Raw genomic sequence first — 71,138 nt, 5'->3', positions numbered from 1 at the left:
TTTTTTTTTTTTCCCAGAAGGTTTTTAGTGTTTATTTATTTTTGAGAGACAGGAACAAAGCATGAGTCGGGGGAGGGGCAGAGAGAGGAAACAGAATCCGAAGCAGGCTCCAGGCTCTGAGCTGTCAGCACTGAGCCCAACATGGGGCCCAAACCCAAGAGCCATGAGATCATGACCTGACCTGAAGTCAGATGCTTAACCGACTGAGCCACCCAGGTGCCCCTGGAATACTCTTAATCATTTATTTGAAGGCAACTGTGGTTCATTAAACATAGAGCCATTCAAGGGTGCCTTCTTGTTTTTCATAAAAACATTCTTAGATTTTTTTTTTTTTTTTTTAGTCTTCATTTGTTACTTTCATTCTATGTTCTCTCAAGGTCATCAGATTACTTCCTGTACTGATTGCCTTAATGTTAACACCAAGGAGGTCATTAGCTATGATCAAGTCGTCTAGGGGTTATGGGAGCAGCAGCCAGCATCATTCTGCTTGTATGAATCGTACTTCTTGGTCCTTCCATTGGTCAGAGGGAATTGGCTCTCCCTGTCAATGTGGCCCTGTCTGATAACTACTGGATCCAAATTTCCTACTAGGTTTGTGGCCATGGTAATTTGCATGTCTCCCCTTGAATCATATCCATCCAACTGGTTTCACAGTTCCAATAATGTTTCCTGAATTTCTCTCTCACCACCAGAATTTGAGTAATATTTTCTTTGTCGTAATGACATCAGTTTCATCAATAAGAATGATGGATGGTGCATGTTCCTCAGCAACTTGAAACAATTCTTGTATGAGTTTGGGCGCATCACCTAGGTACTTCTGAGTAATTCAGAGCCAGCTGCTCTCAAGAAAGTGGCTAAGGTTTGGTTTGCTACTGCTTTGGCTAGTAAGGTTTTACCTGTGCCAGGTGAAGCATAAAGAACAGGGCACCTGGGTAACTCAGTCGGTTAAGCATCCAACTTTGGGTCAGGTCATGATCTTGTGGTTAGTGAGTTCGAGCCCCACGTCAGGCTCTGTGCTGATAGCTCAGAACCTAGAGCCCGCTTCGGATTCTTTGTCACCCTCTCTCTCTGTTCCTCTCCCACTCGCACCCTGCGTGTGTCTCTCTCTCAACCTTAAATACAGATTAAAAAAAAATTAAAAAAAAAAAAAGGATGACTCTCTCAGGGTCCTCATACCCATTTTTAAAAATAATATTCAGGATGAGCAAAAGTAAACTCACAGATTCCATAATTTTCTGGCTTTGGTTGTCCAACCCGCCAATAACAGCATAGGTCTCCTGGAAGAGCTTTTCTACCTTCATTGCGGTGACCAGGGGATCCATGTCATCCATGCACTTTATGGTTGAACAGGACCAAGCAGTTGGGTTCCAGCAGACTGTTGTCTACAAATGAAAGAATGCTGGTATAGTATTCTGAGTCCAGAGATGTAGACACAATGGCACATCTTTGATCATCAATGACCTCTTCCAAGGTTCCTACCAACATAGGGGTCCCCCTCAGATCATCCACCATTGATCTTTCTTCCCCCTGCCTTTCTCCTAAAGGCTTCATTTATTCCTGATTCTGTCTTTTTTTTTAAAAAAAAAAAATTATTTATGGGGGCACCTGGTGGCTCAGTCAGTTAAGCATCCAACTTTGGCTCAGATCATCATCTCAGAGTTTGTGAGTTTGAGCCCTGTAATGGACTCTCTGCTGTCAGCACAGAGCCTGCTTTGGATCCTCTGTCCCCCTCTCTCCCTGCCCCTCCCCTACTCACTCTCTCTCTCTCTCTCTCAAAAATAAACATTGAAAAAAAGAAAAAACAGTGTGGAATTTCTCATCTTGTCTCATCACTGGAAGGAATGCAGCTAGATCAGCTCCAAACCATTTTGCACAACTAGGAAATTGATCTGAGGATTAACACAATAATCTGCATAACCTGAGCCACAGAACTTGGTAGGTATGCAGTGTGAAGACATGAACTGAGGGAGAGAAAAGCTGTGGAGGGTAGGGAGATGTATTTTCAGAGAGGGTACAGAGAAGGGCAGGGGGGAGAGTGGGGTGCACCTGGAGAGTACAGGGAAAGCACTCCCCTGAAAATAGCTGGAGAGAAAGAGAAAGAGTGAAAACACTCACAAGAGACTGGACAAGAAATCTGTTCCCTAAAACCACTGATGGGGAGAAAGAAGAGGGTTTCAATACCATCAGGATTCTAAAAACAGAAGAGCACAGAGTTGGAAATTCCCGAGCTCAGTACCTGGTGGTGCTCTGGTGAGGAAGAAGGGTGAATCTCCAGGAGTGGCCTGCGAGGTCTGAGGGGCCTGTGTGCCACATGGGGAGAAGTATTTCCCCTATTTGGAGAGCATTTGGTAGAGGCCATATGGTCTACCCACAGGCAAAGGTCCCAACAGACCTCAGAGAGCAGTCATGTTTGCTGATATTGGAACAAAGACACCAGATTACGGTGAAATCTGGCACTGGCTGTATGTTGTATTTGCCATAATCTCCGAACCTCTGCTGCTGCTCGATTGCCCATAAGTTTTCTGGGGGCAAGAGGGAACCGGTTATGGCTCAGTGAGACCCTCCCCCACAGAATCAGCACTGGTACGAGCCGTGGAGGTCTCTGAACTGAGGGGTTTTGAAACAGAGCCCCGTCTGAGATAAAACGCTAGAGGGAGTGCCGCCTGGCAGGCTCATGGCTTGGAAACAGACAGGGTAGAGGCGGGTAGTAGACGGAAACCTGAGACAAAGGAGGGGTGCTTGATTGCCGGTCAGTGAGAGCACAAGGTTTCTGGGCCAGAGACTAGGAAGCGGGGTGAAGCCATTTTCACCTCTCCCACACATGTGCCTACATGCGCAAGCACATGCGCACCACGCTGATCCACCCCAGGAAGTTGAGTAATGTCACCTAGTGGAAAATGGGAGCCACTATACCAAGCCTGGCCCAACTGCTCCCTCCAAGCATATCCCCTAGAGGACCAGCACAAGTCTCTCCACCTACTTAGTGTATGGGCTACAGAGTGCTTCATAGTTTGGAGTTCTCTGGGAAACTGGATGTAACTTCATTCCTGTTTCACTCTGTTTGCTGGTTCATCTATTCGTTTTTGGTGGTTTTTTTTGTTTTTGTTTTTGTTTTTGTTTTGCTTCTGTTTTTAGGTTTTCTTCCCTCTTTTTAAAAAAAATTTTTTTAGTTTTTTAGTTTAGTTTTTTTTTTTTGAGAGAGAGAGAGACAGACAGAGACAGAGCACGAATGGAGGAGGGGCAGAGAGAGAGAGGAAGACACACAGTTGTCAGCACAGAGCCCGATGTGGGGCTCGAACTCATGAACTGCAAGACCATGACGCAAGCTGAAGTTGGATGCTTAAACTACTGAGCCACCCAGGTGCCCCGCCCCATTCTTTCTTTTCTTTTTCTTGGGTACAGAAACAGAAAATTTTATTTCTCTCTCTCTTTTTTTAAATGCTTCTTTTTGAGAGAGAGACAGAGAGAGGGAGAGAGAGAAAGCGCAAGCAGGGGAGGGGGTTGGACACCCAACCGACTAAGCCAACCAGGCACCCAATCTTCTTCTTTTCTTTTTAATTAAAAAATTTTATTACTATATTTTTAATTTGTTTGTATTTTTAATTCTATTTCACTTTATTTCATTTTAATCTATTTTATTCTATACATTCTTTTAACTTTTAAAATTTTTAGTCCTTTTTTTCTTTGTTTTCTTTCCATTTTTCCTCTATTTGTTTTTTTTCAATGTTTATTTTTGAGAAAGAGAGAACCAGAGTGCAAGCTGGGCAGGGGCAGAGAGAGAGGGAGACACAGAATCCAAAGCAGGCTCCAGGCTCTGAGCTGTCAGCACAGAGCCCGACGTGGGGCTCGAACTCACGGACTGTGAGATCATGACCTGAGCCGAAGTCGGACGCCTAACCAACCGAGCCACCCAGGCGCCCCTAAAAAACATATTTTTTAATGTTTATTTATTTTTGAGGGAGAGAGACAGAGCACAAGTGGGGGAGGGCAGAGAGAGACGGATACACAAAATCTGAAACAGGCTCCAATCTCCAAGCCACCAGCACAGAGCCTGATGAAGGGCTCAAACCCACAAATCTTCAGATCATGACCTAAGCCAAAGTCAGATGCTTAACTGACTGAGCCACCCGGAAGTCCCTATTCTACTGAACATTTAGAGAAGAGTTAACACCTATTCTTCTGAAGTTGTTCCAAAAAAATAGAAATGGAAGGAAAACTTCTAAACTCATTTTACGAGGTCAGCATTACCTTGATTCCAAAACCAGACAAAGACCCCACGAAAATGGAGAATTACAGACCAATTTCCATGATGAACATAGATGTAAAATTCTCAAGAAGATACTATCCAACCAGACCCACCAATACAGTAAAAGAATTATTTACCACAATCAAGTGGAATTTATTCCTGGGATGCAGGGCTGGTTTAATATCCACGAATCAATCAATGTGATACATCACAGTAACAAAAGAAAGGATAAGAACCACATGATCCTCTCAGTAGATGCAGAGAAAGCATCTGACAAAATACAGCATACTTTCTTATTAAAACCCTCAAAAAAAGCAGGGATAGAAAGATCATACCTCAAGATCATAAAAGTCACATACAAAAGACCCAATGCTAATATCATCCTCAATGGGGAAAAACTGAGAACTTTCCCTCCAAAGGTCAGGAACACAACAAAGATGTCCACTCTCACAACTGTTATTCAACATAGTGTTGGAAGTCTTAACCTCAGCAATCAGACAACACAAAGAAATAAAAGTCATCCAAATCGGCAAGGCAGAAGTCAAAGTTTCACTCTTCACACACGACATGATACTCTACGTGGAAAACCCAAAAGATCCCACCAAAAAAAAAACCCTGTTAGAACTGATCCATGAATTCAGCAAAGTCCCAGGATATATAAAATCAATATACAGAAATCAGTTGCATTTCTATACACCAATAATGAAGCAACAGAAAGAGAAATCAAGGAATCGATCCCATTTACACCAAAACCCATAAAATACCTAACAATAAACCTAACCCAAGAAGTGAAAAATCTATACACTAAAAACTATAGAAAGCTTAGGAAAGAAATTGAAGAAGACACAAGAAATTGAAAAGCATTCCATGCTCACGAATTGGAAGAAGAAATATTATTATCGATGGTACCCAAAGCAATCTACATATTCAATGCAATCCCTCTCAAAATAACACCAGCATTCACAGAGCTAGAACAAACAATCTTAAAATATGTATTAGAACCGTAAAAGACCCCGAATAGCCAAAGCAATCCTGAAAAAGAAAACCAAAGCTGGAGGCATCCCAATTCTGGAATTCAAGCTAGGTTACAGCTGTAATCATCAAGACAGTATGGTACTGGCATAAAAACAGACACACAGATCAATGTAACAGAATAGAGAACCCAGAAATGGACCCACAAATGCATGGCCAACTAATCTTTGACAAAGCAGAAAAGAATATCCAATGGAAAAAAGACAGTCTCTTCAGCAAATAGTGTTGGGAAAACTGTACAGCGACATGCAGAAGAATGAACCTGGACCACTTTCTTACACCATACACAAAAATAAAATCAAAATGGATGAAAGACCTAAATGTAAGACAGGAAGCCATCAAATTCTTTGAGGAGAAAGCAGGCAAACACCTCTTTGACCTTGGCCGCAGCAACTTCTTACTCAACATGTCTCCAGAGGCAAGGGAAACCAAAGCGAAAATGAACTATTGGGACCTCATCAAAATAAAAAGCTTCTGCACAGCGAAGGAAACAATCAGCAAAACTAAAAGGCAACCTACAGAATAGGGAAGATATTTACAAACGACATATCAGATAAAGGGTTAGTATCCAAAATCTATAAAGAACTTATCAAACTCAACACCCAAAACCCAAACAATCCAATGAAGAAATGGGCAAAAGACAGGAATAGACATTTCTCCAAAGAAGACATCCAGATGGCCAACCAAAACATGAAAAAATGCTCAACATCACTCATCATCAGGGGAATACAAATCAAAACCACAATGAGAGACCATCTCACCCCTGTCAGAATGGCTAACATTAACAACTCAGGCAACAACAGATGTTGGTGAGGATGCAGAGAAAGAGGATTTCTCTTGCACTGCTGGTGGGAAAGCAAACTGGTGCAGCCACTCTGGAAAACAGTATGGAGTTTCCTCAAAAAAGAAAAAATAGAGAAATCAAGGAATCGATCTGTATCACCCAGCAATTGCACTACTAGGTATTTACCCAAGAGATACAGGTATGCTGTTTTGAAGGGGCACATGGACCCCAATGTTTATAGCAGCACTATCAACAACAGCCAAAGTATGGAAAGAGCCCAAAAGTCCATCGACGGATGAATGGATAAAGAAGATGTGGTATATATATACAATGGAGTATTACTCGGCAACCAAAAAGAAAGAAATCTTGCCCTTTGCAACTACGTGGATGGAACTAGAGGGTATTATGCTAAGTGAAATTAGCCAGAGAAAAGACAAATATATGACCTCACTCATACATGGAATTTAAGATACAAAACAGATGAACATAAAGGAAGGGAAGTGAAAGTAAAAAAAAAACAAAAAAAAAACAACGGGAAGAGGGACAAACCATGAGAGACTTTTAAATACAGAGAACAAACTGAGGGGTTTGCGGTGGGGGGATGGGCAAAGGGCATTAAGGACACTTGTTGGGATGAGCACTGGGTGTTATATGTAAACAATGAATTGCTAAATTCTATTCCTGAAATCATTATTACACTATATGTTAATTAACTTGGATGTAAATTAAGAAAAAAAAAAGTAGTGTGAGTATGCCCTCCTAGTATTTGTAATTATTTTTTATTAAAAAATTTATTTAATGTTTATTTATTTATTTTTTTTTGGTTTTTAAATTTTTATTTATTTATTTTTTTAACATTTATTTATTTTTGAGACAGAGAGAGACAGAGCATGAGCAGGGGAGGGTGAGAGAGAGAGGGAGACACAGAATCCAAAACAGGCTCCAGGCTCTGAGCTGTCAGCCCAGAGCCCGATGCGGGCTCAAACTCACGGACCGCGAGGTCATGACCTGAGCCGAAGTCGGATGCCCAACCGACTGAGCCACCCAGGCGCCCCAATGTTTATTTTTTTTTGAGAGACAGAGAGAGAGAGAGACAGAGCACAGCAGGAGGGGAAAAGGGGCAGAGAGAGAGGGAGACACAGAATCTAAAGCAGGCTCCAGGCTCTGAGCTGTCAGCACAGAGGCTGATGCGGGGCTCGAACTCATAAACCATGAGATTATGCCCTGAGCCCAAGTCAGATGCTTAATGGACTGAACCACCCAGGTGCCCCCAGGGTGGATACTTTAAAACCCCTCAGTGCTGGTTGTAAACTGGGCACAAACACATTGTGTGCATCTGAGGAATAGAGCAAGGGATCAGATTTGGCTCCAAATGAATGAATACCCTGCCACAGCCAGAGCTCTCTGAAAATGGAACAGGCCCTCTGAGTTAGAGACCATCCTGCTCCTTGAGCAATGCAGGCAAAAACGGGGTACTCATGTGGTGGCTAAGATGTCCAGAGCACTGGGAAGTTGGACTCGATGACTGATATCTTTCAAACCCTGAGTAGCTAGTACCCTAAGCATTAATAGGGTACTGGAGTGTGATGTTGTCAACCTTGTGAAAAGGATCCAGCCAACTGTGAGACCACCATCCTTCACTGCTGTTGTACTCATTCTTGCTCTGAACTGTACCCTTACAAAACAGTTAAGATGGTAAATTTTATGTATAATTTTCCACAATTAAAAACTCAAAAAAAAAAAAATTAAAACATATGCAGTAGTCAGCTCATATGAAATACCAACGTATGAGGAATGAGCCTCAGAAACAGTGGCTAATGACTCTTAGAGGCCTTGTAAATGCTCCAAAGATGTGACTGTGAGCTGGGATAGTGCAGCTGTCTGTTGGCAAGGAGGCATCTTTGCAAACGGCCTGGGGACCATATCTGCCTGGTGTGGAGACCTTGTAATTTTCCCAATGGAGGCGGGAAGCTTATGGACAGTGGACCTGTCCTCCCTCTAACTGCTCCTTGTAGCTCCCTGTGGCACCTGCTCCTGTCCCTTGACCAGAGAAGTTCTCCTGCCTCTGAGTGCAATATTAGTTCTTTAACTGTGAGGTTGAAATATAGAATTACAGATCACTTATTGAGTGCTACTGTATGCCCTGCACAAAGTTCCTTACATGTTGTTCCTATTATTTTCACAGTGACTCTATGCAAGTGTTTTTGTGATTCTTGTCTTATTTGTGAGGAGACTGAAGTCCCAGAGTTAAGTAATAATAATAATAATAATAATATCCCTAGAGCAACTAGGATATTTTTAAAGCCCATAAGGTCTCAGAAGCAAAAATGTACTGTAATCATCTCACGGTTGCCACAAAATAGTAATTGCTAATATTTATTAAACATTTAGCAAAGGTTAGGAATTTGGTGAAACTGATTGCATTACCATATTTAATACATTCAGTAAAAGTATTATGTGTAAGAGTGCCCACTTGTCCAGTGCCTGGCACACTGCTCAGTAATGGTCAATTATCATCAGGACAGAGGATTGACACTTCTTTCACACTGAAATATGTAATGCCCAAGATCAATGCCAATTCTGAAACTGTTACTACTTTATTTTTTTGAGCACTGGAAACAAGTTATCGGATAATTTTAAGGCGGAACTCTTGGTTGTAGCTAGTTCAATGCTGCCAGTGTTTTCCATGATACTAACCCTAAAAACAGGAAGATACCAGAAGATGCCCCTGAGAATACGTGTGTTTATAGTAGAAAGGCATTCATTCATTCATTCATTCATTCAACAAATAGGTCTTCCATTTGCCAGACCAAACTTCCTGTTTCTCTTCCTCCCCTCAAAAATCAAACAGACAAGGGGCACCTAGGTGGCTTAGCCGGTTAGGCATCTTACTTTGGCTCAGGTCGTGATCTCAAGGCTCGTGAGTTCGAGCCCTGCGTCAGGCTCTGTGCTGACAGCTCAGAGCCTGGAGCCCGCTTTGGATTCTGCGTCTCCCTCTCTCTCTGCCCCTCCCCGACTCATGCTGTCTCCCTCTGTCTCTCCAAAATAAATAAACATTAAAAAAAAAAATCAAACAGACAATACGGAAAACCTCCAAACAACCCACCCCAAACAAAGCAACACCACCACCCCCACAAATATATCTAGTTTTCAAAAGGGCTCAGGTTGTCACTTGCACATAGAATAGATCCTTCGCAGCAAGTACTGTAGTACTGACTTTGAAAATTTTATACTTACACATTGAATCTCATGGATCTTTATTAAATTCACGGTTAAAGGGGCGCCTGGGTGGCTCAGTCAGTTAAACCTCCACTCTTGACTTGGGCTCAGGTCATGATCTCACCATTAGTGAATTCAAGCCCCCCACCCCCAAGTCTGTCAGTGCAGAGCCTGAATCTCTCCCCCTCCCCCGCTCACTCATGCTCGTGTGTGTGTGTGTGTGTGTGTGTGTGTGTGTGCGCGCGCGCGCGCACGCGCGCGCTCTCTCTCTCAAAATAAACTTAAAAAAAAAATTCATGGTTAAAGCTGAAAAGTGGTGCTTTTGGTGTGTGGCTATTCCCCTTTAACGATATGATGACCTTAAAAGGATCTTTGTGTGGATTAAAACATATATTTAAATACTTACAAAAGTTATTTTTCCTTCTACTCCTGATCCTCACCTTTTCATTTCTGCTCCTTTTGTTAGACCAGGCAATTATTGTTACCAGTTTCTCTGTGGAGATATTTTATGCCCATGCAAGTGTCAGAGCAGAAAAATTTTCCTTCTACCCTTCTACGTTCTTTGTGTAATAATTTAATTGACGTAAAACACATTAACAGGGAAAAAAGTTAATTTTGTACCCACAGAAACCCCATGAAAAGGTGCATCCCAAAGGTACTCAGGCAATTGAGGTTTATATGCCATTCTGAGCCAAAGAATGGGATAGGGGCTTGAAACTTCAAAGGGAAGGAGGGCTATTCAAAAGATGTTTGCCCTGCCATGCAGGTAAGTCCTTCAGATAAAAGCTAACCCTCGTAAAAGCTCCCTTTCTGGGCCAGGTCCCTCTATTTAAGTGCTTTCAGGCAGTTAAGTGAGAAATGTTTCTCTTGAGTCTGCTGGGCCTGGATTGACTTCAGCCCAAACTAGTTCACATGCCAAAGAGGCAGACACATTTTGGGGTGGCATATTCTGCTCCCCCTCACAAACTCCTCTGTATCTTTATCCATGTGAGTCTTTTTTTATTTTAAATGTTTACACCCAACGTGGGACACCACCTCACAACCCAGAGATCAAGATAGTCAGGCTCCGCTGTTGGAGCCTGCCAGGTGCCCCAGGACTACCCAAATGGGTCTTAAAAAAACGAGACGCAATGGTCTGACCATATACATTTTTCTGTGCTTCGCTTTTTTTCACTTAATGATTCTTGGAGTTCCTTCCATGTTAGTATGTAAACTGCTCCTTTGCTCTTTTTAGCGATGGTTAAGTTATTCCTCCGAGAAAATTTAATTTCACCTGGTTTTCTTGGCTCAAGAGAAGAAAAAGCAAGTCTCTTTGTCCACATGAGTCAGTTGCAGGTCATTAGGAATCCCCGTCCCGCCCACCTCCCTTAGTTGTGGGGAGGGAAAATACCTTAACGTGCTACAACAGGGTATCATTAAGGTGGAAATCAGTCCCTGGTGGAGGCTGGGCGCGGAAGCCCCGGAAGCGACGCCCACCCTCCCACCTCACACAAAGACAAGGCACACAAAGACTCCGCGTGCACGCCGGGCTCCACCTGCGGCGGGGGCGGAGCCGGCGCTCACCCCGCCCCACGCACGCACGCTCCCATTTTTCCGGCTGTTTCCGCGCCCGCAGCGGGAGCCGCCATCTTGGACTTTGGGCCACCTACCCGTCAAAACAGACTCCTTGAAAACTCCGCCGCAGCCATCTTTCACGAGAAGCCTGTGCCGCAATCACTGCGCTAAGGTCACCGCGTTTCTCACAGATGGGTCATAACTCTCAGCGTTCCGTACAACCACAAAGGAAGCAGCCATCTTGTACGGCAACCCCCTCCATTTCCGGACGGGTCCTCCGACGTGACAGGGGAGACACGAGCCAACATTAGGCGACTCTCGCGCCCTCTAGCGCCGGTGCCCTAGCAGCGACTCCTGCTTTGACCTGTTAGGGATTCTGCTTCCGGGTTTGTCGGGCGGGGCCTTGACGTCACTAGGACTCGCTGTAAACACCGAGCCGGGGCGAGACTGGGCTGGAATCTGAGCTTGCGCGCTGAGCGATCGAGGCGTGACGTGATTGGCGAGGCGTGACGTGACGTGGCGTGGCGTAGCGTGACGTAGCGTGGCGGGGGAAGTCCGGGGAGGACATCCCCTCTATTTAGAGTTCTTGCGTTTTGTGTTAATCCACCACGACCCTGTGAGGCGCGTGTTGGTACCATCTCCAGGGGAGGGAACACACTTCACCCTTGGCCACTCTGCCAAGCCCCGATAAAGACGGGATTAGGCATTTCCCTCACCCATTTCTTTAAATGGCATAAGAAATCTGTGGGGTTGTTGCAAAGATTGAGTGTCCGGATTTAGTGCCTGGTTTCTAATTAATACTAGTTTCTTTCTCATTGACAGTAGTAATGACATAACGTCAGCAACCCCGTTGCCAGGCACACTGGTATCTTAATTTACGCTACAGCTCTATGAGGTAGGTATTTGTCAGCATTACCAAGTTTGCGAAATAGCCGTAGCAATGGCCAGATTGTGGTGGGAGACTGATCTTAACTGTTATACCTACTCTTTGGCAACAGGACCTTGTTGGAGTTATGTGCTAAAAAGGCAGTAAAGAAACGGGCTAATCACCATAGTTCTTGTAGCTTTGTTTTGACAGAGGATTCAAAGGACAGGCTTATGGAAGAGGGAAGAGAAGAGGGTGGGAGGACTGAACCAGAGGGAATGGATGAGAGAGAATAGAACATTTTTTGTCTTGTCTGCACCAGAGGTGAAGAAATGGCTTCCAGCTTGCAGAATGAGCAGTCACGATGATAGTTGCTATGACACGTTTAGTAGTTACTCTTAGGTGTTAATCCAGCCCCAGAAATGGAGGTTGATGTTGGAAAAATAGGTCCTTTATTCTATTCTGGCAATGTTTACTTACCTGTAAAACTGGGGTAATAAGAATCCTTGTCCTAGCCACCTAGCCAGACTGTTTTGAGAGAGAATTTTGGTGTCCAACCCTACCACTTGATGTGATTTTCAAGGTGACCCCTGTGTTGGCAACGCTACCTACTGGTGGAGGGAATGTGCATCTTTACAGCCTCAATAGAAGCCAAACTGGCAATGTCTGTTAATATAGAATTAATTCTTTCCACGAATCTTTCGATCAGCCACATAAAGGCCTAGGAAATTATTTTACAGGCGTATGCCCTATGTGCACAGACATGTGTACAAAGAGATAACAATCCAGCGTTGTTTGAAGAGCAAAAGCTTGGAAACAACCTACTTGCTCATCACTAGGGGATTGGTTAGATTTAAAAAATATGACCTATCTATGTGACAATGTGACCTATCTATATGACCTATCTACGTGCAGCTCTTAAAAAGAACAAAGCGGTGCTGTTATGGAATGAGCTCCAAGATTATATTTACCACATATAATTATGATGGCATTTGGCTGCAAATAATAGAACCATTCTTCTACTGCCACTTAAACAGACAAGTGTCCATCTGTTGCAAGTAGTAAATAACCCAAGCATAGTTAGAGCTGGGGCTTGTATGGGTATGGTGTGCCTTTAGGGATGTAGACCCTTTTTTTTTAATGCAAAAAAGTTTTCTGACTGCGAGCCACATATAAAAAAGTACATAAATCATTAACGTGCAATGTAGTAAATTATTGTAACGTGAATGCCTATGTAACCACTACCTCAGCTGAGAAAGAGAATGCTGCGTGCATTCCCAGAAACTCCCCGTTTTGCTCCTTTACCCCCTGTGCTGGAAGATCCCCAGTAGGTGTGCTTCATTCTAATCACAGTGCACACAGCAAAATCCACGGCAGGAACGCCATTCAGGCCAGCACTGAGCTCCAGCACGGCCATGGATTTGTGGCCCAACCAGTCAGAGACGTTGATGATAGTCAAGAAATAGGACACAGGAATAAAGTATAATTTCCTCAAGTTCTGGTGCCCTCAACACTGGGCCTAACCGTGGTGGACCCAGTGGGGACACGTCTTCTGTGCCAGGGGAGACAAAGCAGATGTATGGGCCAGGCCTGTGATGTTTGTGAGAACCAGCTGAGGGTCGTTGGAGGAAGGCCGTGGGCTGAGGGCTGAGTATCTCATCCTGTGTGTGGTCCGCCTTGCTGCATTGGTCCACATGCTTGTGGTCGTGGCAGAACTCTAGCCTGGACAGGGCCAGAAAAACAGGGTGGGCAGCAGTATGACCAGGAAGATGTAGCCGAAGGCACTGTCTGATGCTGCCGTGCCGTGGCGTTGGCACTGGTCATGGGCAGGGAGATGATCATCAGGCACTGGCGGCTTATGATAAGAAACATGTAGTTGCCAACCAAGGAGAATGGGCTGTCCTGCAAAGTGGCACTGAAAGAGTCAAAGTGCACGACCTTGATCATGGCGGTAGTGGAGAATGGCATGCTTTCCAGGTGCCCCTCCACCAGTATGGCAATGAGTATTTAAACAGCAGGATGGCTGCTTGGCTGCCCGGGACTGGCACAGACTGAAAGATCTTCCTGAGCAGGGAGAAATTGAAGTAATGAAGGACGGTAGGAGCATTGTGGCAAATAGGGTCAGGACATTGCTGATGAGAGTTGAGGAAGCTTCTGTCCAGAGGGGCCAACTGGGAACTAGATGACGAATGAACATACCTGCTAAGCTAAATGAGGCCAGCAGCATGTTGAAGGTTATATGCCCAGATGGTTTATGAAGCACCCAGAGGTGGTTATGGAGACATTCCAGGGAAGCATGGTCCCTAGGCCCCATGTGAAGAAGCCAACCCACATAGCCTTGTTCCTTGCCTGTGGCTGGTGATGGTTTGCCATGGTGAGGGTGTTCTTGTACCACCCGGCTATCAGATCTGTCATTCAGGAAGTTGACTGAGGTTGGGCAGGACCTGGGAGACAGTCCTGGCTTTGTCTCAGGAGTCTGGCAGCCTGACTCTCTTGGAGGGTTCCTACTTGTCAGGCTCTTCATAAGAAGGAGGAGAGCTGGAACTCTTTGGTATTCACACTTCCAAGATCCACAGCACCTACTTCCCAAGTAAGATGTTACAAATAAACAGTGATTTTAGGGATTTTTAGATATCATTACCTGCTCTATCTGCCTCAATTCATCACTTAGACCATGTCCAATTCCAATAGGGTAGCTTTCTGTTTCCGGAAATTGGATGCATTCCAGGTCTTCAGGACTCTTTGAAGTGCGAAAATAACTTCACATCTGTTATCAGCTCCTACATTGGTTTATTAGTTAGCGCCTCAACAGGGATGTATTTAATACTTAATTAAGAGCAAGTATGAGTCACATTTTTCTTCTTTATCATATCATCATCGTTGTCATTGTCATCATCATCATCATCACGATATCCTGGGTGAGAATCCAGTACCTAGAGAAGGTGCTGTTTCTGTCCATGGGAAATACACAAGGCTTGTTTGTGCAGGTGTGCAAATGCACATATGTTATTGTCTTGTTGCAGAAGAAATAGGGAAGCCTTTTCCTATTTTTCTACAACTAAGGGATTGAAATTCCACAATGTCCCTCTTAAACTTATGAGTAACATTCATGCATGACAACACAAACCAAAACAAACAGGAACATCAGACCTTTGCACTTTTGTCCACATAACATGCACAATTATTGCTTTATGCAGTTGTCTTTTAAGTCAGAGGAAAAAGGAGTACCTGGGTGGCTCACGTGGTTAAGTGTGTGACTCTTGATTTTGGCTCAGGTCAAGATCCCAGGATCGTGGGATCAAGCCCCATGTTGGGCTCCGTGCAGGGTGTGGAGCCTGCTTGGGATTCTCTCTGCCTCCCTCCCTCTCTCTCTCTCTCTCTCTCTCTCTCTCTCTCACTCCCACTCTCTCTCAAATAATAAAAAAAAATACATCAGAGGAAGGAAAGAGCAGAGCTACAAATAAAAAGGTTCTTTATTTTTTCATTTGGAATTGAATTACTGACTAGTGTCATTTCATTTTAGCCTGAGAAATTCCCTTTAACGTTTCTTGTAGTGCATGTCTGCTAGTAACAAATTTTCTTAGAAAAAAAAAAATTATTGGAGCACCTGGGTGGCTCAGTCGGTTGAGCATCCGACTTCGGCTCCGGTCATGATCTCACAGTTTGTGGGTTCGAGCCCCACATCAGGCTCTGTGCTGACCGTTTGCTCAGAGCCTGGAGCCAGCTTCGGATTCTGTGTCTCCTTCTCTCTCTGCCCCTCTCCCGCTGACGCTTTGTCTCACTCTGTTTCTCAAAAATAAATAAATGTAAAAAAAAAAAAATAAAAAATTTCTTTATTTTTTTTGGGGGGAGGCGCAGACAGAGAGGGAGACAGAGAACCCCAAGCAGACTCAGTGCCATTAGCTCAGAGCCTGACATAGGGCTTAATCTCATGACCAAGAGACAATGACCTGAGCCTAGATAAAGAGCCAGATGCTTAACCAACTGAGCCACCCAGGCACTCCTGTTAGTGACAGATTTTCTTAGTTTTTGTTCATCTAGAAAACTCTTAGTTTCTCTTTCATTTTTATTCTATTACAGTATTTCATTCATTGATTTTTTTGGATATTAAACCAAAGAATGAAAATTCTTGGGGAGAAGTCCATTTCATCATGATGTATAATTCGTTTCATACATTACTTGATTTTGTTTGCTAATGTGTTGTTGAGAACACTTGCATACATATTTATAAAATATATTGGTTTATAGACTCTTGTGATGTCTTTGGTTTTGTTGTTAGGGTTACACTGGCCTTATAAAATGAGTTGAGAAGTGTGCCAGAGGCTGTAAGTGTTTGTGTTTTTATAGCTTTCACCAGTTTTACCCCAAAGGTCAGATGACCTCCTCATGTCATGCTGGAAGTCAGCCCTTCACCCATGTTCTTCATTTAAAAACCTTTTTTTAATGTTTATTTTTGAGAGAGAGAGAGAGAGAGACAGAGAGACAAGTGGGGGAGGGGCTGAGAGAGAGGGAGACACAGAATCTGAAGCCTGCTCGAGGCCCCGAGCTGAGCTAACTCACAAGCTGCAAGATCATGACCTGAGCTGAAGTCGGACACTCAACTGACTGAGCCATCCAGGCGCCCCCATGTTCTTCATTTTTTGAAGGATATTTTGTTCCTAAAAATTCCTGGTTTACGGCATTTTTTCTTTTTAGCCTTTTGAGGGCATCCCAATGCTTTCTGGCCTCCATGATTTCTGATGGGAAATCTGCTGTTAAGCTTATGAAAGATTCCTTGTGCGTGGTGAATCATCTCTGCCTTGCTACTTTCAAGATTCTCTTTTTGTGTTTGCCTTTTGTTCGCTTGGTTATGATGTGTCTAGGTATGGATTGCTTTGAATTTATCCTGCTTGGACAATTGTTCTCATACTTTGCTTTAGTTCTTTGAACATATTTAAATTAAAAAAATGTTTTTAGGGTTGGCTGGGTGGCTCAGTCGGTTGAGCGTTCGACTTTGGCTCAGGTCATAATCTCTTGTTGTTGTTGCAACAGTTTAGTGACTTTCATGAAGGAGATCTGTGTTTGTTGTCATGTGTGGCCAGTGAAGTCTCTGATCAGTTAGCTTAGTGGTCAGCTAATGCTTAAACAGAGATTTCATTAAGTGCCTGGAACCATTAAATCTCCCAGGCTTTGCCGAGAGGTTATGCATGTCGGCCACACCTTCAATGCTCATGAAGGCAGTTTACAACCCCACCTTATCCTTCACTTACTGTTTCCGCACAGCCTCACCTAGCCAGACGTGAGAGCTTAGAGTCTTCTGAGGTATTTTTTGGGCATGTGTGCAGCCCTACACGTCCTTCTAGATTCTGAGAAGATGGGACATCTCATTCCTCTCTTCAAAATATTGATTTTGACCATTTCCCCCCAGTTCTCATTGTATTTATGAGGTGTTTTGGAGGTCCTCACTTTGCCATTCCTGCTAATGTTGTCTTATCCATGTAGTATTTACAAAAGTCTTTCTTTTCACCTCTTGACAGATGACCACGTAAGATGTTTTTAATTTTTGGTCACTGCAAACAAAGCTCTATGAACATTTTTGTCTGTCTCTCTGGGCACATGTGCTCACATTTCTCTAGCATATATATCTGGAAGTAGAATTGCTAGACCTTGGGTGTGCACATCTTTGGTAGGTGATGCCAAACTGTTTTCTTAAGTGGTTATACCAAATGAGAGCAGGGTATGAGAGTTCCCCTTGATCCACATACCCACCAGCAGCTGGTATTCTGAGACTAAAAGTTTTGCCAGTTGGTGAGTATATAGTGGCATCTTCTTGTGGTTTTAATATAAATTTCCCTAATTATTAATGATACTGTATGCCTTTCATCCTTTGTTTTTTTAGTTTATTTTTAAATTTATTTTGAGAGAGAGGGCACGTGCACATGCCATGCAAGTGGGGGGAGGGGCAGAGAGCGAGAATGAGAGAGAGAGAGAATCCCCAGTGCTGCCAGTGCAGAGCCTGATGCAGAGCTCAAACTCATGAATCGAGAGATCATGACCTGAGCCAAAGTCAGACACTTAACTGACTGAGCCACCCAAGCGCCCCTGCCTTTCATCCTTATTGTCCATTTGAGTAATTCTTCTTTTGGAAGTGCCTGGTCAAATAAGCAATTCTTCTGCTTATTTTTCTACTGTCTTGTCTTTTTCTTATTAATTTGTATTTTTGTATATATTTTCGATATGAATCCTCTGTCTGTTAGATGTGTTCCAGTGACCATCTCCCACTCTATGGGTTGTGTTTCACTTAATGGCATCTTTTGAAAAATCTTTTTTTTTTTTTTTAATTTGAGTTCTGGATTTGTAGAAGAGTTGGAAAGAGTAGTAGAGAGTGTTCTGGTCTGATCTCAGACTGTCTGCACAGCTGTTAGTGTGCCCCTCTCATCCTTCACCCAGCTTTCCCTTGTGTGATCCTCTTGCGTAATAATAGAATGGGAGTGGGCATCATTTTTTGTAAAGATCTCTGAGAGTAAGTGGTGTAGGCTTTGTGGGCCACACAGTCTCTGTTGCAACTGCACAAGTCTGTTTTGTAGTGTGAAAGTGGTCATAAATCATATGTAAATGAATGGATGTGACTATGTTCCAATAAAACTTCATTTACAGAAACAGGTGGTTGGCCTACAGGCCATAGTTTTTAGACTCTTGCTCTGCAGGGAAGGAGCATGCTCTCTTCTTCCCCCTTCTCTCTTCCCATTTGGCAGAATATAGACATTATGAGGAAGCAGAGGCAGCCATCTTGGTTCATGACATGGAAGCCATGTGTTAAGGATGGGTGAGTAATCTTATTGAAGGAAGCTGGGTTCCTGGGCTCCATAGGATTATTACATGAGAGATAAACATTCTTCTTGTTTAATCCATTGTTGTTTGGGAATTTTCTAAGAGCAGTTTGCACTGCATACTACTATGCCCATTTTGAGTGGGGTTTCTATCTCGTGCCACCAAAAGAGTTTTGACTAATACACATGACAATAGGAATTTGGGATCTAAATAAAATAACTGTCCTGAACATTCTTCTATGGGTAATTGATAGGCTCAGTGTTTGACCTTGTTTTCTGTAATATCTGGGTAGTTCTGTCTTTCCAAAATAAGGGAATAGTAAGGAAGGTTTCCTGATCTTGCTAATGTGCAGAGTGTTATTTCTTAAACTCACTTGACTGAATGGAAACACTTCTCTGTACCTTTTTAGTGAGCATCTGCAATACCACATGCACATCATGGGAAAGGATGAATTACAGTTTGGTGTTCCCCTTGCCTGTAAAGAAAGACAGGTATATAGACTACCTAGTAGGGGACACAGAGGTAAGAGGGATTAATTGTGTGTGTGTGTGTGTGTGTGTGTGTGTGTGTGTGTAAAATTCATGAATTGTTCTCAGATGATTTTAATTTTTTTTAATTTATTTTTGAGAGAGAGACAGAGTGCAAGTGGGCGAGGGACAGAAAGAGAGGGAGACACAGAGTCTGAAGCAGGCTCCAGCTCTGTGCTGTCAGCCCAGAGCCCAATACGGAGCTTGAACCCACGGACCATGAGATCACAACCTGTACTGGTCATGTGACTATCTTTGTGACTATCTTTGCAAGGAAACCAAAGAAATGGGAGCAGCAGTTGCCTCCTAGGAGTAGGACTAGAAGAACAGAAGATGAAGACTGACCTGGTACCCTTTGTGGTTGCCTCCCTCCAAAATGGTCCCCAACTATCTCTGTCTGCCTCCTGGTACCATGGCCTTGCACAATCCCTTCCTACGCTGCACTATGGTTTGGTCTATCACCAATAGAATATGGCAGAAATGATGGTATGTCATTTCTGAGGTTACATTTGACAAGAGAGAAAACTGAAAGGGAAGCCATTTTAGATTTCTTTCTGTGTCAGCCTGACATAAACTTTGTTTAAACCAAGGCCCAGTTGATGGCCCGCCATACATACATGGCATTGTCCACCTACTTTGTAAATGAGTAGCTTGAGGGAAAACCATCTTGTCCTCAAGATAGCTTTCAGTGTTCCTACTCCCTGCATTTCTTGATGTTAAAACTTGTGATTTTTGTCTGTATGCGAATCTATAATCTTCTGACCTTTTACAAGGTGTAAAAAAATATATAACCCTGTGAAAGCTGTTCATTCTCTGGAACATCGTCTTCCCTGCGAAGAGTGTGTTTCCTGGGCAGCTGCCCTAACTTGGGATCTAAGAAAACCCTCTGTCTTAATTTTAGAGATTCTAAAAGGTTGGCTCATTTGGCATCAACACATTGCAGAAGACACTCTGGCTTCTGTCTTGGTCGCTGTCTCTGACACCTCCTGCCAATAACCACATGAGTGAGCCATTAGCTGGGCTACAGCCTCTGAAGACTAGCGTGGGGCAGGAGTTGCCCCAAGTGCTCTAAGCTCACTTAACTGGTGTTGGCAAGAGAAATGAGAGTGAGTGAGGGAGAAGTAGACTGTGACCAAGATAGAAGATACCCAGGGACAATGGAACGTCTGAAACTCCAGGATAATTCAGGGATCTTTGCCCTGTCACTTGGTGGAAAAAATCAAATTGGTTTTTTTCATTTGGGACCTGGTGGATGGCCCTAGATTTGCAATAGACTCGGCCAAAGCAACTTCCCTGTATTGTATTTTAATAATGACTGTGTTAACACGGTTAATGCTATCCATTCTGGCATTTTTGATGGAGAGTTAGGAGATTGGCTTCCTAGTCTGAGGTCTGCTCTTCGATAGCTGTGTGACTTTGGATAAGCTACCCTCTCTGGAACTGTATTTCAATCTGTGAAATAAGAATTAGATTGGGATCCCTAATGTTTCTTTTTGTCAATGAAGATCTGGGATTTTATTCAAGGGTGTGGGGGTAGTGGAAAGAGCTCCAGTTCAGAAACAGTCCTGGTTTCCAAACAAGTTGGCATTTATTGGCTTTGATACTTGAGTTTAATAATCTACAAAACAGGGATAGTACTTACTAAAAAATGTTTAAGTTTATTTATTTATTTTGAGAGAGTGAGAGAGCGAGCAGGGGAGGGGCAGAGAGAGTGGGAGAGAGAGAGAGAATCCCAAGCAGGCTCTGGACCATCAGCACAGAGCCCAACATGGGGTTCAAACTTATCATGACCTGAGCAGAAATCAAGAGTAGAACACTTAACCAACTGAGCCACCCAGGTGCCCCGTGGGGTAATAATATTTATAATGAAAAGTGTATGTATTCATTCAATATTTATTGACACCCTGGGATCCTGGGATTAACAATCTAGATAACTTTCTGCCCTCAGAGAGATTGCCTTTTGTAATAGTTTCTTACTGCTGCTAATAGATTACCACAAATTTAGTGGGTTAAAACAATACAAATTTATTATTTCTATAGTTCCGGAGGACAGAAATCTGAAATAGGTCTCACTAGGGTAAAGTCAAAGAATTTTTGGTTTGAGGTTTCTTATGGTTGCGTTGAGGTTATAACGTACATTTTCAGCAATTCTTTGACAATACCACAGAAGAGAGGTGTCCTTCTGGGTGTATCAAAGGAGTGAGTACATGCTGTCACTAAGTCTTATAATTGGTGATCTTTTTTTTTTTTTATTAAAAAAAATTTTTTTTTTCAACGTTTATTTATTTTTGAGACAGAGAGAGACAGAGCATGAACGGGGGAGGGGCAGAGAGGGAGGGAGACACAGAATCGGAAACAGGCTCCAGGCTCTGAGCCATCAGCCCAGAGCCCGACGCGGGGCTCGAACTCACGGACCGTGAGATCGTGACCTGGCTGAAGTCGGACACTTAACCGACTGCGCCACCCAGGCGCCCCAATTATAATTGGTGATCTTAATCTTGATCACTTGGTTAAGGTGGTGGTTTCTAAGATTCTCCACCATAAACTTATTATTGTTTCCCTTTTTCTAATTACTAAATATTTTATGGGAGATACTTTGGGACCGTGCAGTTAGCCAGTTTCTGCTTAAGCTTTCGCCTAGGGTTTAGTTTCTCCGTTTGCAGAAGACACTGTGGCTTCTGTCTTGGTTGCTGTCGCTCTCTGGAGCAGAAAGCCATTGTTATCCCAGGAGAGGAGATTGGCAAAGGTGAAGGCGTGTGCAGTCGGGCGCCAAGCAGGCCTCCCGTTGCCCTGGAGACGGGGTCCTTCCTCCGTGGGCGCCGCCATCTTGTGGCGCCAGCCCGGGCCCAATGAGCTGCTGCACGGTGGCCGGAGGCGGGGCGGCGGCGGCGCTCCGCGCGGCCTGCGGCTCAGCTCGTCCCGGTCATGGAGGCGCCCGCCGCCCGCCTGCTACTGCTTCTGCTGCTCGGGGCCTGGGCCCCGGCGCCGGGCAGCGCCTCCCCGGAGGCACCGCTGCTGGTCAACGAGGACGTGAAGCGCACGGTGGACCTCAGCAGCCATCTGGCCAAGGTGACGGCCGAGGTGGTCCTGCTGCACCCGGGCGGCGGCTCCTCGTCCCGTGCCGCCTCCTTCCTCCTGGCCCTGGAGCCCGAGCTCGAGGCCCGGCTGGCGCACCTCGGGGTACAGGTGAGTGCGAGCGGGCTTCGGGTGCCGCGCCCCTCTCGGCCTCGGAGGAAGCGCGGAGCCGTGGGTGTCTGCGCGCGCTCGTTCCGCCGCCTCGGACACGTCAGCGTAAGGCTGCTGGAGAGCGGCCGCCGCCCACGTGGGCAACCGCCCCGACCGCGGTCCACCAGTCCTCACCGCGGGCCCCTCCTGGGCCGCCGGGCGGACCCCGCGGCTGGCCTCGGGCCGTGCGAGCCCCCCAGTCCGGGGAAGCCAGAGGAGGGGCCGCCTCTGGAAGGGCCTGGCGGGGCGCGGGAGTGCAGCAAACTTGTCGTGTCCCACGACTTGACGCGGGAGCCCAACTGGAGGACCAAGACCTGAGCCCAGATGGGTATCATTCCCTTAATTCGGTGTCTGGCCCATTGTAGGTGCTTCGTTCTAGCCATCATCCCGTACAATCAGAAATGTAACATTGCGTGTTTTCCCGTTTGTAATTTGAAACCGTTGTTGTAATGTACTTAAGGTTGCAAAGAATGCTTTTTAAATGTTGTCCCTCTCCTTAAAGTTATTTTAAAAAGTCACATAGGTAATGAAACCTCTTTTGAACTGTACAGAAAGGTAAAGTCCCAATTCACTCCCTTCCCCCTACCGGTTCTCATTCTTGCACTTACCAGTATGGGGCTTGGAAGTTTGCTGTTGTTCTTGTTCATGGCGTTTCAGTGAACACTTTTACAACTCGAGGAGAGGAAACGTTGGCTTACGTATTCATAGGTTTGGCTTTTTATTACTTTTTTCATTAAACAGCATCCGTTAAGTGATTACCCAATTATTTGTTGCGAGAAGAGTCATTAGTGTCATATTGTAAGTACACCTTCCTCTCTGACCGAATCTGGAGCTATAAAGCTGGGTTTATAGAGACCATACTTCTGAAACCACTCCTGTTCCCTTTTGTGCCTTGTCCGTGATGGAACGCACGGTTTTACTCAAAGGTGTGTGTAAAGATGGATCAAAACTTCATTTAAGTTGGTGCTGCCACCTTTGAATGTTTTGAATGTTAAATCCCATTCTTTTATTAAAACTAGTCCTGATTTATTGAAGTTGCCACAAGACGGTAGCAGAAGCCGTCTGCCATCATGCTGGAGAATGCTTTTGAGCAAGCTAGATTACCGTACCACACGTCTTACTGGCAGTCTGCTTTGTGTTGGTTAGGTCGTTTAAGTACATTCTCTTTAATCCTCACAACGACCCTTTGAGGTGTGTGTAGGCCTACTGCAGGTGAGGAGCGCGGTCTAGGAGTTATTTAAACCTCCCTGTGTCAGGTTTTAGAGCAATGAGTGAACCTGGGCTTAGGTTAGTTTCCAACGTTGTGTGCTCTTCGCTTTACCACGTTGCCTCATTTGGTCCAGATGTCTCTGGTAGGGTTGTGTTGGGATGTAAGAGCGGCAGTCACATTACCAAATTTATTCAAAATCATTTGTTAATTTCTTAGTTTCATGAGAGGCACAAGTTAAATGGATGTATGTGTTCCCTTATACTCCTGTCCCAATGGGAAGTGTAACACTTAGCACAGAGGGTGTGTACTCTTCAACGGTTGACTTGGAGGCTTTGGTGAGATTGCCAGAAGTTTTTTCAGTAGGTTATCTTCAGCCCTCCATGTAGAATATTAGGAACTGGTTTGAAGGGACAATGGTGATTACTGATGAGGAGCTAGTGGTTCCTCATCTTATTACCAGGACCCATCTTAGTATTTGTCCTGTCGTATGACCCTATATTTGAGATCTTTTGTCTCTCTGATCTTTTATTAATTAATATCTTTTATTAAGACAAATCAACATATAATTGAATAGTGATAAGCACGAGTGTACTAGAATGTTACCATTGTGATACAATTCCAAAGTGATGAAATTTGTTTTTATTAGCCTGTACAGCTTTATTGAGGATGGCTGTATAATTACTTTTAGGCATTTTATTTATTTTTATCTTATTTTTTTTTAAAGGATTTTATTTTTAATCCCTATACCCGAAGTGGGGCTGGGACTTACAATGCTGCGATCAGGAGTTGCATGCTCTACCCACTGAGGCAGCCAGGCACCCCTTTTTATTTATTTATTTATAAAATGTTTACTTATTTTGAGAGAGAGAGAGAGCGCGTGCGCAGTAGGGGCAGAAAGAGAGGGAGAGAGAATCCCAAGCTGCGCAGAGCCTGACTTGGGCTCCAGTCTCGCTAACCATCATCACATGAACCATGAGATCATGACCTGAGCCAAAATCAAGGGTCAGAGGCTTAACTGACTGAGCCAGCCCGATGCCCTAGGCATTTAAAAATATTTAAAAAGGGGGCTCCTGGGTGACTCAGTTGGTTAAGCATCTGACTTTGGCTCAGGTCATGATCTCACGGTTTGTGAGTTCAAGTCCCACGGGCGCTGTGCTGACAGCTCAGAGCCTGGAGCCTGCTTTGGATTCTGTGTCTCCCTCTTCCTCTGCCCTCCCCGACTTGTACTCTGTCACTTTTTCTCTCAAAAATAAACATTAAAAAAATTTTTAAAAATGTTAAAAATGGATGCTTCTTTGTTATAGTTCTGTGTACCCTACTGGGAAAAAGTTCTTCAGCCCAAAAAGTAGCCTTAATTTTTTTTTTTTTTTAGTAGAGGTTGGGTTGGCAGAGAGATCAGTGTGCATAAGTGTTTTCCTTATAATCTGTTCTACAGTCTCACGATTCAGGGTGTCTACTCTGAGATAGACCCTGCAGCCTGCTGGAGTTAATATTTTCTTCCTGGTTATACATCTGGTGCAGTGAAGGATAAGAATAAGGGAGTGTGATAAGCAGTGGCTGTTGGCTCCTTTTCCCCAAGGGCTTAGGCCACTGTTAACTTCTTTTATGCAAGTATAACCAGTTTTGGCCCCATGGGAGACTTTTCTACCACAACAGTAAATGATCCTATTTATTTTCTGTGCAAATGTGTATTTGAATGTAAATGAAGAAGAAAACGTCGCCTTTATATTTGGAAATGTAAAGTGTGAGTATAAATTGTTTTTTAAAGTTTATTTGAGAGAGAGTACCCGCCACAAGCCTAATTTTTATTTATATGTGTGTATTTGATCATTCAGGAGAGAATGTTAGGTACTTATAGAGCTCATTATACAGCTTATTCAGTGCAAAAGTAAGTCTTTGGCAATGTTCTTATGTTTCAGACGAAAAAAAAAAAAAAACATTACAGAAACCAGAATTCAGTCTTTAAAAAGTTCTGGTAGTTTGAATACTTCACTGTGGACATTCTGAGGCAGTTAGTTAATTGTTGACTCAAACTTAGAGGCAAAAGACATAAAAAAAAAAAAAAAAAAAGAATAACCTCTTCTGCCCTGTTACAGGTGAAGGGAGAAGATGAGGAAGAGAACAATCTAGAAGTAAGAGAAACCAAAATTAAGGGTAAAAGGTAAGCTACCAAACAGTCAGAATGTCTACATATCTTCTTCTTGTTACAGGTTATCAGATCGCGGTGGGAATCATAAGGTAGGATAGTTGCTTTGGAAATGAATACAGTGTTCGGTGTTTTAGAGGCTGTTTCAATTAATATAGTGTGTGGTAGTGAGCAAGATGCTGTGACATGTTCTGGGCCCATTTATGTCTTTTCTGACTACTCCTGCTAAAATTGCCCCTAAAAGTGGCAGTTTGTTTTACAAGAAGGTAGCTACTTTCCATACCAGATCGGGTCTGCTAATCCCTGTGGGGATAGGGATCCCCAGCCAATGGGTGGAGAGAGCTGGTATGTGAGAACTCCAGGCCGTTGGCCTCAATAAATAGCCACCCATTTGTTGTTGCTACCGTTCTCTTTCCAAAGGGCAGACAGCTCTTACCCCTTTACCTCTTCTTGAGCCTTCAGGGCACTGAAAGCGATGTTTCTTTGCATGAGGTAGACTGAGCTCTGTGAAGGCTGGGGTTGGGCTTACCTTGTTCTCTGCTTTAACCTCAGCACCCAGCAAGGGGCCTGGCACTTCTTAGTTACTGTAAAACACTTTGTTAAGGATATTTTCCAAAATACATATAAAGCAGGAAGAATTGAATACAGAACCCTCGTATATCTTATCACACAGCTTCAGCAGTTATCAGTATGTTGCATGGTGTCAACTGGGCACTGAAATATTTGTTGAATGAATGATGTAGGAAGAAAACATTTTTTATTTTTATTTTACTTATTTAAATTTATTTTTTTTTTAAATATACATCCAAATTAGTTAGCATATAGTGCAACAATGATTTCAGGAGTAGATTCCTTAGTGCCCCTTACCCATTTAGCCCATCCCCCTTCCTACAACCCCTCTAGTAACCCTCTGTTCTCCGTATTTAAGCGTCTCTTATGTTTTGTTCCCCTCCCTGTTTTTATATTATTTTTGTTTCCCTTCATGTTCATCTGTTTTGTCTCTTAAAGTCCTCATATGAATGAAGTCATATGATTTTTGTCTTTCTCTGACTAATTTTGCTTAGCATAATACCCTCCAGTTCCATCCACATAGTTGCAAATGGCAAGATTTCATTCTTTTTGATTGCTGAGTAATACTCCGTCGTATATGTATACCACATCTTCTTTATCCATTCATCTGTCGATGGACATTTGGGCTCTTTCCATACTTTGGCTGTTGTCGATAGTGCTACTATAAACATGGAGGTGCATATGCCCCTTCAAAATAGCATCCCTGTATCCCTTGGATAAATACCTAGTAGTGCAATTACTGGGTTGTAGGGTAGTTCTATCTTTAATTTTTTGAGGAAACCCCCATATACTGTTATCCAGAGTGGCTGCACCAGCTTGCCTTCCCATATTTTAATTTTTTTAATGTTTGTTTATTTTTGAGAGGGAGCGATAGAGTGCAAGTCGGGGAGGGGCAGAGAGTGAGAGAGAGGGAGACACCAAATCCGAAGCAGGCTCCAGGCTCTGAGCTGTTAGCACAGAGCCCAACATGGGGCTTGAACTCACGAACCATGAGATCATGACCTGAGCCGAAGTCAGATGCTTAACTAATTGAGCCACCCAGGAGCCCCAAAAGAAATTTTTTAGGTTAGTGATTCTTTTTTTTTTTTTTTTAAATGTTTATTATTTTGTTTTTGAGAGTGAGAGAGAGCGAGTGAGCGAGCGGGGGAAGGACAGGGAGAGAGGGAGACACAGATCAGAGGCAGGCTCCAGGCTCTGAGCTGTTAGCACGGAGCCTGACATGGGGCTTGAACTCATGAGCTGTGAGATCATGACTTGAGCCGAAGTCAGATGTTTAACTGACTGAACCACCCAGGTGCCCCTAGATTAGTGATTCTTAACTGGGGGAGGGAATGGTCATGTCCTGCTCCCACCCTGCCCAGGACATTTGGCAATCTTTGGAGACATTTTTAGTTACAGCTGAGGGGTGCTACTGGCATCTAGTGGGTAGAGCCAGGGATGCTGCTAAACATCTATAATACCCAGGATGAGTCCCTCCTCCCAGCAGAGAATTCTCCACTCACAAATGCCAGTAGTGCTAAGAAATCCTGTTTGCTCAGGCAAATAGCTTTAGCTTATGCTGCAGTTTATCATAAAAAGAAGAAAAATAATTTGATTCTTAACTAGCAAACCATTGAGCCTTACAGCTATTGGTCCCCATGCAATTTAGAAAGTGTTAAGTTTGGTCTCCCTGCTTGGCAGAGGTTTTGTTTGTTTGTTTCTGCTTTTTGTGTGTGTGTGTGTGTGTGTGTGTGTGTGTGTGTGTGTGTGTTTTTGTTTTTGCTATTTTTGCTTGGCAGAGTTTTAAAAACTTTTCTCATTAGTTTTGAATTTTTTAATAAATGAGAATATGACTTAATTATTGTTTTCTTTCTTTCTTTCTTTCTTTTTTTAATGTTTGTTTTTGAGACAGAGACAGAGTAGGAGCAGGGGAGGGGCAGATAGAGGGAGGTAATAGAATCTGAAGCAGGCTCCAGACTCTGAGCTGTCAGCACAGAGCCCAACATGGGGCTTGAAGTCATGGACCATGAGATAATGACCTGAGCTGAAGTCGGACACTTAACTGGCTGAGCCACCCAGGTGCCCCAATAACAATTTTTTTCTCAGGCATTTGCTCATTCATACAAAATTTTATGTAATGGTATATCAATGGGATCATTTTAAATTTATTAATCTGTCTATATAAAGCTTAATGGCAACATTAAACCAGTCATTTATCCTGCTGCCCTAATGCGACCACTGAAATATCTTTGTTCTGATCTGTGAAAAAAATCTACTCCTTATACACCAGTATAGTCAGCTCTGTGCTGTCTGCCCAGCCTTTTACCAACCAGAAACCTTCATTAGCTGGTGCTTCTGAGTTGCAGTAAGAATTGTTGTTTCTAATGATGACCCTGGAGCACTGAAAGGTTGTTAAAGTGAGATTCAGTTTCACTGGGACATGTCATGTGAAAAGGTGGGGTTGTGTCACATTGTGTCGATGGGCTGGAGGGAGAAAGAGTTTGGGGGTTAATTAGGGAGAGATTCAATGATCTAGGCAAGGGAGAGTTGCTTGAACTGAGGTGGGCAGCAGTGGAAAGCCAGGAAGGGATGAATTTGAGCGACATTCTAAGGCAGAATTAACCAGATATTGAGGATGGAGTAGAGTGAGGCGTCAGAACATGCCAGAGGGTTTGGTTTAGAAATGGTTAGATGGTGGTAATATTAACAGAGTAAGGAATCAGGATCATGAATGATACAGGTGTGTTCAGTGGTCAGTAGAGCTGTCTAGTGAACATTTGAAAATAGGAGTTTAGTGCCCAGGGCAGAGTGTGGGACGAGAAGCAACTTGAAGCCAAGAATTGGTTAAGACTACCCTGGGAAAAGGTGTGGGGCTTATTATATTTTGAGTGGGTACTTCAGAGTAGGGATAGGATGTGTGATGGTGTAACTGATGAAGACATGTCAGTTCTTCAAGGCGTGTCAGCAAAAGTGATCCATGTTCTGACCTTGGAGGACAAATTGCATGGAAGCATGTTAAATGCCTTTAATTTTCCACTGATGGTTTCTGAGTCTACCAAAAATTATCTCCTGGCTTAGAAAACTCAGGTTCATTTTTGAGTTAATATCTTCTGGATTTTAGTAGTTCCCAGGGCATCTCTTTTTGTTTAAAATGCTAGTAGCTTAATTTTTATTTTAGTTATTAGAGTGATAACAAGCTCATAAAACAGATTGGAAAAAAGTAACAAAATGAAGCTTAACCTCCACGAGACGATTACCATTAACATTTAGGAAACATTCGTTGTAATGCTTTTCTTCACATATATTTATATGTTTATACTTTAGGAAGGATCATACTGTGCTGTTTGTAAACTGATTTCTGTTATTTGCATCGGATGTGGAAATGCTTATATCTCTACAGATCCAAACATCGTTTTTAGTGGCTGCCAGAATTCCTCTGCTGTCCTGCTTTTAGCTATTATCCTGTTGTTGGACTTTTATGTTTTGTACTCCATTATTATTATAAACAACTTTGAAATAATACCCGTACATTTGTCTTCAAAGGCTTAAATTAGTAGGTTAAAGGTGATCTCGTGAAGATAACTGCTTTCGTCTTTGGTACAAAATGTTGCTGTGACCTTGAGTCGCTAGCCCTGTTTTCAAAAACCCTTCATCTCTTAATTCTCTTGCCTTGTTCTTCCTCCAGTGGGAGATTCTTCACAGTCAAGCTCCCGGTTGCTCTCGATCCTGGGGCCAAGGTTTCAGTCATCGTGGAGACAGTCTATACCCATGTGCTTCAGCCGTATCCGACCCAGATCACCCAGTCAGAGAAACAGTTTGTAGTGTTCGAGGGGAACCATTATTTCTACTCTCCCTATCCGACTAAGACACAGACGATGCGTGTGAAGCTTGCCTCCCGAAATGTGGAGAGCTACACCAAGTTGGGGAATCCCACGCGCTCTGAGGACGTCCTGGATTATGGACCTTTCAGAGACATCCCTGCTTATAGTCAGGTAGGCTTGTGTGGAGTCCATTCTGTCTCTCTTTCCTTCAGAGAGTCTCTTCTGGAGTGACTACTAGTTGACCGGCTGTGAAACTACTAGTTTCACCTGTTGTGAAATGACTCCATGGGGGTCACCTTTCTCTCTTTGGGAGTACAGATAGAGGTTCGGAGGTTTAGGAGGACTTTTTAAAAAGGCTCTAATAAGGAAGAACATGGCAAATGAACCTTATAAATTTTGCAACTTGGGAGTTTTTCAGGCAGTGACACATGAGCCGAGCCGAATTACTGCATAAGAATTTAGGACCTGACAAAGGCTAATATTAGCCAGTGACAATCATTACTAGAGATTGCTGAGGTTGAAGGAGACAGAGTTTATCTGCAGGTACTGCAGGAGGTTTCCTAATACCGAACCCCAAATGTAGACAGTAGTGTCTGTACAAATAAGATGGGCCAAGGCAGGCCTCTCCCCTTGGAAGTCTTGCCAACAGATGAAGTGAGATCTCAAACTGCCTGTGGGCAAGTATGCCAGACGGAGAAGAGGAGCTGGACAGAGCATGCCTTGTCCATTCCTCTCAAATATACAATTACTTAGGGTGTATGGGTCCTCTGGACAAAAAGGCCCAGAGTCTCATACTAACAGAACTCCCATCACATGAAATTAAATGTGAGCCCAGAGGCATTAACTTCCTAAATACATGCAGGCAGTGGAGGAGAAGGGGATTTGGGAAGGGAGAACAACTTGCCGACTGTCTTTTTTCCCGGGCTCTGTAGTTAGTGTATTCAGTATGATCATTCATTTCATTGAATCATAGTTAAAAAGCACAGTTAAAATATTTGTTTTTATGCTCTAGCTATAGAGGAGGAAACAGACTCGGTGAAGCTAAACGACTCCTCCAAGACTAGAGTGACAAATAAAGTAGCTTCCAGGGACGGTGGGCAGTTGTGTGTAGCACAGTTTTAGCAAATACACTCACATGAAAAAATAATAATACAAAATAAGGAGGTAGCATTTGGAGAGCTGAAGTGGGGGTTAGGGGAGAAGGACAAGGCATTGTGGGTAGAGGTCTGGAGATGGGAGACCGGGCGCTGTGCTGGCTGGGGTGGCTGCTGGGGTCATAAAGCAGTCTGCCTTACTGAGCCTAGGCGTTGGGCCTTAAATACAGAGGGAGCAGTCAAGGCTTAAAAAAGACTTTGTTGTTACAGGAAAGTTCAAACATATCCAGGAGTATAGAAAATAGTATAAGCTCCCATACACCGATCACTTAGATTCAGTGGTTTTCACAATATTACTGCACTTCAGCGCTCTTTTCTTCCTCTGCTGTAATAGTTTAAACCAAATCTTAGGAGGAATCCTGTCATTTCAACCCATGTACTTGTTTATCATCTCTAAAATACATGGAGGAAAAAAAAATGAATAAAATAAAATACATGGAGGTGTGTCCGGGTGGCTCAGTTGGTCAAGTATCCTGACTTTGGCTCAGGTAAAGATCTCATGGTTCATGGGTTCAAGCCCCACATCGGGCTGTCTGCTGTCAGCACAGAGCCTGCTTCGGATCATCTGCTCCCCTCCCCTTCACTTGCTCTCTCAAAAAGAAACATTAAAAAAAAAATAACATGGATATTTAAGACTTCTTTTCATCTCTGTGTTTAGAACATATGTTAATGAGGATGTACAGTCAAAATAGTTCTAATGTCACTTGAAATAATTATTTCTTTCTCGGATGTCGGTTTGACATAGGGCTATTCATTTTGGGTCATTTTCAACTGTTAAGAATTTTTTTTAATTTAATTTTATAAAATGATGGTATATTGGGAGAACTTTAGCTTCCGCTTTTACCTTCTGTCTGTTCTTGGTGACCATGTATACTAGTTTTGGGTTTATTTTTCTAAATTTTTTTTTTTTTTAAGTTTATAAATTTATTTTCGAGAGAGAGAGTGTGAGCAGGGGAGGGAGAGGGAGAGGGACAGCGAGAATACCAGGTAGGCTCCATGCTCAGTGCAGAGCCTGATGTGGGGTTTAATCTCACAATGGTGAGATCATGACCTGAGCAGAAATCAAGTCGGATACCTAACCGACTGGGCTACCCAGACACCCCTCTAATTTTTCTTTCTATGAATATATGTAGACTGTAGTAAATGTATTTATGTTCCCCCATTTCTCTAAAATTAGCACCCTGTGTTTACTGTGGCCCCATGGGTTTTGGGGGGGAGTGAGAGTGACGCTCTGTGATTCCTGGTGTAGTTACCATGTGGATAGAGAGTCCTGGGGGCTCGTACTTCTGGAGCTGAGGGACTGGCCACTCTCTGGGTTGTGTTTCCTCTAACTGCATATTTATTTCTTTTTCTTAAAACTAAGTGACCATTCATTTCATGTTAAGGACAGAGGTTTGTTTATTCTCCTACATAGGCTTTTAAATTTTGAATATTTTGGATTTTTGACTTCATTTTATTTATTTACTTAACAATTTTTATATTTTTTGAAAAGTTTATTCATTTAATACTTCTGAGAGAGAATGCATGTATGTGTGTGCACAAGTGGGGTAGGGGCAGAGAGAGAGAGAGAGAGAGAGAGAGAGAGAGAGAGAGGGGCAGGAGGTGAAGCAGGCTCCAGGCTCTTGAACTGTCAGCACAGAGCCTGATGTGGGGCTCGAACTCACAAACTTAGAGATCATGACCGGCGCCGAAGTCGGACACTTTACCGACCGGGCCACCCAAGCACCCCTCTTACTTCATTTTAAAATAATAAAATGTTCATGAGATACTTACTTGGCAAATATAGAGGAAAATGTGATGCCAGTTGACATCCACTTTTGACATTGTCGTAACTGAGTCCTTTCTAAGCATGAGGACTTTTTAATGTGGGAATCATATTGTGTATAAAGTATTGCGTGATACTTTTGCCTCCTAGGATATTCTGTAAACATTTTACATTACCTTTGTAAACCGTTTTTAATAGCCACTTAAGATCCTATGATTTTAGTGTATCTTATAGTATATTTGCCAAGTTTCCTATATGGTGGACAGTTAGGTTTTAAAAAGTTTAATACTATGGCACAAAAACAGACATTCGGATCAGTGGAACAGAATAGAGAACCCAGAAATGGACCCCAAACGTATGGCCAACTAATCTTTGACAAAGCAGGAAAGAATATCCAATGAAATAAAGACAGTCTCTTCAAGTGGTGCTGGGAAAACTGGACAGTGACATGCAGAAAAATGAATCTGGACCACTTTCTTAAACCATACACAAAACTAAACTCAAAATGGATGAAAGACCTAAACGTCAGACAGGAAGCCATCAAAATCCTCAAGGAGAAAGCAGGTAAAAACCTCTTTGACCTTGGCCGCAGCAACTTCTTACTCAATGTGTCTCTGGAGGCAAGGGAAACCAAAGCGAAAATGAACTGTTGGGACCTCATCAAAATAAAAAGCTTCTGCACAGTGAAGGAAACAAATCAGCAAAACTAAAAGGCAACCAACAGAATGGGAGAAGATATTTGCAAATGACATATCTGATAAAGGGTTAGAATCCAAAATCTGTAAAGAACTTCAACTCAACACCCAAAAGTCAAACAATCCAGTGAAGAAAGAAATGGGCAAAAGACAGGAATAGACACTTCTCCAAAGAAGACATCCAGATGGTCAACCGACACATGAAAAAATGCTCAACATCTCTCATCATCAGGGAAATACAAATCAAAACCACAATGAGAGACCACCTCACTCCTGTCAGAATGGCTAACATTAACAACTCAGGCAACAACAGATGTTGGCGAGGATGCGGAGAAAGAGGATCCCTTTTGCACTGCTGGTGGGAATGCAAACTGGTGCAGCCACTCTGGAAAACAGTATGGAGGTTCCTCAAAAAACTAAAAATAGAGTGACCCTACGACCCAGCAGTTGCACTACTAGGCATTTATCCATGGGTTACGGGTGTGTTGTTTCTTTTTTTTTTTTTTTTTAATTTTTTTTTTTTCTCAACGTTTATTTATTTTTGGGACAGAGAGAGACAGAGCATGAACGGGGGAGGGGCAGAGAGAGAGGGAGACACAGAATCGGAAACAGGCTCCAGGCTCTGAGCCATCAGCCCAGAGCCTGACGCAGGGCTTGAACTCACGGACCGCGAGATCGTGACCTGGCTGAAGTCGGATGCTTAACCGACTGCGCCACCCAGGCGCCCCACGGGTGTGTTGTTTCGAAGGGGCACATGCACCCAATGTTTGTAGCAGCACTGTCAAAAATAGCCAAAGAATGGAAAGAGCCCAGATGTCCATCGACAGATGGATAAAGATGTGGTATATAGATACAATGGAGTATTACTCGGCAGTCAAAAAGAATGAAATCTTGCCATTTGCAACTACGTGGATGGAACTAGGGGGTATTATGCTAAGTGAAATTAGTCAGAGAAAGACAAATGTCATATGACTTCACTCGTATGAGGACTTTAAGAAACAAAACAGATGAACATAAGGGAAGGGAAGAAAAAATAATATAAAAACAGGGAGGGGGACAAAACAGAAGAGACTCATAAATATGGAGAACAAACAGGGTTACTGGAGGGGTTGTGGGAGGGGGGATGGGCTAAATGGATAAGGGGCATTAAGGAATCTACTCCTGAAATCATTGTTGCACCATATGCTAACTAACTTGGATGTAAATTTAAAAAAATAAATTGTTAAAAAAAAAATAGAACTCAATAGCCAAATTATGAAAGAGCCCAAATAAAGAAGATGTGGTATATATACTCAATGGAATATTACTTGGCAATCAAAAAGAATGCAGTCTTGCCATTTGCAACAGCGTGGATGGAACTAGAGTGTATTATGTTAAATGAAATACGCCAGTCAGAAAAAGATCAGTCTCATGATTTCACTCATGTGGAATTTACGCAGCACAACAGATGAACATAGGGGAAGAGAAGGAAAAATAATATAAAAATAGAGAGGGAGGCAAACCGTAAGAGGTCTTAAACACAGAGAACAAATTAAGGGTTTCTGGAGGGGAGGTGGATAGGGAAAGGCTAAATGGGTGATGGGCATTAAGGAGGGCACTTGTTGGGACGAGCACTGGGTGTTATATGTAAGTGATGAATCACTGGGTTCTACTCCTGAAACCACTACTACACTGTATGTTAACTAACTTGAATTTTAAAAAAAAAGAAGTTTTTTTTTTTTTTTTAATTTTTTTTTCCACGTTTTTATTTATTTATGGGACAGACAGAGACAGAGCATGAACGGGGGAGGGGCAGAGAGAGAGGGAGACACAGAATCGGAAACAGGCTCCAGGCTCCGAGCCATCAGCCCAGAGCCTGACGCGGGGCTCGAACTCACGGACCGTGAGATCGTGACCTGGCTGAAGTCGGACGCTTAACCGACTGCGCCACCCAGGCGCCCCTAAAAAAAAAGAAGTTTAATACTATAACGTTAATATCTTTGCATATAACTTTTTATATATTGTCAGGATAGATTTTCTTTTAAATGTTTATTTTTGAGAGAGAGCAGGGGACAGGCAGAGAGAGAGGGGAGAGAATCTGAAGCAGTCTCCACGCTGCTAGAGAGCCTGATGCGGGGCTCGAACTGACGAACCGTGAGATTGTGATCTGAGCCGAAGTGGGACACTAAACTGACTGAGCCACCTAGGCGCCCCTCTTTTAAAGTTTTTACTTTAATTCCAGTTAGATAACATATGGTGTAGTATTCGTTTCAGGAGTACAATGCAGTGATTCAACCATGCAACACCTAGTGCTCATTGCATCCAGTGTACTCCTTAATCACTTTCACCTATTTAACCCATCCCCCCACCCTCCTCCACTCTGATAGCCACCAGTTCTTTATAGTTAAGAACCTGTTTCTTGGGGTGCCTGGGTGGCTCAGTTGGTTAAGCATCCAACTTCGGCTTGGGTCATGATCTCATGGTTTGTGTGTTCAAGCCCCGCATGGGTCTCTGTGCTGGCAGTGCCCTTCTTCTCAAAAGGAGAGAGAGAGATTGTTTTGTGTTTTGCTCTCGCTGACTTATTTTGCTAAGCACTATGTTATGTTGTGTATGTGTATACCACATCTCATCCATTCATTGGTTGACAGACACTTGGGCTGATTCCATATCTTGGCTATTATAAACATAGAGGTGCATGTATCCCTTTGAATTGGTGTTTTTGTATTTTTGGGGTGAGTACCCCGTAGTTTCAGTAGTGCTGGATCATAATGTAGTTCTGTTTTTAGCTTTTTGAGGAACCTCCACACTGTTTTCCAGAGTGGATGCACCAGTTTGCGTTCCCACCAACAGTGCACGCACAAGGGTTCCCTTTTCTCGCATTCTCACCAACACCTGTTTCTTGTGTTGTTGAGTTTAGCCTTTCTCAAGAGTTGTGAGGTGATACCTGATTATAGTTATTTGCATTTCCCTCATGTTGGGTGTTGAGCATCTTTTCATGTGTTTGTCAGCCATAGGATAGATTTTCTGAAGTAAAAGTTTTCGAATTAAGGCATATGAACATTTAAAAATGTTTTTTTTGAATGTTTATTTTTGAAAAAGGGCATCCACACGCACGAGTGGGGGAGGAGCGGGGGGGGGGCGGGGAGGCTGACACAGAGGATCTGAAGCTGGCTCTATGCTGACAGCAGAAAGCCTGATGTGGGGCACAAACTCACAAACCGCCGGATCATGATCTGAGCTGAAGTCAGATGCTTAACTGACTGAGCCACCCAGGTGCCCCTAAAAATCTTTTGATTGATGTATATTGCCAAGTGGTTTTTCAAAAGGTTAAGCCAATTTATCATGGCATCAGCAGTCAGAAACTGCTGGTTTCCTTGCACCCTTGTCACTATTGGCATTAAATAATACGATATGGATGAAATTGAACTTTTAAAAATCCAGTCCTAGAATGAGTGAATAAAGTAGTAGGATATATGAGAATGAATACAGTGTCCTTTTCATGGTCTTCTGGGGAAGAAGGGTATTTTTCTGATCCTTCTGTCCTTTTAGATACCATTTTTTAAGGTTCCAGGTGTGTATTCATAGAGGGGCATTTATATTACTTAGTGATTGGGAGGAATTAATACTAATTTCAGTGGTGAAATTGGCAAAGTGGAGGAGGAATTGCCAAAAGTATTTCCTTTAATTCTCTGAGATGTCATTGGGAGGCAGTATTTACTGTGGAGGAGTGTGGAGCCAGAACTACAGAGTTGAAGACCCGAAGACTTAGTATTGCCACTTAGATTCATTTACGACCTTGAATATGTTAAAACTGCTGGGCCTCGGTTTTTTTAATTTGTAAAATGAGATGGGTAGTACCTCACTGTTGTTTTGAGCATTAATGATTATACATTTGTTTAGAGCTCATAAAAGTGACTACCAGATAACGTGTTAGCTCCATACGTGTTAGCTGAAAAAGTCTTCCATGAACTTTTCTGTATAAGTCTTCTTATGTGCTAGAAAAATTCAGTAATGTTATGAATCATCCTCAGTTTTGAGGTTATTTGCTAGCTCATTGGGTAGAGATCATGTCTTTATTAGATCATGAATATTACCTAGTCACACTTTTTCTTTATTATAGTTTAAGGTTTCATTTTATGTTAAAACTGGAAAAATTATTTAAAAGGCAACTTAAAAAGCTCATTGTAGAAGTTTTGCAAATAGAACGTACAAGGAGAAAGAAATAATCTATAACTGTTACTTGGGATTCTCATGTATTTCATTCCAGTTTTTTTTTTTTTTTTTTTTTTTTGTCCTTTTACTCATATGGTGGCTATAAGATGAGTGGAGCATAGAAGTTTTTGTTTTTAAAATACAAATGATGGGGAGGGTGGGTGATGGGTAATGAGGGCACCTGTTGGGATGAGCACTGGGTGTTGTATGGAAACCAGTTTGACAATAAATTTCATATTAAAAACAAAACAAAATAAAAAAGACCACAAATGATACTTATGTTGGAACCTAAAGCAATTTTGTGTATCCTATTTTTCTATTTAATAATATATCCTGAATGTTTATTTCCCTATGCCAGTAAAAAGTCCTAGTAAGCATCATTTTAGAATGTGGCCCACAGTAGATATACCATAATTTAACCATTCTGTTGCTGATACATGGATTGTCTCCAGTTTATTTGAAACTAGTATTGATTCATTTGTCACGTGTTTCCTTCCTTTATAGGATACTTTTAAAGTACATTATGAGAACAACAGCCCTTTCCTGACCATCACCAGCATGACCCGAGTCATCGAGGTCTCTCACTGGGGTAACATTGCTGTGGAAGAAAATGTGGACTTGAAGCATACAGGGGCTGTGCTGAAGGGGCCCTTTTCACGCTATGATTACCAGAGACAGCCAGATAGTGGAATAGCCTCCATCCGCTCATTTAAGGTATGGGGTCTTCAACCAGACAGTGGGAGAAAGTATCATTTTATCATATCTGCCCTTTCTTTTGCTTTTTTAAAGTATCTGAATATTGACCGTTGTTTGGGATTGTTTGGTGTTCAGGTAGTTGAGCTCACAGTGTTAGAACCAGCAGAAAGAATCTTTAAAAAAAAGTGCCCCCATTTGTATATGTAGGCCACGTGTTTGTTTGTTTTTTTAATGATTTTGTTTATTTATTTTTTGTTGTTTTTGGGGGTTTTTTTGATTTTATTTTTAAATAATATCTACACCCACCATGGGTCTTACTCTCATAACCCTGCAGTCAAGAGTCGCATACTCCAATGACTGAGCCAGCCAGGTGCCCTAAAGTAGGCCATGTTTTTAAAAGAAAACTTGAATAATAGAAAAAGGAAGACCAAACCACCACCCAGACATTACTATTGCTCATATTTTAATATTTCTTTTTTCTTTTATAATGCTCTTTTAAAAAGATACGTGATTATATTGCATATGAAGTCGTATGTATTTTTTGTCTTGTAAATAAGAGCGTGTACAGTGGAAAGCTGAAAACATGCACAGTTGAAAACCCCCTTGAGGGGCGCCTGGATGGCTCAGTCAGTTGAGTGTCCGATTTCGGCTCAGGTCATGATCTCACATCGTGAGTTCGAGCCCCGTGTCGGGCTCTGTGCTGATAGCTCAGAGCCTGGAGCCTGTTTCAGATTCTGTGTCTCCCTCTCTCTGACCCTCTCCCGTTCATGCTCTGTCTCTCTCTGTCTCAAAAAATAAATAAACGTTAAAAAAAAAAAAAAAAGAAAACCCCCTTGAGAAACACAGACGTTAGGGGTGCTAGCCCCCCACACAGTTGAAAGTCTGTGTATAACTTTTGACTCTCTGAAAATTTAACTACTTATAGCCTCCTGTTTTTTGGAAGCCTTCCTGATAACATAAACAGTCCATTATGACATTGTTTGGTATGTTGTATGTATTAATTACATACTACATTCTTATGGCAAAGTAAGCTAGAGAAAAAAATATTAAGAAAATCATAAGGAAGAGAACATGGCATTTAAGTACTGTATTTACTGAAAAAAATCCACATATAAGTGGACTCATGCAGTTTATGAATTACTCATGTTGTTCAAGGGTCAGCTGTTCTTCTGTTTTATAGAAGGGCTCATTATGTGAATGGAAGTGTTAGCATTATTTCTTCCTGATTACGAAAAGATACTTACAGATTTGGAAGCCACGGGAAAGAGGTGGAGAAACCCTCCATAACCCTGCCACCTAGCGATTTGATGTAATTTCTTCCATTTTTATGTTTCTCTCCCTGCAGAGTAGTTTAAAGATTATTTTTATCTTTGTATTAATCGTTTAGTATTCATAAAGGTATTTACAATTCTCTTCATTATTTATTGTTCAGGAGAATTTGGCTATTTACCATGATTGAGAAATAGTTACGATATCTAGAAATTTTGAAGCCTTGGGTGTGGGGATGGTAGTTAGACTTCTTTTTAGGTTGTTTCCAGTTTGGGGACTGTTTTAATTAAATATTGCTACAAGGAGGCTCTTGGTGTAGAAAATCTTTTTTGTCATTAGGATCATCTCCTGTGAGTAAGTTTCTGGAGGCTTTCAGGCATGTCCCTTCTCTTGCAGACCATCCTCCCTGCTGCTGCCCAGGATGTTTACTACCGGGATGAGATTGGCAACGTTTCCACCAGCCACCTCCTTATTTTGGACGACTCTGTAGAGATGGAAATCCGGCCTCGCTTCCCTCTGTTTGGCGGGTGGAAGACTCATTACATTGTTGGCTACAACCTCCCAAGCTATGAGTACCTCTATAATTTGGGTCAGTCTTTAGTACTTAGTGCTTAGGGGAGAGACTATCATTATCTTCCATTTCCTGCATTTTTGTTCCTACTGGTGTTCGTTTGTTTTGAGAATTACCAGTCGTTTTTGATGGGAAGAGAGAATTATCATTTTTTGGAAGGCATTTTTTGGATAGCAGAAACAACTTTTCATGGGTGGAGATAAATTACTGTTGTAAAAGTAATGCCTGCATATAATAGTTCACACAGCCTAGTCAAAATCCTCTTCTAACCCCCGGTTCCATCATAAGACAGAGCTGTGTAAGTTTTTTTTAATTTGAGGTATTTAAAAAATTAAGGAAAACTCAGAATAATAAGCACTTTTATGCGAGCACCCAGAACTAATCATTATAATGATTTGGCCATATTTTCTTCAAGTCTTTCTTTTTAAAACCTTTTAAACACAAAATTGAATGTAGAGAACCATACAAAACAGATGTATAGCTCAGTAAATGACTAGAACACCTTGTAAACACCACTCAGGTCAAGAAGTTGAATTTTGCCAGCCAGCCAAAAGGCTCTCCATGTACCTCTTCCTTCCCCACAACCGTAGTTACCATCCTGACTCTTGGTAACCACTTTCTTGACTTTCTTCATAGCTTTATCACCCAAGTGTACTTCTCTAGATAATCTACTTTAGTCTTGCCCTTTCAAAAAATTCGATGTCTTATTAGTCTCTAATAATCCACAGTCCCTCCTCTGTGTGTGTGTGTGTGTGTGTGTGTGTGTGTGTGTGTTGAATACAGTTTATCTGTTGAAGAACTTGAGCCACTTGTAGTGTAGTCTCCAGTCTGGATTTTGCTGACTGCTTACTCAAAATGCTGTTCCTGTATTATTCCTATATTATTCAGTGTATTCCTGTATCTTCTGTATTTCTTGCAAATTGATAGCTGTTAACCTTCTTTGCTGTCTTATGAAAAGACATTCTTGGTTCAACTTGTATATTTTCATTTCTTGTTTTTTTTTTTTTTAAGTTTTATTTATTTGAGTAATCTCTACACCCAGAGTGTGGCTCAAACTCACAACTTTGAGATTAAGAGTTGCATGCTCTTCTGACTGAGCCAGTCAGGCACTCCTCAACTTGTTTATTTTCTGTCCCAGACCTGGAATCAGCTCTTTCTCTTTAAAGCTCTGGTTTCTTCTTGTGGAAAAGGGCGTTTTAAGACCACAACCTGAGAACTAGGAATGTTCATTGTGCTTAGTTTGGTCAATTTCTAGGCCTTTTCGGGGCGCCTGGGTGTATCAGTCAATTAAGCATCTGACTCTTGATTTCGGCTCAGGTCATGATCTCACAGTTCATGAGTTCAAGCCCTACGTTGAGCTCCATGCTGACAGTGTGCAGCCTGCTTGGGATTCTCTCTTTCCCCCATCTCTCTGCTCCTCCCCCACTTACGTGCATGCTCGCTTGCTCTCTCTCTCTCAAAAATAAATAAACTTAAAAAAAATTTTTCGGGGCGCCTGGGTGGCGCAGTCGGTTAAGTGTCCGACTTCAGCCAGGTCACGATCTCACGGTCCGTGAGTTCGAGCCCCGCGTCAGGCTCTGGGCTGATGGCTCAGAGCCTGGAGCCTGTTTCCGATTCTGTGTCTCCCTCTCTCTCTGCCCCTCCCCCGTTCATGCTTTGTCTCTCTCTGTCCCAAAAATAAATAAACGTTGAAAAAAAAAATTAAAAAAAAAAATTTTTTTTTTCTAGGCCTTTTCAGTTAATGGAGTTAAGTATATATTATGTCTTTGTATAAACAAATTTATGAAGTTTTATAGTTACTTAATAGTATGAGCTATAGGGATTTTGTTCCTGTTATATCTGTACTTAGTTCCATACTGAGAATTCTTGTTCTGAAGGACAGAGAAGGTGACAGAATTAGAGCATTCCACAATTGTTTTATCCCACACCTGCTACACAACAGTCTCAGAATAAAAACGATCACACTGCCACTTCCAATATGGTTACTGAAAAGAGTTAGTTTATTTATTTATTTATTTTTGGAATATCCTCTCCCCATTCTGCCCCATTTTTTTTTTAGGTTTTTAAATGTTTATTATTTTTGAGAGAGAAAGAGAGGGAGAAAGCAGATGGGAGAGGGGCAGAGAGAGAAGGGGACAGAGGATCCAAAGTGGGCTCTGTGCTAACTCACCGCAGCCAGCCCAATATGGGGCTCGAACTCCCAAACCATAAGGTCATGACCTGAGCCAAAGTTGGATGCTCAACTGACTGAGCCACTCTGGTGCCCCTCTACCCCATTTTTTGGTGTGCTGCATATATACTATGTATATATCATCAGAACAAATAGCTGTTACACAGCATACCTCCCCACTTTTAACTCTGGTCTTAGCTCTGCAGTAAGTGTAGTTAATGCTCACCATGTCAGTTTTTACATCGACTGATAGGTCTCTATTCATTTTGATGATATGAAGCTCCTTCTCTAGTAGATTCCTTAGGAAGGGCTTGTAGGAATGAGTTCTTACATGTTAACAGGTTGTGCCTTTTGTGCATATGAGTCACTTTGATGAATATAAAATCCTTGGCTTGGGGCGCCTGGGTGGCGCAGTCGGTTAAGCGTCCGACTTCAGCCAGGTCACGATCTCGCGGTCCGTGAGTTCGAGCCCCGCGTCGGGCTCTGGGCTGATGGCTCAGAGCCTGGAGCCTGTTTCCGATTCTGTGTCTCCCTCTCTCTCTGCCCCTCCCCCATTCATGCTCTGTCTCTCTCTGTCCCAAAAATAAATAAATGTTGAAAAAAAAATTAAAAAAAAATAAATAAAAATAAAATCCTTGGCTTACACATCTTTCCTGGAGTATCTTACATGTGTTACACACTTTTATTGGTATAAAGTGTTGCTGTCAAAATCTGATGATTTAATTTTTCCCCTCTGTGAGTCACTTCCCTTCTAAGTCTTAAATATTGAAAGGGATTCTTTCTTTAGAATCTAATACTTTTGGGGCGTCTGGGTGGCTCCATCAGTTAAGCGTCTTGACTTTGGCTCAGGTCATGATTTCATGGTTTGTGGGTTGAAGCCTCATGTTGGGCTCTGTGCTGATAGCTCGGAGCCTGGAGCCTACTTCAGATTCAATGTCGCCCTCTCTCTCTGCCCCACCCTGCTCACGCTTTGTCTCTCGAAAGTAAACATTAAAAAAAAAATCCTAATACTTCTACTAGAACACATCTTGGCAGTGGTTGCTCTGGGTTGCTATTCTTGGGTCTGCATTATGGTTTTTCAACTTACAGTTTTAAACCTTTTTGTAAGTTTTTTCCTTTGGCGCTCCCGATTATTTTTATGTTGAGTCTTTGCCTGTTTTTTTTATTTAAAAAAAAAAATTTTTTTTTTTTTAACATTTATTTATTTTTGAGACAGAGAGCATGAACGGGGGAGGGTCAGAGAGAGAGGGAGACACAGAATCTGAAACAGACTCCAGGCTCTGAGTGGTCAGCACAGAGCCCGATGTGGGGCTTGAACTCACGGACCGTGAGATTGTGACCTGAGCCGAAGTCGGCCGCTTAACCGACTGAGCCACCCAGGCGCCCCAGAGTCTTTGCCTGTTTTTAATATTTGGCAATTTCTCTTGAATCGTTCCTTCATTGAAAACTTTGCTTCCTTTTACTTTTGATTTATTAGAAGACATTACCTGTTGTGTTTATTCACTCCTGTTCTTTCTAGCTTAGCCTTCATTTCTAAGACAGTTTTTTTAATTTCTAAAGGTTATTTCCTAAATTTTTTTCTGAGTTGTCATTTCTGAATTTCTAGAATTCTTTTTTTTTCTTTTTTTTTAATTTTTTTTCAATGTTTATTTATTTTTGGGACAGAGAGAGACACAGCATGAACGGGGGAGGGGCAGAGAGAGAGGGAGACACAGAATCGGAAACAAGCTCCAGGCCCTGAGCCATCAGCCCAGAGCCTGACGCGGGGCTCGAACTCCCGGACCGCGAGATCGTGACCTGGCTGAAGTCGGACGCTTAACCGACTGCGCCACCCAGGCGCCCCTAGAATTCTTCTTTATGTTACTTTTTCACGACTTGTGTCATTTTTAGAATACCTTTAACATTAGCCTGTTTTTAAAAAGCAGGAACAGTTTTGATTAGTTTTGTGGCATGAATTTCTGGCATGTTTTCATTTTCTGTAGGGATGTTGTCTTTTTTCGTAATTTTTAAAAACATAACTTACTCTAAGGCTGAGGGACACCCTTATCCTTTTTTGTTGCTCATTTTTTCCCCTAAAGTTTTTCTTTTATTTATTTATTTATTCAGTTAAGTAATCTCTGTACCCAGTGTGGGGCTCGAACTCACAACCCCGAGATCAGGAGTGGCATGCTCTTCTGACTGAGCCAGCCCGGCGCCCCCTGTTGCTCATTTTTAATGTGAGCAATTAAGACGAAGTATCATAACTGCACATTTGATTTAATGTAGTATGAAAAATGGTGGCTTGCTTTCGGAGCCTGCCCTGGCTCGGTGTCCTGTAGCTCTGTTTTTCCTGTTAGGCTTGATTTTGTTTTCCTCCGTGTATGGTGCTGTCCTTGGAGGGGAGCTCTGATAGCTTTTCCAAGTTCTCAGGGGCTAGATGCCTCTAGACTGGCAGGTCTGTGGGCCCATTTTGCTCTCTGCTATGTGGGACCGGGGGAGGAGGACTCAGAGCTCTGGCCGCTCTTCTCCAGCTGGCCTGCTTCGCTCTCTAGTGAATATGTCTTGTTTGGGGCTCTTCTCTTCTCAGGTCTGTCACTTGCCCTGTTGGTTCCTTCTTCCTCCTCTACAGACACTGGTGGCCTTACTAATAATGTGCAGGTTGTGTGACTGTTGGTGTTTTGTGACTCCTCTGTGTTTTGGGGTTTGTGGAGATCCCTAGTTTATCCAGTTTTGTTGTAAGTATGTTCCGTGGGGTTTTGGTTTTGCCATCTTGTTGCTCTTTCTGTAGAAATTGGTGAAGACCCAAAACCATGCTGCCACCACACCTCTGTCTCCCAGAGTCTCCTTGTCCGTTAACTTCAGATGGCATCTGTTCATTCCTCTCTGGAAGATGAGAGCGTCCATACCCTCTGCATCCCTCTAGCTCCTGTGCCATTTTCTCTGTTTTTCACATCACTGCGTGTATTTGCTCTTTCTTCAGGTGACCAGTATGCACTGAAGATGAGGTTTGTGGACCATGTGTTTGATGAGCAAGTGATAGATTCTCTGACAGTGAAGATCATCTTGCCTGAGGGGGCCAAGTGAGTATGACTGTTCCTTTCCTTGGCTTCCCATTTCTCTGGTGGTGGCCTTGTGGTACTTCAAGGGGAAGCTGTGTCCTAGGGGTGTAGAATAGGTGCTCAGTACATACCTTTGACTGAGAGGCCTGTAGGGACTTTCTTTCTTTTTTTTAAAGATGTATTTATTTTTGAGAGTGCAAGTGAGGAAGAGGCGGGGGGGAGGCGGGGGGGGGGGTACAGAAAATCTGAAGTGGGCTCTGCATTGATAGCATTGAGCCCGATGCGGGGTTCAAGCTCATGAACTGTGAGATCATGACCTGAGCTGAAGTCAGAGTTGGACGATTAACCGACTGAGCCACCCAGGTGCCCCTGTTTACGAAACCTATTCCCCAAACAGAGTCCCTGTGTGTGACAGGTGCAGCCTCCAGAGGGGATGGGATGATCTGTAAGAGGACAAAATGCAGAGTCAGGACAGCCAGGTAGCGCTTGTGCTGTGTTACTATAAAAAAGAAGAGCAGTGGGGGCGCCTGGGTGGCTCAGTCGGTTAAGCATGTGACTTCGGCTCGGGTCATGATCTCACATTTCGTGGGTTCACGCCCCACGTTGTGCTCTGTGCTGTCAGCTCAGAGCCTGGAGCCTGCTTCGGATTCTGTGTCTCCCTCTCTCTCTGCCCCTCCCCTGCTTGCACTCTTTCTATCTCTCTCAAAAATAAATAATAAACATTAAAAAAATTAAAAAAAAAAAAGAAAAGCAATGGAGTAATGGCTCTGTTTTATCCCGGGCCCATCAGACCAGGTTCAGAAAGGGCGGTCCTGGTGGTGTATTAGGGTTCTGTGCTTAAAACGGTAGGCAGTCGTTGGCCAATTGAAGCAGAAAGGACTGCATTTGAAGGGTAAGGCATCTCTAATAAAATGGCAGCGTAAGTTGCAGATCCAGAGAGTCTCTGGGAATCCAGTTGGTGGAAACCGGGTGGATGGATCCATCCATAGATGATGGATGTTCACAGGGGACCCGCCCTTGGCATGAGTGACAAATACCTATGTGCATATTTGTGTCACTTTGCTCTGGGTTCATTTCAAAGGGGAGCATCTGCTTGGCCTCTCAGGTCATGTGTCCACTCTGATCACCAGAGAGAGTCACCTTGATTGTTCCTGCTGTGGAAGACATTCCATGGGGGATGGGGAGTTTTAGCAAAACTAGAGTGTGAGAGCCTGGAGGAGGGAGAATGGATCCAGGCAGACAAAAACAGGGCCTGTCCCACTATACCTTATAAGAAGTCCTCAGTCATGTGAAGAGAAGGTACTTCGAAGTAACTTCTCAGGGGCCTCTTCAAGTCCCGGCGAGGCTCTTGTTGGGTGGAATGAGCAGGAGGGCTGTGTGGGCTATGTGACTCCGAGGGGTTGGCCAGCACTGGCGAGGACTAGCAAGTACAAGGTGCAGGGGGATGGTTGTTGCCTCGGCAGGAAAGTGGTCTGATACTCAGGGTTTTCTGGCAGCGGGTTAGCTGTCTCGGGAGGTCTGGTGGTCCCTGGTGCCGGGAGGGGAGCAGAGTGGAGTGTGAACTTCATGACCGTGAAAGTCCTCTTGAGCTTTAGAATTCTCCAACCCTAAATAAACCTCGTACGTAGATCAGTGCAGTTTGTCTAAGGCTGTATTTCATTCCTACCTGCGTCCAGGAACATCCAAGTTGACAGTCCCTATGAAATCAGCCGTGCCCCAGATGAGCTGCACTACACCTACCTGGACACATTTGGCCGCCCTGTGATTGTTGCCTATAAGAAAAATCTGGTGGAACAGCACATTCAGGACATCGTGGTAAGTGGCTCCACAGTTCTGCCTTCTGGGCCTTCCTCCTCAGAGTGTGAGGTCCTGGGGGCCAGGGACTTGCTGTCTTTATCTTTCCTTCCTTGGGCTGTAGGGGTTTGAGCACAGTCCCCTCTGTGGGTAGGTGGGGCAGCCTGGATAATCGTTGGCCTGCTGAGGCCCCTGTGTTGTCCCCAGCGTCCATGCAGACTGTCAGAGCCCGTCTTCCTCGTTCTCTCTTCTAGGTCCACTACACGTTCAACAAGGTGCTAATGCTGCAGGAGCCGCTGCTGGTGGTGGCTGCGTTCTACATCTTGTTCTTCACCGTCATCATCTATGTCAGGCTGGACTTCTCCATCACAAAGGTACCCTTTGGCTTTCCCCCTACATTTGCTAGTCATCTTGCACCCTTGGTCATGTGTTTCATTAGCTTTTCTGAGCACCAGTCCTTTGAACAAGTTCAAGGCAGAACCCTGTCCCCCAGAAGCCTTGTCCCTGCCTGTGGCCTCTGCTAACCCTTACCATGAAAAGAGACACCTTGTTCTTACTGCGATCACAGAGCGCGCTGTGTTAAATGAGGCAGGTGCTACTGACAGGTGAGTACTGTGGAAACAGGGCAGCTGGAGGTGTGTGTTTCGGTGGTGGGACTACCCTGAGGCGGTGACAGACAGAGAAGGCGGAGAAGGGCATTCAGCTGGAAGGAACAGTTTGTGCGACAACAGGAAGGGCTTGAGTGGAACCCATGAGGGGCAGCAAAGATGTTGATCTGGCTGGTCCATAGACTGGTGAGGCTGCCCAGTGAGGCAGCTACTAACAAATCTAGTCAGACGGAAGGGCTGAGTCTAGGTTTTATTACAAAATAGCCCTGTTTTTTTAAGTTTAAAAGCTGAATTTTTTTTATATATATATTTATTAAATTTTATTTTCAGTAGACTCCACCCAACATGGGGTTTCAAGTCACAACCCTGAGATTAAGAGTCACGTGTTCCACTGACTAAGCCAGCCAGGTGCCCCTGCTTTTGTTGTTTTTAAACTTTGCTTTAAAATAATTCTACTGTTAGGGAAATTTTGCAAGTGTAGTAAAAATAACTTGTATACTCTTTACGTAGACCTAGCAATTAACGTTGGCCTGTCTCTTTATATATAATTATTTTTCCTGGGCCATTCGAGAGTAAGTTGCAGACGTTTTTATCCTTCCCCTCCTTGAGTACTTAAGTGTGCGTGTAGCTTAGGGACAAGGGTATTCTCTTAATAGAACCACAGTATGATGATCAAATTGAGGAAATGTTACATTGCCATAACACTGTTAACCAGCATGCAAGCTCTGTTCAGATTTGGCTGATGGTCCCAGTGACGGTGACATTTTTAGCAATTGTTTTTCTTCCTCCAGAATCCAGCTGAGGATCATACGTTGCATTTAGTTGTCACATTTCCTTAGACTCCTTTAACCTGGAACAGCTCCACCGCCTCTCTTTGTCTTTAATGACCATGACGTATTTGGCGTGTAGAGACCAGTTTGGTAGGACGTCCCTTAGGTGTATCGTATGTTTCTCCCTGATTAAATTCAGACCCTGCATTTTTGGTAGGAATGCACTTAAGTGCTGCTGTGTCTGCGGCGCATCACATCAGGGGTACCTGATGTCAGCTGGTCCCAGTGCTGGGGATGTTAACTCTCCTTATTGGGCTAACTTGATGTCTGCCTGATTTCTTCATGTTAAAGTTACTGTTTTTCTCTTTGCAATTAATATATGATTTGTTTGAGGCTATGTAAATACCCTCATATACATTCACCCATTAGAGCATTTACCATTGATTCTTGTCTGAGTCTGTTATGTGGTGGTTGAAAAACTGTGATTCCTTTTGCGGGCACTGTGCTGTAGGGAAGGCTTTTCTTCCTGGTTGGCTAGTTGCTTGTGTTGACTTGCGCCTTACCTTATTCTATGGGCTGCTGTCCACTGGCACTACTTCCTTTGATGCTCTAATTGTTCTTGATTGGACTTTTTTTCATGTCTCATCATTTTTTTGAGCACTTCCTTATTGTCAGGCACAACAGCATGTTCCAGGCATATCCTGCACTTTCTCCAGGCAGCCCTGGTTCCTTTTAGTGTGGAATGGTACCTGGGGACTATGATCTGTGAGCTAGGTGTGATCATTGCTTTTGGAGTATCACTGGGTCTGGGCCTTTCAGCAGACAGAGGAGAAACGTATTTAAAATAGCAGTTAACACCGATGTTCACTCCATTCTGAAGCCACAGGGTTCTTGCCATAGTCCCTCATTCTACCATGTTTCCTTTTCTCCTGGATCCCAACATTAATATATTTATTCATTTGTTGAATTGTGTAAACACACAAAATAGTTTCAGAATTGCTGCAGTCATGCTGCCACAAACACCAGATCTACCAAGTAGAGTTCCAGGATTCGTTAGTAGTTCTTTTTGTCTTTAGACTGAGAACGTCTTGTCAAAGTACTGTGTTCCCAAGGTAATTGGCTTAGTTTTCCTGTATCAACTCATTTGAAATATAACTAAGTTCATTTATTTGTTTGAATTTTGCTGTAGTTTCCCTCTCTGTCACTGTTAAGTATTTAATTTTGGTTATGAATTTGTAAAACCCTGCCTTGTGGATAACCAATTTTATCAGTCTCTGGGTATCCTCCCTGATTTATCTGGCAAAAATAAGCAGATGTTTTAATTCTCATTTCTTCTTTCTTGCACAAAGCATAGCACTGGTACATATTTTCTGTACCTCTTTTTTTCACTAAACACATTCTGAGAATTACCCATACCAGTTCATAGAGAGCTTCCTCCTTTTTTAAAAAAAATTTTTTATTTTTTGTATAGCTGCAGAGTACTTCATTGAGTGAATGGGTCAGTTTATTCGATCAGTTTCTTATGTATACATTTCCCTGTCTTAAAGCTTTGATAATTCATTGAGAAAAAAATAATCGTGGGCCAGATGAACCATTTGTAGACCAGATTCAGCCTTTGAGCTACCAAGTTAGGACTTTTGAAGTAGACTCATGGTGAGAGAGAATGCTGGAAAGTATGTAGGGCCGCATCTAAAGGGTCATGAATAGCAGGATAAAGAGCTTGGGCTTTATTCTTTGGGCCCTGGGAAACTCTTGGAGGTTTTAAGGAGAGAGACATAATAAATGTCCTGAAAGCCTTCCCTGACTTGCATTGAGACTTCTCTTTCTTCACTTGGGACCACACCTGTCCCTTTCATGGTGTATTCTGGCATTAGTATCTTTTTTCACATCCCTCTGTATGCCCTGCCGGACTTTGAAGTGAATGTCTCCTTCATTCTCATGTCCCCAGTCCTGCCCTTTGCGGAACTGGAGTGGATTTAATGTCAGCAAAGGTTTGATTCAGATGGCTTTTCTCGTTTGCACAGCTGGTGGTGGGTGCTTTTCGGAAGGTGAAGGTTGGGGCAGACTCAGGCCTGGATGTTGTCATGCACAATGTCTCCCCCACAGGATCCGGCCGCAGAGGCCAGGATGAAGGTGGCTTGCATCACAGAGCAAGTCTTGACCCTGGTCAACAAGAGAATAGGTCTCTACCGTCACTTTGATGAGACCATCAATAGGTACAAGCAGTCCCGGGACGTGTCCACCCTCAACAGCGGCAAGAAGAGCCTGGAGACAGAGCACAAGGCCCTGACCAGTGAGATTGCATTGCTGCAGTCCAGGCTGAAGACAGAGGGCTCTGACCTGTGCGACAAAGTAAGTGTCTGCCATGCCGGAGTCACTTGGCTCTCTGCCCGCCTGGTCACACTTCCAGGGATTGTCCCCCACCTGCTAGAGCACTGTGGGGCTGCTCTGTGTAGAGCACACACCAGGCAGCTCTCGCTCACCGCTGGCTGGTCCTGTGGTGCCAACCCTCACAGTGGAACAAGAAGTTTGGGGGTGTCGGTTGTGGGCTGGGATCGGAAAGCTCTTCTAGCCTCCACGTCACTGTCTGTCCACATGGCCTGCATGGAGAGCGGCTGCTTCCTCTGCTGGAGACCAGCCTGGGCAAGGCTCCAGGCTGCTCGCGTGTGCTAAGAAGAACCTAGACTTAGAATCACGCATTCGAATTCGGGCTCTGATGCAGGCTTTGTAAACCTGGGCAAGTTACCTAATTTCTGTGCCTCCGTCTTCATGTCTTAGTACTTAACCTCTCAGTATTGTGAGTGTGAAATGAGTTAGTGCACGTCAAGTGCTGAGAACCGTGCCTGGGACAAGCTTTGTGAGTGAGTTCTTGTTGGCTTAAATGAAGACGAGTCTCCCTCCTTGCCAGAGGTGCCCCTCCTAGTCTCCCACAATCCCCCTCTCCACATGCCGCTCCCCATCACGCCGTCTCCTTGCTGTGTTCTTCATGGCTCCTCCCTCTTTCTGAAGCTTTTCTTTATGTGCTCAAGGAGTACCTGGCAGCTTCGCAAAGGCGAGATGCCCAGTCTATCTTTGCTGCTCTTTTTCCAGAGCCTCGAAGTGTGCCTGGGACTGTGGCTCACTAAATAACTGTGTTGAATGATTGTGACCGTGAGATCCTCAGTCCCACACCCAGCTGGTGACAGCGGGGGAGACGTTCAGTCTCTCTGCCATATCGCTGCCATTGGTCTTGTCTGACTGAATCCCTGGACCTGATTTGGCCAGCCAGAGGGAGGAGGAGGAGTGTACCTTGAGTACCTGCTGTGTCCCTGGCACCGTGCCAGGGGGTGACCCATCTGTTCCCACTTGATCCTCACAACTCTCCTCTACAGCTGACATTCAGGGTCGGATCTTGAAGGAGTAGAGAGTGGAGCTGGCATTTGAAGCCAGGCCTGTCTCCTTCCATAGCCAGTCCATCTGCCCTGGGCCTCCAGGGTCTATAGGCATGGGAGGTGGTGGCCCTGCTGAGGGAGGGTGGGAGGACCCTTCTCAAGCTCTGCCTTGCTCTTGCCTCGGCCAGGTAAGCGAGATGCAGAAGCTGGATGCACAGGTCAAGGAGCTCGTGCTGAAGTCTGCGGTGGAAGCTGAGCGGCTGGTGGCCGGCAAGCTCAAGAAAGACACATACATTGAGAATGAGAAGCTCATCTCTGGAAAGCGGCAGGAGCTGGTCACCAAGATCGACCACATCCTAGATGCTCTGTAGCCCCATCATCATCAGGGTGGGCCTGGGGCGCTACACTTTCAGATGACAGGTTGGGGGCGAAGAGGGGGAGGTGATCATCAAGACCACTGAATGCTGGCATCTGTATTTTACAAAAGGCCTTCAAGGAAGTGAAGCCAGGCCCTGCTGCAGGCAATACAAGAAACTTAGTTTTTGTCCTTAAAGGGTTCCTTTTTTCAAAAACAAAACGAAAGAAAAACACTTTAAATCCCATTAAAAACAAAATATTTTTGTGTTTTGAACAAAGAAATTTTCAGTAGTGATTGATTTTGCTTTGTTCTGAAGCCTAGGGTATTGTTTCAGCCCAAAGCCCCTTGTTTTTTGCTCTAATTCCTGATGTTTGGGTATTTTGTAAGTGTATGTTTGTTTTTTTTAAAAGCGTGTGTGGCTAAATGAAAATAAAGCAGGGACTGTGAACATTTTGTTTGTTCTGGTGACAGTTTCGTAACTTATTTCTTAACTCTGAGGATAGTCCTTTATCAAGTGCTTTTTATTCATTGAAAAATAGTGGATTTGCTTCTTAGACCAAGTTTGCATGGCAAGTGTTGGCTGCATTTTACATGTTAGAACACTTAAGGCCACAGAGGTAAAGTGGACTATGTAATCATCGAACAGAGTGGTGGAGTGAATGCTCTTTTAAACTTCTTTTTTTAAATCTATTTTGCATCACATGCTATATTAGGCACTAAGGACACAATGATGGATGAGGTAGAGGTGGTTCTTATGGAGGACAGATGATCAAATACAAATTCATAATCACAAACTGTGACAAAACCCCATGAAGAAAAGGGACAGGGTTCTCTGAGTATTTACAGGAGAGTACCCAGTGCAATCTGGGTCGAGAGGGGACTTGGGCAATTTCCCTAAGGCAGTGACTTTGGAGTTGGGCTCTGTAGGAGTTACATAGATGGCAGGGGGCATAGCATGTGCAAAGGCCTTGGGACAGGCTAGGGCTTGAGGACCTGAAAGGAATCTGAAAGCGTAGGGCATAGGCTGCAGAGGTGGGAGAGCCCAGATGAGATCAGGCTTTGTAGGTCTGGCGAGGCTTTTGGTTTTACGCTAAAACCAAGGGAAGACCAACCACTGTATGAGACATGCTTAGATTTGCATTTTGGCCGAGAACAAACTGCTGAAGGCCATAAATGGGTGTGGGAGAGAACCTTGGGCAAGGGTGGCCATGTGCCCACATGGGTGTAGCTGAGAGATCTAGGTGGGGTAATGGACAGTGTGAGATGAATGCCATGCTTTCTCTCCTCTCCTTTCTGCCTGAGGTTTTTTATTTGTTTGTTTTTAACGTTTATTTATTTTTGAAACAATGCGAGAGACAGAGTGCAGGCGGCAGAGGGGCAGAGAGAGGGAGACACAGAATCTGAAGCGGGCTCCAGGCTCCGAGCTGTCAGTACGGAGCCTGACGCGGGGCTCGAACCCACGAACCACGAGATCGTGACCTAAGCCGAAGTCGGACGTTTAACCGACTGAGCCACTTGGGCGCCCCTCTGCCTGAGGTTTATGCCTTGTCTTCATTTAGGTAGTTCCTGCTCAGCTTTCAGGTAGTAGCTTCAGGGAGGCCTTTCATGACCTCCCACACCCAGTCAGCCCCTCTTGTTCTACTCCGTCTGCACACCATATCACAGTTGGGATGTGCATAATTACTGGACTAGCTCTGATGGGGCGAGGGTTTTGCCTGATAAGGGCCTCTTCTATTATCAGCCAGACACACAGATCAGCATGTGACATAGCGTGTGACATACTGGCAGGGTGGGTTGAGGGATGGTTGTGCCATTCATTTAACAGGGGGAGGTCTATAAAGACCAATTTCGAGGAGGATGATGATGAGGTCTGTTACAGAGACGGTGAGGCGGGCGTGCCTGAGACTTCCAAATGGAAATGTCTGGGCAGTTGGATATTTAGGCCTGAAGTTCCAAGGGGCCTGGTGTGGAAATGATAAATGTGGGGGTCGTTCAACATGCAGCTGGCTGTGGGAATAGCGAGGTAAGAGGTTGTGGTGGGTGAGGGTGTCTAGGAAGGGTGTCAAGAAGAAGAGACTAGAAGTCAACATAGGGCTCCAAAGCACAGTGGCCACTTGGAGCCCCCCATCTGTGCACAGGTTGTGAACTGGCCTGTGAAATAAGAGAGCAGGAACGTATGAGGTTATGGAAACTAAGGGAAGGGGTGACTTTACCAGGAGCAGGAGCAAGCACTGCTGAGTGGTCATGTGACAGGAAGGCTGGGAAAGGTCAGCCTGTGCTGGGAGCAGGTTGCCGACATCGGCCTTCAGGGACTCGAGCGCTGTGTGGGTGGAGCGGTGGGAATGGGAATGGGACCCAGGCGAGGCTGAGGCTTCCTTCGGATGTTGTCAGAGGCTGTGAGAGGGAACGGGGAGGGAGACTCAAGTGTGTTCAGTGCCAGTGGGAAGGGTCCGGTGGGAAATGAGAGGCTGAATATAGAGGTGAGAAGACGTGGGCAGTGTGAGAGGTTTTTCCGGCAGTGGGAAGATAAGGAGTCCAAAGGACAGTGGAAGGAGAGGACTTGGATGTGCACGAGAATGTTGGCTCAAGAGTGGGGCGTGCAGTCAGACAGACTGCATAGTGTTTTTAGAACGTATTCACCATTTTTTTTTTTTTAAAGTTTATTTTGAGAAAGAGTGCGAGCTGGGGAGGGGCAGGGAGAGAGAGGGAGAGAATCCCAAGAGCCTGACGCGGGGCTCGATTTCATGAACCGTGAGATCTTGACCTGAACTGAAAGCAAGAGTTGGATGCCCAACTGACTGAGCCACCCAGGCACCCCAGACCGACTGCATGTTAAGGCCACTCACCGTGACCTTAGGTGAGTCTTTGAGGCATCCATTCCCTCATTTGTAAAATGGAACAGTGCTTTGTTAATGCTTCATAGGATGGATCACGTGAGGTAATAAACATGGAGTGTCATAGGGCAGCTGCTCATTACACATTAACTATTGGTTTCGTCCCATCACTTAATCTCTTTCCATTCCTCCAGTCAATGTTCCTGGCAGTATCCTGGGTGCGTCTTTGGGGTGTTGTGGCCTCAAGGGTTGGAAACTGTAGAGGCGGCACTTGACTGGTGTTCACAGTTGTGTTCTCATGGGTCTGGCCCCACACTTGCCCAGTCTCTGGCGCCCCTCGGTGGGACCGAGCTGGGCCTCCCTTTGTTCCCCTGGAATTGTCAGATTACTTGCCCAGCAAGCAGCCCTGCGCTGGCTGACCCTCTCCTTTGCCTCCCCGCGCTGCCTCTACTTCTCTAAGGAAGCCCCAGGGGCAGCTGTGTGTCTTAGAGTGGGGACCTGGTTACCCTGGGTGGGTACCATCTCAGGCCTTTGGGCTAGTTTCTTCCTAGCCCTCCCCATCCTTTTGCATTTGGTGAAATCTTTTCTCAATTTAGAGCGGGAAAAGACAACTTGGCCGGAACCAAAGGTCCCTGTCGCAGGGCGCCCTCTGCTGGGTTGCTGGGCTGCTCCCAGACCTGGGGAGGGAGCTGCGCTTGCGCCCTTGTGTCTCTGTGGAAGCTGTGGACACGTCAGTGGGGCGCCAGGAAGTAAGGTGGAATGCACAGGCGCAGAGGGCCCGCTGGGGTTGAAAAGCGGCGCATGTGCAGGGCTGCAGCTGCTTTAAGGGCTGGGCAGCTCCGACATTCCCCAAAGCCAATGCTCCGGCTGTGGCGCCATCTAGGGGTGCAGGTCGGGAACCACAGCCCTGGCCTGGACTACACCTGGGTCTGGGGTCTATGTGCAAGCCGGGCCCGTGGTGCTGCCAAAGGACAATGAGGACTTGGGCTCCCAGATGCCCTGTAGGGTTTAGGGGCCAACTGGCCCATAGCTCACCCAGCATCAGGGCTGGGGACCACAGATGAGACACCCCACACTCTCCACTAGCCCCTCCTTGTGTTCGTAGCTCTGGGGCATAGCGTCTTAGTCCATTGACAGCCCTGTGCCTCTTGGGTCCTTGATTTCCCTAGTGGCAAACAGGGCCCCAATTTTCTCCTTACAAGTCCTGGGATGGGCAGTAAAGTGGGGTCCTGAGTATGAAGCCCTGGCCCAGGCCTAGCCCCCCCCCCCCCCGTGTAGGGTAAGGTGCCCCAGACACTCATTTGGTCTCAGACTGAGCCTGCCTTCTCCGTGGCCCTCATGGCTGGCGGAGAGGAGTGCTCTCCTGGGGCTTCCCTGCCACTGTTGAGACCCCCAACCCTGGCCAAGACTCCTGACCCCAGTGACCTGGCCCTGGCCTCCTTCCCTGCCCCAGCCTTGAGCTGTCCCTGCAGCCATAGCTGGTTGGGTGGCAGGCCCCCAGCCCTGGGCGGCTGCCCACAGCCCGGCCCCTGGCTCAGAGGGGGGAAAACACGGCTGAAGAAGGGCGGGATGTCACTTTCCCTCATTCATTTGTCTTGGAGGCTGACACGGGAGAAAACCCCAAAGGACCAAGTGCACCCTCACAGTTTCACCACAAGTATCCTGACCGGGCATCTGGTACCAAGCTGATAGTGCAGGCCCCGGCCGCAGCCCTGCCGGAAACCGCGCTGCCAGCGGTTGGGGGCCGCAGGCCCAGACAGGAAACGCCCCCAAGCGTACCCCAGGGCCCATGGCCTGCGCACAGGCCTGCTGCCTTGGACCTGGCCCTGGCGCCATTTTGAAGCTGGGCTGGACTCTCGGACTCTGGCGTGAGACCTGCTGACTCGTCTGTCACCTGCCTGGACGGGCTTGGAAGATGACAGAGAGGGAAGAGGGAACCTTCAAATGGGGCTGGACGTGAACCAGAGCCTCTCCCCTCCTGTGGCCAGTCCTTCCATGGTGCCTCCAACCCAGCCCTGTAAATTCCCAACCTCCTTCAGGTGACTGGTTCTGTGTTTTCTGTGGCAGGCCCAGAAGGAAATGCAGGGGACCGGGCATGAGAAAAAACAGAATGGGGGCATAGTCAAGAGGAGTAATAATGGGGCCTGAAGCATTTGCATGTGGGGGGTGGTGGAAAGGAGCCCATTTAAATGCTGAGAGAAGGAAAGAGGTCATGGGGAGGGAAAGGTTGCAGATCTAGGAGAGAGGGAGCCTGAAGAGCAGGACTGGATGGGACTGAGGGCCGAAGGGGGAGACCTCGGGGAGATCTCTGAGCCGTTGGCTGTCCCTCCCACCAGCGCCCTCTGAGGCCTGGGCCGCCTTCCCTATTTCCCCTGGGAATTTGGCATTGCTCTCTGAGGTGCTTGCCTCCCTAGACTGGGAGCTCATTCTGAGCAGAGTCAAGTGTCACACCCGATGCCTCTGATTCACTTGACACATAGCTTTACTGTGTGTCGGACACTGTGCCTGAAAGACACCAGGGACATTGCACGTAGGACACAGTCTTGTGTGACTTTTAGTTTTTACTTATTTTTTAATATTTTTTTTTGGTGGGCGGAGGGGCAGAGAGACAGGGGGACAGAGGATCCGAAGTAGGCTCTGTGCTGACAGCAGACAGGCTGATGGGGGCCTTGAACTCCTGAATGGTGAGGTCATGACCTGAGCCAAAGTTGGATGCTTAACTGAGCGAGCCGCCCAGTCGTCCCACGTGTGACTTTCAGAAAGAAACTAGAAAGGCGTTCCTGGGTGGCTCAGTCGGTTAAGCGTCTGACTTCAGCTCAGGTCATGATCTTGCGGTTCGTGGTTCGAGCCCCGCATTGGGCTCTGTGGCAACAGCTCGGAGCCTGGAGCCTGCTTCGGATTCTGTGTCTCCCTGTCCCTCTGCCACTGCCCTTCTTGGGCTCTGTCTCTTTCTCTCAAAAATATATAAACATTAATAAAAAAAATAAACTAGAAAAATGTTGGCAGGTAGCGATGGATGTTTTGAGGGACAAAATAGCGTGCAGTGACGACTGGATTTAGTCTGAAGGGCCGGGAGGCATCCCTAGGAGGAGACCGCTGAACCGAGAGCTCTGGAGGGTGGCATGGCAGAGTGTTGACTGGAAGGCTGAGTGAACACCCCAAGTCCCACCACCTCACCCCTCCCTGCCCTGCCCCGTCCCAGCTGGGCCCTGGTGGCTGCAGAAATTCCTGCCTCCAAGTCAGGTATCATGGCACCCCTTTTCTCCAGGGCAGCCCAGATCCTTAGCTCCTGGCTCCCTGCTCCCTGCCCTTGAGGCCCGGGTCTTGATGCCCTCGGCCATCATTGTCTTGGTGCCCCAGGCCGGGCTCCTGACTGGGCGTGTGACCCACTCCAGACCCAGGGCTTATCCTGTCCTCTGAGCCTCACCTTGCTCATCTGGAGATCGGGGACCATATGGTTGGAGGTCTGTAAGGACCAAGTGACATGGCACAAGTGAAACCCTTCTTGAGCGGTGGCTTAAGAAATGGGAGTCTCTCCTCAACAGTTGCTGGAATAATCAGCCTAACACTTTTGTCTGAAGAGCTTAGCTATTTACAAAGTGCCTTTATGAGCATGCATTGCTCATTGGTTCAGGTGCAGACGGGGGTCCCTGAGCATGGGAGTCTGGGTCCCAGCTCCCTCTCCCCTTTGAGACTCAAGTCGTCTTGCACAATGATGGGTGTTCGAGGGCCCTCCTACCATGGACACCTGATGCTGGGGCCAGCCAGGCAGGGAGGAGCCTCCGCTGAGGAGAGAGTCACAGAGCTTTCTTTCCCCATTCCAGCTTCTTCCCAGTGCTGGGCTGGGCTCTTAAGGAGAGAGGCCGAGCCTGGTCTTCTGAGGCAGGACCCGTCTTGGCTCCTGGTTGCCTTGTGAGCGAGCTCTGGAGGCACCGTGAGCAGAGCAGATCCTTCCTGAGCCTCCGCATGACCTGCACTAGCAGGGTGGGGGCTTTCTCTCCATCTCTGTCTCCCGTGTACCCTCATGGGGGGCAGAGAAGGCACACAGCCTCTGGCGTGCGGCCATCCAGCACCTGGGAGCACCCGCCCACCCTGCCATGGTTCCCACCGAGACTTGCAGACCGACACGCACACCCGCTGCTGGGCTGGGTCGAGGGTGTCAGATGTTCACGGGGCGTGCATCGTGTGCTAGGTGGGGAGTGGGCAAAGTCTCCGCCCTTATGGACCTTAGAAGGCCAAGTCGCGGTCATAATGACCGCTGACACTCAGGGCACGCACCTGTCCACCTTTGTTAACCCTGAGTCACTCTGTCGATGGGCGCTGTTGCCTCACTTTGCAGCCCCGGGGCTGGCACAGGCAGACCTGGCATTCTAGGCCTTTTCTCACCCACAGACTCTCTCCTCCAGGCAAGCAGGCTGCTCCAGGGCACCCTCATGAGCAGAAACACTTCTTTGCAACCTCAGGCCTGCTGCGTGGGGCTCTCCACGCACCCTCCCATCACACAGCTATTCCACACACCCTCCTCCGTCCTGACTCACATGGGCTTCTCTTCGGAGGGCATCTTTCTGTTTACTTATTCTCAGAAGCTGCTTTTGCGGCTCTGACCCATCCCCCTTAGGGCCTGGCACAGAAGCCCCCAGGCCTGGCCACCCCCTCCACCAGGCTGAGTCCAGGGCAGGCCCTGGGTTTTGTGCCGAGCACAAGGCCTGCAGTAGAAGTGGGTCTTTGTGCTTAGGGGGTGTTGAGGGACACTACACAAAGGCACAGCCTCTCACCCACAGAGCCCTTCCAGAGAGCCCAGTTTCCCCCTTATGAGGCCTGGTCACTGGAGCAGGAAGCTCAGAGCCAGGAGGGAACTGGGCAGGAGATGAACTGGGCCCCTGGAGACCCAGGTGAGGGACTCCAGCAGCATGGCGGGGGGGGGGGGGCGGGGCCGGGGGGAAGTTGTCAGGGATGGAGACTGGGTCCTGAGGAGGAGACCTGTTTGAATTTGGGAGAGCTAGAGAGGGCGATTGGGGGTGTGAGGACTGGGACAGGGTATCTGTGCACACCCGAGGCGCAGGAGGGGAAGAGGCAGCTCCAGGAAAGTGTTCTGCCATGCTGTGACCCGTGTGTGTGTGTGTGTGTGTGTGTGTGTGTGTGTGCGCGTGCACGTGCACATGCTTGCGTATGTGTGTGTGGTGGTGGGAGGCAGCCCTGGGACAGCTGGAAGAGGGTGGAACCAGATCTACCCGGAATCACTTGGTTCTGGGAGTCACTTAACTTTTCCACCCGAACAGTGGGCCAAATGATGTTACAGGATGAAAAACATGTAAGTAAACATCCCAGCACAAAGAATGTGTGTGCCTAACACATAGCAGTTGCAATTTGTATGCACGTGTGCGTGTGTGTGTGTGTGTGTGTGTGTGTGTGTGTGTGAGTGTGTGTGAGAGAGAGAGGGGGAGAGGGAGGATTTGGGGGCCCTTTTAGGGCTTGTGAATTGCAGGTCCTGGCAGAGCTGGTCTTGAGGGCCCCATCCCAATGTGGCTGTCCTGTGATTCTAGGGGCGCTGCCCTTCTGTTACCCAGGACCCACAGTCACCTGCTCTCCTGCCCGCCGGACTCCCATCTGTTAGACACGGACACGGGTACTTAGTCCTTAACCATGGTCTGATAGGTTAGATTCTGGGCTGGGCGTTCTGTTATTAATCCCTACTTGTTTCTTTTTCTCAGATTGGGACACACTGCCTCTGTCCTCGAAGTACCTTCATCCTGACCCCTCTTCCCCTCCTCTGTCCCTGTAGACAGCCCCACTGTGTAGAGTGCGTGTCCTCAGATGTGGGGGTGTGTCCTGGGAAAGCATGTGGTATGTTTTCATGCGGATGTGTCCACTTGGCTCTAGATCATACTCTGATTCTTACTGACCGTACTTGGCTCAGTTTTGGGGGTCTGCCCATGTTGCTCTGTGTGCATCCACAACGTTCTATCCCAGATTATTGCACTGTGCGTCCTCCACCCCTCAACCGTCTACCCCCAGTGATGGGTGCCACACCCCCCCCGTGTCCCACCCTCGAATCCCCAGTGATGGACCCCCACACCCTCGTCTTCCCTCTGTCCCAAAGGAGGCTTCAGGGAGTAGACCTGGCCAAAGGAGCTGGGGTGGGAGGACTGGTGGGTCACACAGGCTTGGCAAGGTGGTCACCAGCGTGCACCGCCCTCCCCCGCGGTGGTGTCACCCTGCTTTGCTGACTTCGGCCGGGGTTCTGTTTCGTCCCTACAGCAAATCTGGCAAGTGGGGGCGATTTCTTCCCATTTACAGTGAGGACTGGAAGCCAGAGACAAGTGATTCTTCTGGGGCCAAACAGCCATCGGGCAAGTCTGGTTGCAGAATGGTGGTTACATCGTGCCGCGCACACGGCAGCGGGGCTGTGCCCGGCCTGGGGCAAGATGGGAGCCCCTCAAAGCTCCAATCCGCTCTGAGGCATCTGTGCCCCCAGAGCGCAGCCTGGAAAGGAGGTACTAGGCAGTGCGGTTCCCTGGGAGAGATGGGACATAATGACTCAGAGGGCGGGTCTGGAGGGTCTGCCAGGTGGGGCAGCTTGGAATCTCACAGCCCCCCAACATGTAATCTCACAAAATCAGGGCTGCTTCCAAACGCCAGGCTTTCCATTCACGATTCCGTGCAGTCAGATGGAATCCCTTCATTCGTTGTACATTCTCTTTGGGTTTTTTTTTTAGAGTATCTTTTACTTAAGCCAGTGAAATGGTAGATTACAAATTTTCATTACAGCTCGTTGAGACCATGAGACAGACCATGAGCAGGGAGGTGACCTCTGGGCAGGCCCTTGGGGTGGACTGCTGGCTTTGCCACTTCCGAGCAGCGTGACTGGGCAAGGTACTCGGGTGCCCTGAGCCTCGAATTTCCCATCCATAAAATGGGACAATAGTAATTCCTGACTCGGAGAGCCGTCGTTGGTGTGAGGCTCAAATGACCGGGCAGGGGCTGGGCGGGTGCTGGCCCACAGCGGGCATGAGGTGGGTCTGTTGTCCCTGTAGGAGCACAGACTACAGGACCGGAGTGTGTGACACAGGGTGTGACGGTGGGGCTGGAATGCTGGCAGGCACCCATCTGATTCAGCTCCTATTTCAGAGGGGAAACTGAGTCCCTTTTGCCTTATGCCACCCTCCACTGGACCCTCCACTGGAACACGGGGGCCGTTAAGATGCCCCCTGGGCCTCCCTCTGGGAGGCTGGCCTGCAGGGTGGCTTTGGAATCAGCCTGACATTGAGCCTTGGGTCTCCTCCATAGAATGGGATCATCCCAGGGTTGACCAAACTCTGGTCGGGCTCCTCTGAAGTCTCTCCTCAACTGGGCCCTGACTTTGGGGCTTTTGTCTTCTTTTGCAACATCCAGTTGTAGCTAGAATCCTCCACTCTGTGTATCTGATCGGCTAGACAGAAGTCTGGTTTCTTCCTGCAGTTCTTCCATGAACTGTTCTGTGGCCCCGGACAAAGTTACTGCTCCGTTTTCAGGGCTTTGGTTTCCCCCTTTGCAAAGTGGGGCTGCGGGGCCCTGGCGCCTGAGTGTGAGCCAGGTTCAGGTAAGAGTTGGACCTGCCTCCCCTTGTTGCTCTAAAGACCCTCCCAGGCGGCGGGGACTCTGAGCCCTTCGCCACCAGAGGGCGCCTCCCGCCCAGGAAATTCACTCTTCTCCTCGCCTGGAGGAGGCAGGCCCGGGCATTTGGCCCCGGCTCTGGGTTGCTTTTGCCAGTTGGTGGCCTGTGCTCTGGCGCAGAGGACCTCTGTTGACAGTGGCCAAATTCTACTTTGGAATGACGCAGTCACATGGCACCAGCCCGAGGTATGTGGCGGGTGACAGCCGGGATGCCCGAGCCAGCTGCGTCAGGGTTCAAATCCCAGCTCCCACACTCCCTGGCTGTGTGTCACCCTGCCTGCCTCAGTTTCCTCCTCTGTCATGTGGATTATCGCTGGAACTGCCGCTTAGGGCTCTTGCGCAGACTGAACAAATCGATGGCGGTAGGGCACTTAGAAAAGTGGGTGTCGGATAGACGTCAGCAATTGTCCCAGAGTTCCGCTCTGCACCGCAAGTCAGGACCAGTGGTGAGAACTTGGCATCCTCATACCCTTGGTTCCTCACAGTTACCATGCAGCTGGAGGTTTTACTAAGGAAAACTGGAGCTTAGGAAAGACAGCTAAAGGTCCCACTGTGGTGAGGGAAGGTCCCAGCAAGACTCAGACCTGGTGACCGGCTCCTAGTTGGCGGCTAGTCACGCTATGCTGCTCGGGCCTTTGCGACTCCCAGTGGGTGGGCCCAGGCTCCCTGAGAACCCGCACGGCCCGAGGCAGCTACATCCTCCAGTGAAGGACCGAGGTCCTCCTGGACCTCTGAGAGGTAGCTCTGGGCCAGAACTTGTGAGGACCCAGGGCCGTTCTCAGGCTGCAGGCCCTGCTCTGGAACCACTCTATGGTTTCCAGCTCGATTCCAGGTCCCTGACATGCGTCAAGTTCATTTCTCCCTCCATGTCCGTGCTTGTGCCACGCCATAAAACCTTCCCCAGCAACCCCGACAGACGCTGATTTCCTTGGTCTGCAAGGAAGTTTCCCTCCTCGTCTGCCTGGAAAAAACTCCTATTTCTTCTCTAAAATCCAGCTGCCAACATTACCCCTGGGAGGGCTTACTGCCATCCTCCTCTCCTCTCCTAGATGAGGACAGTTACTGCCTTGCTGGGCGTTCTGTAATGTGAGTTACAAGTGTCACTGCATTGCTTTACAGACAGATTCATTAGAAATGCACCTTGTGTTTTAAAAATTGTGAAAGTAGGAGCATTGTTGAAGCTTCGGACTCTTGATTTCAGCTCAGGTCATGATCTCCCGGTTTGTGAGATCGAGCCCCGTGTCGGACTCTGCACTGACAGCGTGGAGCCTGCTTGGGATTCTCCCTAACCCTCTCTCTCTCTCTCTCTCTCTCTCTCTCTCTCTGCCCTTCTCCCACTCGCATGTGTATGTGCGACTTTCTCTCATTCTCTCAAAATAAATAAACATTAACAAAAACCCTGTAAAAGGTTTCCTTCCTACCTGCCCATAGTGGCCAACCACTCTCCCAAAGGAAAACTTTGCTGGCAATTCTTTGTGTGCTTCCAGAAAACTCTATGCCTGTACAAGAATGCTTGCCCTTCTTCACTGCACTTTAGTGATCTACATGTCTACCTCCATGAGGCCTGGGATAAGGTCTGAGTTAGGTGGCTGCCCAGAGCCAGCCCTGGGCTAGGCCCAGAAAACACACCTGGATGACGTTGCCCAGGCTGGCCTTGTGTTTTCACTGGCCGTATGTAGTGTGGGACCTGCTGAATCTCCTTGCTGCCGACTGGAGTTTGCACTCTCTTGCCGGCATGTGTATTTTCTTTTCCTGTGCAATGTTATTATCATTATGAAGTACTGAGTTAATTTTCAGCACTTAAAAGCCAGGCAAAAAGTCTGACTTTTTTTTTAATTAAAAAAAAATTTTTTTTTTAATGTTTTTATTTATTTTTGAGAGAGAGAGGGACAGAGCACCAGCAGAGGAGGGGCGGAGAGAGAGGGAGACACTTCTGGGTCTCCAGGCTCCAGGCTCTGAGCTGTCAGCACAGAACCCGATGTGGCCCTCGAACCCACAAACTGCCGAAGTCAGACGCTTAACCGACTGAGCCACCCAGGCGCCCCTAAAAATCTGACTTCTTTACGTCTCTTGAAAAAATTCCGATGATCTGGCCGTGGGGGGGCCTGTGCCCCTGCCTGGTGGCCCTGGGCCAGAGCGGCGGCTGCTCCCGTGTGCCCGGTCCACACAACCGACTGTGCTCCCACCTCCCACTTCCATCTATACACTTGTACGCACCCCCTGCCTGGCCCAAGGTCCCTGAGTCTGTGGCTTTGGACTTGGCCATGCCTGTCTGCGGTCCCCAGGCCCCCCAGGAGCCTCTCTTCTAGGTTGGTGCCGCCCAGGACAGCACCGGGGTTTACAGTCTGGGTCCTTGCTGTTCTGGAGGCAGTACCCTCTGCACATGCAGGGTACAACCCAGGGTAGCACCTTCAGCCTGTCCCGCTGTGGATGCCAGGGGCACTGGACAGGTAGACCCTGGCGTACCTCGCCCATGGAAGGATTCAGACACACGAGGGAGGTGTTCCAGGGCGAGGGACGGGGCAGGGGCCAAAACCCCCTGGCTTGGAACACACGGGCCGGGGACAGGCTGACATGGTGTGGGACGGCCGTGCGGCATGGCTAACTCTACGTGACACAAAGTGCGAATCATAAATAACCAGCGTAACTCGGGGTTGCTGCAGGGAAGAGGGGGAGGGAGCGAGTGAGAGGGCTGGGGCCTGGGCACATGGGGACGCATGCGGCTCAGAGCTTCTAAACAAAGCTGGAAATAACAGCCTAAGCCCAGCTACCCAGCAAATGCCGGGCAGCCGTGGGCCTTCACTCTGCTGTGTCTGATTGGCTCGTATCATCATTTCTTCAGAGAAAAGGTTTCACTTTTTTGACCCCCTAAAAAGTGGGGGTCTCATCATCTCAATGTACCATAGCAGCCCTTTCATTTTGCTTTATGGAAAGCCTGTGAGGTTGCCCTCAGGATTCTGGTTTCCAGGCAAGGAGAGGAAACTTCATTTGGCCTAAACCTATTGACCTGTGTGGGGGGGACCCCGAACTGCGGTGACCCCACACGACCGAGTCTGGGTCTGGAGTCCCTGCCCAGCTACAGGAGTGGAGGGATGCTTTACAACATGAAGAGGAGGCTGGCCAAGGAGAAGCCCACATCCCCATCTAGCCCAACGGCCAAGGAGGCAGGCAGGGCCAGGTGGAGCACCCCCCCAACCCCTGGGGCCCCGCGGGCTCAGTCGTGGGCATGGGGGCTTGAAAGTCACTGCTATGGGAAGCTTCTAGGCCAAGGCGGGGGTCCTCCGCAGACAACCACCCGTCTCCCTGCACAGCAAGGGCCTGCTCAGGCCCCAGGGCCGCCATGATGCTCGCTTGGCCTCACGCCTTGGCCCCTTCCAGCTCAGGGTGCCCAGGGCTGGGGTGCCGCAGGTTGGGGAGCGAGTCCGAAGCCGAGGGATTGGGGTGGGCTGAGCTGTCCTGTTGCCTATCTCTGGTTGAGGCCTCTCTGTCCTTCCTTTCCCAGTGCTCCCCCCCATCTGCCCCTGCTCCCCCTGTGGGGGTGCATCGTGGGGAGGTTGTTGACAATTTGTGCATTAATCTCTCTGCCTGGGGCCTCCTGGTCAGGTGGTGCTTATCAGGGTTCCGCTCCTGTCAGATGGGCCTTCCGGAGCCCGTGGGCAAGGGGGGGGGGGGTTTGGCAGGAGCCACTGCTGCAGGGCCTGGAGGCTGCCTCACCATCCTCGGGCCTTCACATCCCCTCGCCCCCCTGCGGGCTGCCTTCTTTACCACATCAGGATACAGAACATTGCATGAATTCCGGTCTCAATGGAATTATTTCAGAATTCTGGTCAACCGCAAGCTTGGGGTATTTCACAAACTATCTATCACTGCTGTGTGGTGGGCAGAGCCTGGGCTGGGGGGCGAATAACGGATGCAGGGAGGCCCCTGTCCGCTGCCTGTGGGGTGGTGAGCCCCTGCCCACCTTGCTGCCCCTCCCAGCAGCATCCACAGCTTTGTAGGCTGACGCCCCCCCCATATCTGCAGGGGACTTGTGAGAGGAGGGCGGTTCAGGAAAGGCAGCAGGAGGCCGGGCCCTGGGATGGGAAGAGTGGATGGGGGGAAGCGAAGGGGGGCGCTCAAGAGCGCCTGGGTTTGGGGTCCGTTCTTGGCTCTATCACTTACTAGCAGTGGGACCTCGGCGAGTACGTCGTAAGCCTCAGATGCTTCAGCTCAGCTACAAAATGGGGTTATGATACCTACCCCTCAGTTCCAGAGTGTCAGAGGTCAGTGAGACTCCAGCCCTTCCTAATTGTCCCCACGCTTTTAGGACTGTTCCAGGGACAGCATCTGCGAAGTGCCTGGCTAAAAGTAGGTGCTAGATATTGTTAGCTAGGAGGGTAGTAATCGCATTCCTGCTAGTCTGCTAATAACCTCTCCCACCTCTCTCTAGTGGAGGGGATGCCTACAATTTCGGGAGAGGAAATACCGTACCTCCGGGATGACAGATACACAGTCTGTACCCTGCCAGTCTCCCATTCCACGTCGTGCCGACATGGCCAATATGTCACCGGTACACTCTTTCCTTCAAGCTTGGACTGGGCCTCAGGTCCTTTCTCGTCACGGTGCCCGGAAGCACTATGAACTGACCAGAGTAGGCACACGGGTAGAAGCTTCTCTCTTCTTCTGGCCCCAACTGACGGGAGTGGTGTAAGCTGGCAGGGCAAGGGGTCCCCACCCTGCTTCCTGCTCCCTAAAATCCTCTGAAAAGTCTTGGCCCTTCCTCTAGGAAGCTGCCTTCTTGGAGGGCCCGAAGCAGGGCAGGGATTGGAGGAGCCAATCACATCTCCTCCTCTGCAGGTTTCCCACCGACCACCAGTGAGGAGGCCCCAGCCCCGGGCGGGACGCGATAGTGGGGCCTGGGCTTGGCTGGCACAGGAAATCCTTCCCACAAGGGTCCGGGATTCGGGCCATCTGCTCAGCAAGATGCTACCAGGCAACATTGGCCAGGCTAGGCCCGAGCACCCGGTAGCGGGGAGAAGGGGTTGCCGCAAAGACCTTGAGAGCCAGGCCTGGTGGTGGCCCAGCCCGTGAGCTTTGAAAGGGGCTCCAGGTCCTGAGTCTGGGAGACTAGTCCTGTCCTTCCTGTTCAGGGCTGAGGGGAGGACAGGGCTGGCAGGGGCCGTCTGGCCACAGGCCCAAACTATGGTTGCACAGTTTGTAAGCCCCACCTCGAGACTCCCAGCTGGCCATGTCTGAGGGCACTAACAAGGGGTGGAAGGAACATTTGGAGTCAGGATGGTCCCAGCGAACCCAGGACTCCTGTCTCTCTGGCAAGTCCCTGAGGGCTGAGTCCTCACACCCATTTCTTTTTCCTTGTCCTTTAAATGAGGATGACCACCCCCCCCCCCCGTCACCCTCTCTCTGTCCCTTCCCACTCATGCTCTGTCTTTCTCAAAAATAAATAAACATTAAAAAAAGGAATAAATTCCAACCTAGAAAGAAGAGTAAGAGTAGTGTAAAAGTCGCCTGTATACCATTTACTCCAGCTCATCCACTGTCTACGTTTCTTTAAAAATATCTTGACATGTATTTATTTTAGAGAGAGAGAGTGAGAGCACGCGCATAAGTGGGGGAGGGGGCAGAGAGAGAGGGAGACACAGAACCGGAAGCAGGTTCCAGGCTCGGAGCTGTCAGCTCAGAGCCTGACGCGGGGCTCGAACCCACAAACTGTGAGGTCATGACCTGAGCCGAAGTCGGCCACCCAACCGACTGAGCCACCCAGGTGCCCCCATTGTTTCGGTTTTACTTTATCATTTTTCCCCTTCCCCCTTCTCTCTCTCTTCCTCCCTATGTGTATTATATATAATGCAAATTATGCATATATAGTATGCACTGGAGAATATATTGTATGTATCATGATTTCCTTAGAGACTTCCGTGTATGCTTCCTAAGAGTAGGGATCTTTTACCTGAACACAACACAGTTATTAGTCTCAGGGCTGTACTTTTCTCTAATTTACTAGCTGTGATCCTGTCCTGCTAGTTGAGCCAGTAATGTCCCTTGTTGACAGTTCTGCCTCCAGACAGACCCAGTGGAGGGTCATGGACCGCATTTAGTTTTCCTGCAACTTGTTAAAGCCTCCAAAGCAGTGAAATATTGTTTTGCTAGTGATAATGTATTTCGACTATGTACCCAAAAGGTGGTATTGTTTTCAAATACCACACAGGGGTGGGGTGATGTGAGATCTGTGATTTACTTTGAAACACGTCAGCATGAACAGTAAAATGAATTGGGGCACCTGGGTGGCTCAGTCGGTTGAGTGTCCGACTTCACCGCTGATCACGATCTCACAGTTTGTGAGTTCGAGCCCCACATCGGGCCTGCTTCGGATCCTCTGTCCTCTCTCTCTGCCACTCACTCTCTCTCTCTCAACAATAAATCAAAAATAAAATGAACTAAAGCTTCCTTCTGCTGTTTAACTTTGGATCAGAGTTTCACGTCAGTCCTTTAGCGACGAAGGTCATAAAGTTGAGGACAGGGCGAGGAAGACGTGGCTCCGAAGACAGAGGGCTCGTCAAAGGCAGAGCACAGGGGAGCTGAGGAGGTGGGGTTGGAGGGAGCGGAGAGGGCCAGAGGGTCCAGCAGGAGGCAGCGGGGGTGCAGGGTGGCTGCGTGGGGGTGGCCTTTTGGCACCCAATCTTTCCTCCTCTGCTGGAGCTGGAGGTGAATGAATGCTGCAGGTGGTCCAGGGCAGAGTTGGGTTTGGGGTACATTTGAGCGAGGAAAATGGGCAAGGTGATGCTGGGAGTAGTGGGGGTTTGGGGTTTTCGCTGCTGAGTAAGAAGTGGTAGCACAACCCACTGTTATCGTCACTAATAGCAACTTAGAAGGACTTACTAAGGTCTTACTAGGTACTATTCTACGCATTTTTACATTTATTAACTCATTTGGTCTTTGCAACAGCCTTATGAGATAGATACTATTATGGCACCCATTAAAAAGTTTAAAAAATTATTTTAATGTTTGTTTATTTTTGAGAGAGAGAGAGAGAGAGAGAGAGAGAGAGAGAGACAGAGCAGGGGGAGGGCAGAAAGAGAGGGAGACATAGAATCTGAAGCAGGCTCCAGGCTCCGAGCTGTCAGCACAGAGCCCGACGTGGGGCTTGAACTTGGGAACGGTGAGATCATGACCTGAGCCGAAGTCGGGATGCTTAACTGACACAGCCACCCAGGCACCCCAGCACCCATTTTAAAAATAAGGAAATGGAGGGGCGCCTGGGTGGCGCAGTCGGTTAAGCGTCCGACTTCAGCCAGGTCACGATCTCGCGGTCCGTGAGTTCGAGCCCCGCGTTGGGCTCTGGGCTGGTGGCTCGGAGCCTGGAGCCTGTTTCCGATTCTGTGTCTCCCTCTCTCTCTGCCCCTCCCCCGTTCATGCTCTGTCTCTCTCTGTCCCAAAAATAAATAAATAAAAACGTTGAAAAAGAAGAAAAAAAAATTTAAAAATAAGGAAATGGAGCCGGGGGTGGGGGGGTTCAAGGAGCTTGCCAGCGACGCTCAGCAGGGGAGTGGAAGAAACCCTGGGCACTCTGGCTCTGGGGTCTGCTCTTGGCCACCAGCTGCATGGAAAAGGGGCTACTGGGGGTAGCCTGGAGCCCTTGAGATCCCTCAAGTTTTAAGGTTCCATTGGTTTAGTCTGAATTATCAAACTAATATAGCATTGCAGAAAGTTTTCAAAATAACGAAAACAAAATGAACGAACAAAATCTTTCCACTAAACTACCCATGGTGATCAATTAGGCATGTTCGCTGGGCATGCCCCGTGAACATTTTCATGGATATAACTTTTCCTCTCCTCCTCTTTCCCTCCTTCCCTCCTTCTCTCTTTTTCTCTTGTTTTCTGACTTTCTGAGGCTAGATTTCCAGAAATAGACATGTGGGGCAAGGGGGTAAGATTTTTTTTTTTTTTTTTTTAATGGTTTGTGGTAGCTATGGTGTGAGGCCCAATCTTGAACAAGGGAATTCCCATTCGTGGAGGCTGAATATGGGGGTTTCACAGATCAGAAGATATATCTTAGATCACTTTTCAGAGGCTTCTGGGAAGCACTGAGGTCCCAGGCATCATTATCTCTGGCGGTCTTCTTCACTGCATTATCAAAAGCACTTGCAGGAAGTGTGAAGGCCTGGGAGAGACTGACACAGCCCCAGACAGCCCTGCCCTGGGGCTTTCTTGTGAGA

The 71,138-nt window shown here is 46.3% G+C and overlaps 1 protein-coding gene and 1 pseudogene across 1 annotated transcript; one reads left to right on the top strand and one right to left on the bottom strand.

Annotated features, from left to right (window-relative positions):
- Positions 1–208: 208 nt before the first annotated feature.
- Positions 209–1,556, bottom strand: LOC121022267 (26S proteasome regulatory subunit 4-like; annotated as a pseudogene).
- Positions 1,557–21,912: 20,356 nt separating this feature from the next.
- Positions 21,913–52,891, top strand: RPN1 (ribophorin I). The gene is made up of 10 exons (XM_040463300.1): positions 21,913–22,223; positions 25,569–25,633; positions 29,853–30,159; positions 38,298–38,507; positions 40,155–40,347; positions 45,459–45,558; positions 47,214–47,352; positions 47,586–47,705; positions 50,816–51,061; positions 52,269–52,891. Exons 1-10 carry the CDS (start codon positions 21,963–21,965, stop codon positions 52,449–52,451), a joined length of 1,824 nt encoding a protein of 607 aa, XP_040319234.1. The 5' UTR covers positions 21,913–21,962; the 3' UTR covers positions 52,452–52,891.
- Positions 52,892–71,138: the final 18,247 nt, after the last annotated feature.

This window comes from Herpailurus yagouaroundi, unplaced genomic scaffold (genome assembly GCF_014898765.1).
Source record: "Herpailurus yagouaroundi ecotype Mexico unplaced genomic scaffold, PumYag 387, whole genome shotgun sequence".
Classification (NCBI taxonomy): Eukaryota; Metazoa; Chordata; class Mammalia; order Carnivora; family Felidae; genus Herpailurus; species Herpailurus yagouaroundi.
This window is presented reverse-complemented; position numbering and strand designations above follow the sequence as displayed.

Bases quoted from the DNA above. Each gene is read 5' to 3' on its own strand.
- RPN1 (XM_040463300.1), top strand. From the start codon at position 21,963: ATGGAGGCGCCCGCCGCCCGCCTGCTACTGCTTCTGCTGCTCGGGGCC. The intron at 22,224-25,568 runs GTGAGTGCGAGC...GCCCTGTTACAG, and splicing joins TGGCGCACCTCGGGGTACAG to GTGAAGGGAGAAGATGAGGA. The intron at 47,706-50,815 runs GTACCCTTTGGC...TCTCCCCCACAG, and splicing joins TGGACTTCTCCATCACAAAG to GATCCGGCCGCAGAGGCCAG.